The sequence below is a fragment of the Physcomitrium patens genome, chromosome 4 (assembly GCF_059467195.1).
Source record: "Physcomitrium patens ecotype Gransden chromosome 4, ASM5946719v1, whole genome shotgun sequence".
Lineage (NCBI taxonomy): Eukaryota > Viridiplantae > Streptophyta > Bryopsida > Funariales > Funariaceae > Physcomitrium > Physcomitrium patens.
The window spans coordinates 5469656-5539732 of record NC_143413.1 but is presented as its reverse complement, the minus strand read 5'-3'; the positions used below and the strand labels follow the sequence as shown (position 1 = coordinate 5539732).

Sequence of the window (70077 nt, the reverse complement as noted above, 5' to 3'; positions counted from 1 at the left end):
GGAGTTCATGTACAAGATTGATCTGAAAGCTCGCAGCAGCTGAGGGTGAATTCCATGCAGTGACAGACTGGCCGGATTCAGCTCCTGCTTCTGTATGCAGGTTTTGGATCTATGTGGGATCCGAAGCAGTTGTCTTCATAAGTAGAGTGTGACGTTCCAGCAGTGACTCTACGCAGGGGTTGACCGGTAGGTCGCCGCTGCAGCAATTTGGTCCCTCTGAGGTACACAGGTACTTGTTGCAAATAGGGGGCAGAAGCAGAGCTTGACATTTTTGTCTTGAATGCTCATGTTTAGAGACCGCGACCGATTTGAAGAGAGAAAACGAGGATTTTTTTTTTGTGTTTCGTTTCTTTTCTTTTTCGGTTTTTGCTGTTGTTAAGGGTGTGAACTCTCTCTTCCATGATAATGCCTAACAGGTTTTGCTTTCGATGCTTTTAGCTGAAGCTTGTCCCGAAACTTAAAGCTCGGCTAGGTTGCAACTTGATCGTGCACTTGCAATTTAATGGCATTCTGCGGTGCTGCCTGCGGGGTCCTGCCTTGCGTCAACAGAAAGGTAAGTAGTTAGTGTGGTCCTCGTTTGCTCACGTTGACCTAGAGCCCAGCCAACGCCCGAGCTGAATTCAATGCTCTGATTCCTTCATAATTTTTTCTAGTTGAGCTTCTATTACTCGTAGCACAGTATATCCTCTTTCGTTTACTTTCCTTCGATAGTCATGCAGCTGTGAAAGTGTGTCGTCCAACATATTTGTAGACATTAAAGGATTGACTCCTGAGCTTTGCCTGTCAGGGGGACGACGGGAGAAATGTTGAAGGTGATTATGGTGAGGCTCCAGATCGCAAAGCTGTAGGAGCGAATTTTCAAGTGGGTGATGGGTCTGTCGACACGAAAGGAAGGCCCGCTTCCAAGGAAAATACTGGGGGATGGAAGACGGCTTCACTCATCTTTGGTAAAGTGCAGCGTTGCTTCCATCTCTCCATGATTCCATTCCGCAGCCACTGAGTTTGACTATGTTCACGCAGCGGTTTCTGAAATCCTGTTGCAGTAACGGTGTGAGGTGCTTTGTAACAGTGGCCGTGATGTTTGAGAGTGTCGCAAGCGTAGGGATAGCTTTCACTCTCTTCACGTATCTGTCAGGGCCCATGCACTTGCCCACGTCGAAAGCTTCCATCCATACCAACATCTACTGGGGAACTTCCTTCATCACGTCAATCTTCGGAGGATTCATTTCCGATGCATACTTGGGACGCTTCTGGGCATCACTCATCTTCGCTGTCATGGAGATGGTGGTATGCGCTTCAAAACCTCGAATTTGTTTCTTCCTCAACTCTCTCTCTCTCTCCCTCCCTCTTTGCCATTACTCTTTGACTGGCTCGTGCGTGAAATGATGCTCACATGTTGTAATGTGTTTGGCGGCAGGGACTGGGCTTAATGGTAGTGTCGGTGAGCGTCAATACTCTGGCACCAAATTGTCCAATTACTGACCATACCTGTCCCTCTTTAGAAGGAACGAAAGGTTTCATAGTGTTTCTGTTCGCCCTCTACCTGGTTGCACTGGGCACAGGGTGTCTACGACCATGTCTGGCAACTCTGGGAGCTGATCAATTCGACATCGAAGACCCAGAGGAGAAAAGACAAATCCGGAGCTACTTCAATTGGCTCTTCTTCTTCATGAGCGTGGGCACGATGATTGCCATGATGGTGGTAGTTTATGTTTCTCAAAGTGTGTCCTGGTTTTGGGCTTACACAATCATGGGAATAGCAATGCTACTCTCAACGGCGTGTCTCGTCGCCGGAGCGGGACATTACAGACACAAGAAGCCTCAGGGGAGTCCACTGACACGCATCGCGCAAGTGATCGTTGCAGCAACTCGAAAGAAAAAAACTACTCTACCATCGAACAGTGCCATGCTCTTCGAGGTTCAGGACCACGAGAACGGAAATGCCATCCCGACAGAGCCGACATTGAAAAGATTCAATTCCAACAAAGGAGAGGTTCTGGGAGAGCCCACACTGAAAAGATACTATTCTCTTCCTCACACCGAGGGCTTGACCTTCCTCGACAGGGCAGCCGTTGTTACGGAACACGACACAGGAACTCAATCCACAACAAAAGTCAATCCATGGCGCCTTTGCACGATTACCCAAGTGGAAGAACTCAAAGCCATAATGCGCACATTACCAATCGTATGGTGTGTTTCTTTCCTCTACATCGTAGTGGCTCAGATTCAAACCTGGGCAGTCGCTCAGGGCTACACCATGGAGCGTAACATCGGCACTTTCCAGTTTCCGCCGCCTTCTCTGTCGGCGATTTCCGTCGCCTTCGTGCTCATCGAGATCGCAGTTTACGACCAGTGGTTTGTTCCATTCATGCGGAAGTATACCAAACATACCCATGGCATAACACACCTTCAGAGAATAGGCATTGGACTCCTGCAGTCCATCTTGGCCATGGCTTACGGTGCCATTGTGGAAACTGGAAGACTCAGGTCGGCAAGACACCATGGCTTGATTGAAAGTCCCATGGCCGTCGTGCCCATGAGCATTTTCTGGCTGCTGCCAATGTGGATTCTAGCTTCCAGCGCTGAACTGTGGGCCTACGTCGGCCTTTTTGAGTTCTACTGGCAAGAAATGCCAGTTGAGATGCGAAGCTTGGGAGGAGGCTTCTCCCTTTTAGCCATCGCCCTCGGCTTCTACCAAAGCGGTGGCCTCATCGTAGTCACGAACGCGGTCTCCAAGAACTATAACAATGGCGGCTGGCTGGCCGACTCCAACCTAAACAAGAACCGGTTGAACTACTTCTACCTCGTGCTCATGGTGCTCAGCAGCATGAACGCATTCGGCTTCGTGATGTCCACGAAATGGTACAACTATGTCAAGTTCATCAACACGAAGCTCACAGACACCACGGATCAGGAGGTCCCACCATCTCCCATGCCGGACATCTTCAAGCGGTCGGAAAGCAGACTGCCCCTCAAATCGCCAAGGCCATCGACTGGAGATCAGCTCCAAGGGACCACTCCCGACTCAACCCCGCGCAAACCAAAGATTTCGGCAGATAACAAACACGACAAGGGTCTACCAAGCTCAGTCAAAGCCGGAGCGGAGGTGGACGCCACCTTGCCCGATTCCTTGCCGCGGTCCGAGAGCAGAACCCCTCTCAGGTCCACAAACAATTCAGACGACCTTCCTGATTTACGATTCGTGGGGACCACTACACCACCCCCGCGATCGCCCAGGACAATTTTTTCTCAAGTTTTCTTACCCAGGAGTGATCCCCCCGCTGCCCCACAAACGGCAGACCAGTCCTCGTCGAGATTCATAAAACTGGAGAGGTCCAGGTCGAGGGGCCCATCCAAGTGAAGCTGACAGCGCCATCCGCACATAATTGCTGTACAATAGAATTGTAACCAGTAGCCCAGCAGAAAAGAGGCACGATCTGATACAATAGCCGGGTACGCAAGCGCCGCATCGTCGATGAGAACTCAAAAACACACTCTCTCCAGGCCATCAGTCGGCAGCGCAGGCGCAGATTTCAAGTGCCGAGATTAACTGGGTTGGAGTTGTCATGCACACTCTACCTACTTAATCTGCACACATAATCTCGATTCCTTAGCTTCCCCGCAGCAATCGCACGCCGCGTCACGGGAATGTCTGGCCCATCGCGGGCGCCGCGACGCGAGTCGAGGGCTTGGCCCAGGAGGGAGCGGTGCCGCGCGTTCCGTCGACGCGTCCGTAGATTTTACATTATCTTAAAGAATTGTACATGTCTTGGTTACTTTTTATACTGCCTTTTTAGATCACTTTTTAAGAATCTGCTTACAGAAACTTTTCCCGATTCCTTCATTTGAATTCTACTCTGTATCCTTGTTTATTTTAATCTCTTCTGCTAAACGATATGGCATGTTTTCAATGAATTGAAGAAGGTTTGGGGGTTTATCAAAAAAGAAAAGAAAAGGGATAAGAAAGAAAGACTAGTTGGTGTTCACCGATTAGTTTAATGTAGTCGTCTATTTTTTTTGCTTTGTCAGGTTTACATGTGCAAAGGAATTTAATTAGAAAGTGTATGAATAGAATCTAATAAGATCCCTATATTGCTATGTTGTAAGCTGGATTTTGTTGGTCATTGCAAAATTTTGGTTTCAATTTTTACTATTGTATTTCAAACATGTTTGCTAAAATCTTGCAAATTATCACATGTGTCTAGATTTCACAGTCCTACCTGTAACTTATATATATATATATATATATATAAATACATATATCTTGTAAAGCATTTGAAATTTATATTCTTTTCTTTCGATTATGTTGGCTGTGTTGCAAGTCAAATTTACTATCTAAACAACAATTTATTATTCTTCACTACATGAATTCAAAATGTTACGATTTAAAATACATATATATATATATATATATATATAGATATAATACAGTGACAGTACTAACTTGCTATTAGATTAAACGATCTCACATAGTATATGTTTATATATAAATGCACATACATAAAAATAGATGTTAGACATCACTTCTCCAACAATCCAGAATTACATAGTTGCAAAAATATTGTTGCATTTTACTTGTAGAAATTCTCAACTTTGAGTTGGTCTCATTTAATATTTTACAATTACAAAATTCACAGAAATCATCAGTAGCATTACATTGTAATCACATCGTTTTCTTAATAAATAGTCCAAAGAAAGCCATTATTCTAAATCTACCACTGCAGGAGAAGCTAATGTTCTCATAAATATATATTTCAAAGCCCAAAAACAGTAATGCAACAATGTCTTCATTGTCATTACACCACTGTCACAATCACAAGCTTCAGAAATAACCATTACCTTACAATGTAACATATAGGATTAGTTTTCACCAGAACAACAAGATATTCATGTAAACCTTAAAATCCCAACCAGGGTTAAAACAAAGCACTGACGCATGTTACAATGTATACCTTGGCACGTATCCACATGCCACTGGCCGACTAAAGGTGGGTTGCTTTATTCCCCCACTGTAGAAGGAGAAAACATGAATATTGTGATGCAAGTATCAGGGCCTATGGCTGATGAGATTTGGCCAAGGGCTATGTTTAAGCATGGTTATTGTGAATACAACATTTGCCTGCTATCTACACTTTATAGGCTATGCACATAGACCACTAGGATTTTGAAACTTCGTGTTTGTGGCCGTAGGGAGGTTTTGTTGTTGGTGGTTGAGTTACTCCAATTGTTGGCTTATATTAATATCACTATGTATTAGTTGGTGCTTATCTCAAGGTCTTGTTTGTGTCAAATATGTTATCAATGTTGTTAATGGAGGTGCTAGGTATGGAGGTTAAAGAATTGCCTACCATCTAGTTGTGAATGTTCTTCACTTGAAGGTATTGGCTAGTGGCTGCATAGATTTCTATTGTGGTGATACTTCCATAGAACCAAGGATTATTCCTAGCTAATTCTACTATTATGTAGAGGTCTTCCGGACCTTATGGGATTGTGTGAAATTGGCAATGTCTTTCTTTGTTGATGTGTTGTTAATATTATTGTGCATTAAGAGAGTTTGGTGGTAGCATTTTATTTTATTTTATTTTATTTTTATTTTTCCTACTTCTACCAAAATGTTGTTATATCATGTTCTATTAGTGTTTCTATCTATTGGAACAAACAAAGATCACTTTCATATGCAAGGTTTGATTGTATAGATTTTAAGTTGTGAAGCTTGTAGTAAAATTATAGTGTGTTGATAGGGAGTTAATCAATGATCTTAGATGTATGTTGTGGCATAGTATTAGGAACTTGGCTCCTAAGTCCTTGTTCTATGTCTTCAAAGAAATCATCTATGGCAAGGGAGAGGTCTTTGTTTTCTAAAGCAATAACTAATGGATCTTTTGAAGTGTTCAATCTAAGAGATGTAATATGTTGAGGTAGAAGAGCAACCTCTATTATGATCATTAAAAGAAAAGCCATCAAGTAAGCCAATTCCAGCACAAAGAATTTCTTAGTAAAGAAAAAATTCTTTTGATTTTCTATATTTCATAGAAGATATCTATTCGGTTGTTGATTTCTACCGAGGAGCAATTGTAGTAGAAGATATTGTACCATATCTCTATTTTGATGTAAAATTTTATTTTCTATGTGTAGAACAACACCTTATCTATAAAAAAGGTGTGTCCTAATATCTCTCTCTTGCATTTGTACATCCATATATTTCATTTAAGATTGATCATAAGAAATCTTAAGAGATATTATTGTTAATTTGTATCTTTGTTTTAGAATTCCATGAAAATGTGTTTGAGATGACATTACCTCTTGATTGCTCTAGGATTCCAAAGTGTATGTTACCCCAAGAATTGTAATGACTTGTTAGGCTATAGTAAGTTCAAAGGATAATGAGTTGGTTTCATTTTAAGAAGATTCATATGTTGCTATATAGGGCATATTTGTTAGTCTCAATCCTCTAGTACTGCATATTCTACAAATGCCTTCTTTATCCACTTTGGCTTGCCATTCTTTCATAAATAGATTTCCTATTATATAGAGCCATTGCATGGTGGCCAATTTATTAGGAATCTATGAGTGCTAAATCCCTTTTATAAGTGAACTTTGATGTTGGAGGATATAGCCTTGATTCTCTAAGTCTTAGAAACCTTTTATGACACTTATTATTTTGAGTCGGCTGACCTTGTAATCATGTTTAGTGGTATATTGATACAAATTATACTTTTGTAATATTCTAATTTTAGTCTATTTCTACTCATTTGGATTCCAACTAAGATGACTATTAGATATCGTATCAAATAACGAGCTTTATATATGACTAGAAATATTTTTAGAATTATATTCTAAAACCTTATTTATCTTGTCAATTGTAAGTATGATTCTAATGTGGTAGGAGGTGACAATTAAGAGCTGGTACATAACAATATTGCATAAGTTTTTTTATATTACTTACTTAATATATTATATCAAATTAGCTTGAGGTAGATATATATTATAGATGATAGACCACACGAATATTAAACATTGCTATAGTAACATAGTCAGCCAATTTTAATGGTTTTAATTTGAGTAGCATCTATAGAATGGTATGTGACAATGCCGCTCATAGAATAGAAACTAAATGCAATTATGTGAGTGCTTTGATAAAGGCCTCTGAGTGCTATTATCCATTTAGATGATAAAAAATATTCTTTAATTTGAACATTTCCTTGTGTATCCATATCAAGTATGTTGATGTTGGTTTAATGCATCTTAAGATTGCTTCACCTTATGCAACATGAAAACTTCTTAAGAAGCTTCTTAATACCTAAAATATATATATATATATATATATATATATATATATATATATATATATATTAAAGTTGATGCTCAAGAGATCCTCAATGAAACAAGACTAGACTATCTCAAAAATCCAAGATTGCTCTAATCTATAGCAACATAAAGCCTTATCACAAAATAAGACAAAATAGACCACAATAAAATTGATCGAAATTAAATAGAATAAGACATGAAAGATAAAATTGAGAAAATAAAAACAAAATAGAACAGATCTAAGCAAAAAGATGCAGAACCAAACTTTATTAGGAGAAAGGGTTTGAAGCCATATTTGACTAGATGCTCCAAAAGACCTTGGCCAATCCTATTTATACCTTGTACTACCACTCTGGATTTGTTAGAATGTTCTTAAGTGGTAGGTCCCATCTAAATAACCATCTTAATTTTTTTAAAAAAAGATTTTATGATAGGTCCTACTTAAATAATCATCCTAAATTCTTTTTAAAATATTCTATGGTGGATCCTATATGGTCCACTAACCTAATCCCAATTCTAGAAACTTCCATGGTTCTAACTATCTATATATTTATCTTATCTATATCCTATTATAATTAATCTTAACAATATATCTTTGGAGCTCTAATTCACTTCTCTTGGTGTTGATCTTATATTGAACTAGTTTAATTAAGTGCTTGCTACCTTTCTTGTTGAAAAATTTTTGTTCAACTTTTTATTTGGTCTTTTTATTTGGTCTCCTATATTGTATATCCATGACAATTTGTCAAGACTATCATCTTATTAATACTAGAGCTTGATCCTTTTTGATAGAAAGCAGATTTTTTTTCTTCTTAAAAGCATCTAAGCACTTTAGAGATTGCGGAGTATCCTCTTTTAAATTGATATTATTTAGATTTTTTTTTTTTTTTTTTTTTTTTCTTTTAGGATGGCTAGAAGTAAAGGTGTTAGTATGGTTAAGTCTCTTGAATCTAAGTTAGATATTATTATAAGCATGTTGAATACTTTATCGTATAGAACTGCTAAAATTTAAAGATTTTTTACAAGATTTTATAGTGATAAAAGACCTAAAGTAGTTGAGCCTGAGATGCAACTACTTTCTTAAGCTTCTACATCTAATGAGGCAGTGCAACATGTACCTCAATAAAAAAAATTTACCTATTCAATAATAAAAAGAACTTTGAAATAGTCTTCCAAATTTTTTTGATGACACACACTTGAAGTTTTGAGGGTTTTTTAATCAAATTCAATTGATAACTTCTCTACAACCTAAGTATTATCCAACACAAAAGTCACAAGTTGGTTTAGTTGGAACCTTGTTTATAAGACAAGCCTTATTTTTTTTTATTCTTTTATTAGAGAAGAGATCTTCAATCTTGAGGAAATTGAAGCTTTTTTAGAAGCATTTGTAGATTCATTTAGAGGACATGACAAGATTCAATAGGCAAAAATAAAGATTTTTTCATTAAATCAAGAATCATGTTCTTTATTAATTTATACATTTGATTTTAGGTAATTAATTTATTACATTAATTAAGATGAATAAATTCTTATAATCTTATTCTATTAGAAACTAAGGAATAATATAAAAGAACTATTATTATCATTACTTAATCCTCAAATATTCAATGAAGCTATTAATCAAGCTATGAAGTACAATAATTGATTTTTTCAATGCCGTCAAGATCAATATTGTGGATTTTGACAAAATAATGCATTATAAATTTGTACTATATTATTTCAATAAATAAATTACTTCCACACTTTAGAATTGAAGATATGCAAATTGATGCAATAATTTGAAAAAAATATTAATTTGAATAAAGCTTATGCTTGTATTATGGTGAAGAAGGCTATAAATCTTTGAATTATTCAAAGAAATAATATACAATCAAGAGTAGGAGTGAGATTTTTTAGGAAAATGAAGAGGTTCAATTACAATAGGAACCATGTGGCTAGGCATTCCAACACCTCAAATTTATCAAGGTTCTTCTATTTTTATCCAACTTGCTTTTTATTTTATAATATTTTTATTTCTTAGCCTAAAAAAACTTCAAACAAATGCCTTATAGATTTAACAACATTTGATTGTTTTTTAAATGAGAAATTTTTCAAACTTCATAAAATTCTTTTAGTACAAATGTCAAAATATATATATATATATAGAAATAATTGGTGGTCAATCTTTATTTTCAAGTAATATTATTCATGAGACCATACTATTAAAAATACTATTTGAGGGCCATAGTAGCAAAATAATATTCAATATTATTAAAACTCCATTTAATACTATTATTCTAGGACTTTTGTAATTGAAAAGATATAATTCATTTATAGATTAGAAATTTCATAAAATTGAATTCTCTATTGAATTCCTTCAAGAAAAACCTATTAAAAAGTCATCAACAATAAAGCCCTTATTTTTTGGAACAAGGGCTTTTATGAAGATGGCTAAAAAAGAAATATCATTTATTATTTATGTAGTTTTAGCTCATAAAGAAGCAAGCTTGCTAGTAGCTATTTCAAATCAGTATTATAAATTTTAAGATATGTTTAAAAAGAAGAAGATTAACATATTGCCAAAGTATTGACCATAGGATTATACCATTGATCTTCAAGAAGGGGCTCAACCACCGTTTGGACTAATCTGCAATCTATTACAGAATAAATTTTTGATATTAAAGGATTACATTGATAAAAATCTTGCAAAGAAATTTACTTGTTATTCCAAATTTCTAAGAAGTGTATTAATATTTTTTATGAAGAAAAAAGATGGATCTTTGCAAATGTGTGTTGAATATTGCAGCTCCAATAAAATAACAATAAAGGATTATTATCCATTACCATTGATATTAAGGCTCTTGAAACAACTTGATTAAGCCAAGATCTACATTAAAAAAAATCTCTATAGAGCATATAATTTGATATGGATTAAAGAAGGAGATGAATAGAAGACAACATTTTGGATAAGATATAGATATTTTAAATATAATATCATACCTTTTGAATTGACAAATACTCTAATTATATTCTAACATTTGATGATTTTTTTTTTTTTTAAATTCCTAAATAAATTTATTGTCTTTTATCTTAATGATATCTTAATCTATTCTCAACCTTTTAAAGAATATAAAAAAAATATAAAATTAGTCTTATAAAAGTTATAAGATCGAAGATTATATATCAAATTAGAAAAATGTGTATTCTATCAATCAAAAGTAGAATTTTTTGGATATATTATATCTAATGAAGGTTTATTGATGGATTTAGAAAAAGTTCAAGCTATAATAGAATAGATGATTCTAAAGTCAATATGAGATGTATAATATTTTCTTCAATTTATTAATTTCTATCAGATATTTATCAAAAATTATTCCCAAGTTACTTCTTCTTTTACTCGGTTGACATCCAAAGTTGAATTGGAATGAAAATCTCAATTATAAAGGACTTTTCATGATTTGAAGGCAACTTTTACTACAACTCTAATCTTAATACATCAAAATTTTATAAAGGCCTTCTATTTAGAGATTGAAGCTTTTAACTTTATATTAAGAGTTGTACTATTATAAATAAATAAAAAGATGGAAAATTCTACCTAGTTGTAGTCTATTCTAAAGAAAATTTAGTTATAGAGATCAATTATAAGATTCACAATAAAAAGCTTCTTGCAGTTATAGATTCTTTTTAAGAATGACATCACTTACTAAAAGACACTACTCATCATGTGATTTTATATATAAATCACAAAAACTTAAAATATTTCATATCAATTTGGATTTTGAATTATCACCAAGCTTGTTAGAATATATCATTATTTTGTTTTAATTTTGTGATTACATATCAATTAGAGAAGCAATAAGGACTATCAAATATTTTATTAAAAAAATCATATCTTACTCTAAAGATTGGAAAAAAAAACATTTGTTTAGCAATATATTACTTTTTTGAAGTTAAAACAATTTTGTCTTTAAGCTACTTCTATAATTATATCTATTAATTCAAGTTTTTTTAGATAAATTTGTACAATGTCAAGTAAAGACTTATTAGTTTGTAATATCATGTAGTAATCAATCCTTGATTAGTCTTAACAATGATACATTTAAATTTATAGAAGATCTTTTGTATTGTAAAGATCATTTATATATTCTAGAAGGACTATAGCAATTTTGTGTTCTTTAATATCATCATGATTTTTCAATTGTAGGACATTTTGGATTTAATAAAATATTGGAACTTATTTCTTAAGATTTCTAATGGTCTTAAATATAAAAGACCATAAAAGACTTTGTTCTCTCATGTAACATTTGTTCAAAATCTAAAAATTCTTGTCATCATTCTTATTGACTTCTCCAACCATTGTCAATTCTCAAACAACTATGTTCTTCAATATCAATGGATTTCATTACTAATCTATAGTCATCAAATATATTTGATACTATCTATATTTTTGTGGATTGACTTATAAAAATAACACATTTTGACTTATACAAAAAAATAATTTTCAGAGAAGAAATGGCAAGGCTCTTTCTTTATAATATATATCAATATCATAACCTATTTAATGACATCATTCTAACCAAGGATCTCAATTTATATCAAAGTTTTGAAAATCTCTTTTTATGATATTGAAGATAGATTTCAAACTTTTCTATGCCTTCTGCCTATAAACCAATAATCAAACAAAGTAAGTCAATGAAGTTTTGGAGTAGTATTTGTAATATACCATTAACTATGAGGAAGATAATTGGATCTTGTATTTATTTTTATCAAGATTTACTCATAATAATATTTTGCATGCTTTGATTTAGTAAATATCATTTAATATTAATTATGGATACTATCCAAAGCTTGATTTTTTAGATATATCAAAGGATGAAAATCCAATAGCTAAAGATCTTCCAAAATAATTGTCACAATTCTAAATAAATTTGAAGCTCCATTTACAAGCAACTCAAGTTTCTTATAAAGTATCTAAAGATGAATTTAAGAAGGAATTTCTTACTTTCAAGTTGGAGATAAAGTATGGCTTTTTTGACAAAATATCAAGTCTAATCAATTTTGGAATAAGTTATACTATCAAAGACTAAAGCCACTTTGTATTCAAAAGTAAATCAATTTAGTGGCTTATTAGTTGGAATTACCCACATCCATCAAGGTACATCTAATATTTCATGTTTTTTTTTAGACACTTATTTAGAATCAATTATTTTAAGAAGAATACAACCATATCTACATTGTATTGAAATAGATGATCATGTAGAATATGAAGTAGAAAAGATCAATTATTTTTGATAAAGAAGAGGTAAGTGTCACGGACATATATATTTATTCCAATAATTATTTATATAATTAAGTAGAAGTAGACAAATATAGATTAATTTCATAAAGTCTTCTAGAAAAGCTTTCTAGAAGCTTTATAAACGTGATTTGACTTTAGATGTATTTATAGGATAGAAACTTGGCCAACAAGTTAACTACGTATTGGTAGCTTGTGGGACAAGTTAATTTTATGTAGTAGCTTGTAAAAAAAGCTAAATATGTGGCATTGTCATGTTGTGGTTTGACTACCATGTGAAAATAATGTATTTATATATTTAATACACAATATACTAAACAACATGGTGAAGCCATGCTAGTGGGTTTTTGTTGCTTATAGGATGTAAATAGATTACTAGCTCAAAAAGAGGTTGTTTAAAAGGGCTTCTATTAGAATTTATATAGCTTAATTTTTTTTTATAGTGATTTTGAAGTTAATCTTGTTAGTAGTAAGTTTTAAATATTTAGAGTCACCTTTGTTAGATATTGGTGACTCTTAAAGTTTTATTTTGTTTCTTTTATATGGTGTTTAGGGCATATATTGTATAAATCTTATAAAGAAAAGAGTCAAAGAGGGATTTTGGTAGGAAAAAGAAAATTTAGGGTGTAGAATAAGTAGTTATTTTCAGAATGTAGATACCTAGTGTATAGTGTAAACAAGGATAGATAACTATTGAAAATGTGGTTCAGCAGGTAGAATGGATGAATAGTCAAGAAAAGTAGTTATCATCTGTAGTATAGGAGTTGGTATCTCGGGGTAGTATAAGGAGGATAGGAGAGGGAAAGAAAATGCCAGACTGTGAGAGTTGTGAGCCCGGGTAAGCTTGGTGCTACCTCTTTTCTTTTGTTTGTTATTTTCTTTGAATAAGAGGATTGAAAGTTTTTGAATATTGTGAAGTGAATTATGGAATAGAAATGTGATTAGTATTATTTGAGAAGAAAAAAGATTGAATGCTGAAATCTGATTGTAGTTCAGCAGAGAGAATGAGTCTGTGTTTGTGTGAAACATTGTAATGTGAATGGCAGTTTTGTGTGAAGAATTCCAGTGATTGGAACGAGAATAATTGTGTGCTGAAAGCTATGAGGGTGCAGTATTACAGTTGGAGATTATGAGGGTGAATATATTGGTGGAAATAGCAGTTATTGATATGACTGAATTGCTGTAAGGAAGAGACTGATAAGGTGAAGGAGGAGATTGTAGTTTCCTTGTGTGTTCAGATATTAGAAATAGAGACAATACATTCAGGAGGTAATTGATTGTGTGACCCTAACATGAATGCTTAAGCAACGAGTCATTCCCCATGTTCAAATCTCTCTATACGGATTTATGCTTAGAGGTTTCTTCTGAAATAAATAAAACGATCAATCACATTTTGGCGCCGCTATCGGGGATTGACAACATTATTGAGTGTTAGAAATTAACTTTCGAAGCAGTAAAGGAGATTAGGAAGCAAACTCAGTAGAAATAATGAAAGAGTATGGTTATTAAGAATGAGAATTTAACAACAAAGAGAATAAAGCAATCAAAGGAAAGAATAGAGCGATCGCAAGCAAGAAATTTGTTGCATAATGAGCAAGATCGTAAATTAAAAAAGAAGCATCGATAAAGTTGGATTAAGCCGTGGTTGCATGCCTGTTGGCATATTTGATCGTACCTAGAAGACGATCAACCTCTAATATTTCAGAAGTACATACCATTAAAGAAATTGCCAAGAGCACTCGCGGGGAGCGCTGCTAATAGTCCAGCAAACCTCTCGAAGCTGTTAACAGAAAACAAGGAAGGCACAGAGGAATTAGGTACCCTACTAGATATCTTCTCAATTGAAAATACGTCTAATCCTAACAAGACTGGTTCTAAAGATCGGCATAAATCACTTGCCAATAAAGACCAATTCAGAGTATATCAAAACCTATCATTTTCACCTCATATTCAACCAGTAAAATTATTTGGGGATAATAATAGTCAATCGGGAAGGCCTGGAAGTTCGAAAAAGACTTTTGTGGGAGATAATTTTTATTTTAATAAGAAATTGAGTAGAACATCAGTATCTTTAATGACGTCTGGAAGACCAGCAGTTCCGATTGCAGTTCAAATGGATGCAATAGGCGATCAAACGACTAGCGTCATGCCATTACCTACTTTTTGAGGTTTGCCAAGTGCATATCCAGATCAACATTTGTCTCAATTCTTGACAGTGTGTGTAGCCAATAATGGAAGAACAAAAGACATTTCGCTGAGATGGCTGCCAACGACATTGAAAGACACAGCATTTGAGTGGTATAATCGCCAACCTATGGGACAATTTATCAATTGGAAGGCATTGAAAAATACATTTTTAGCCCATTTTCGACCAATTGGTTTTGAAGAACATCTTAGAGAAAAATTAATGAACAGTAGAATAGTACCAGGGGAAGCGGTACAGTCATATTATGGTCGTGTAGCAAATATACTTCGAAAATGGCCAAATAACCAAATGCCAAAATCATTTGTGTTGTTCATATTGGTTAATGGACTACACCCACTAGAATTGAAAATGTTTGTAAAGGAAGCCCAATCAGCCACCATTGCATCATCTCTTAAGCGAGCAAAAGTATGGGAGGAATGTCACTATGATCAGAACTTAACAGTTGGAGCCACGATGATTCTATCTCAAGGAGGTTATCAAATGATAAATTGGAATGACACATCCGGAAGTTATTTGGGAAGGAATGATTATGGTACAATTCTACAGGGAATAGTGGATGCTGTTCCATTGCAAGCTGTACTACCATCATCATCACACCTGTATGTGCCTTATTCCGCGTATCAAAAACCAATAACTACAAAGGAATTACCAAATGCATTAGTATCAAGGGATCCTAATGAGTCATTGCTGTTAACATTGATGAAAAAAATGGATGAATTGGCTGTGAATCTGGCCAAGGATAAAAAAAAAAAGAAGGCATAAACCAACTAATATGCGTCCCAATGTCTGGTGCAGCAATTGTAAGGGGTAAGGTCATTTAGTAACAGAATGTCCTTCACCACCCCAAATGACTGTACAATGTATATTTTACGGGGGCAAGCATATTACCACCAACTGTTGGAATTTACGGAAGCAACAACAACTCAGTAACCAAATAATGACTCAACCAACTTCGTGGGATGTCAATCAAGTACAGACGAATAATAGGTTTGGCTGGAATGGAAATCGAGCGAATAAACAAAACAGGAATTATTCTAATTTCTTCAACTCTGAATTTCACCAAGAAGGTGTATCCAATACTCACGGATTGGCGATGAACCAACCAAGATACCATCAATATCCATCCATGACAAAGCCAATGCTAGACTCTACAGTAACAATAGGTCAACCAAGATCCTTTACTCATCCGACATAGAACAGACCTAGCCGTTATATACCAATAGAAACACCAATTATCCCTAAAGGAGTTGGCAGGAGGCCACTTCATTGCTATCGTTGCAGAAAAATTGGTTATTATGCCAATGAATGTCCTAATCCAAGGGCCAGTGATGACTATGCTCCAATATGTGGAAATTGTAAGCAGTCTGGTCACACTTATCAGCAGTGTAATGTGTCTTTTAATTATAATAACTGGGACCAGCAAATACAAACAAGCCAACCGACGGAGGACAAAGGCCCTGTTCAACGAGACGCACTAGTACATCGTGTCGAGGTGGTGAATGCAGTGCTTACCAGAGGCCAACAAAAAGACAAGAATCTAATTCAAGACATGGATGAATCAATCGCAATAGAGCAAGTAGCGGTGTTCACGAGGCTAAACGAACCAATATCAGTATTAGGATGCATCCCAATATTGAGACCTCAACAGACTGAGGAACCTAATTTGGTCCCACGTGCCAATTTACCGGGACCATCAAGATCGATCCCAACTGACCAAATACCAATACCTGTACAACCCAATAAAAGATCTTATGCATTAAAGAAACTATTAGTGGTAGACAAGTTGGTGAAGTTACCAACGGCAATCCCAATCGCCAGGAAGGAATTGCTGTCGAACGGAGTAAAATCAAAACCAATGAAACGCAAAAGAGCATTGGAAATTACTCTCAATATGGAACCCTACGACATTCTGAGGGATTTAGATGTTATTTAGCCTTCAATTACAATGAAGCAACTTTTGGCTGTAGCACTGGAATGTCGATCTACATTGAATTCAACGTTAATATGACAAAGATCCCGCACTAAAAAAATTCATGAAGTTAGCTTAAACCCAGATCCGGGATCACCAACAATCGATGTATCAATCGATGGCATTTTAATTCCAGGGGTATAAGTCAATGGTGGCTCCAGTGTGAATTTAATGAACGCGGATACAATGGAGGATTTGGATCTAAAGCAATTGCTACCTATGACATTGGTCTTGCGAATAGTAGATCATAGTCGGGTAAAGCCAATGGGAATCTTACATAATATTGCCACTATAATTGTAGGATTGACATACAAAATCGATTATATTGTATTTCGATTACAGAGTTCTACATTATCGTATCCCATTTTATTGGGCAGACCTTGGCTTTATCAAGCCAAAGCTAAGAACGATTGGGGCCGAGGAACATTGACAATTGGAAAAGGCCGAGACCAGATTGTTCTATAGATGTACCCGCTATAATATCATGGAGAATCTCAATTGTCAGAATCAAAATTTACATCGGACAACGAGAGTCAATCGATTGAGGCAGATGACGATGCTATAAGTTCATCGCAATTTGGGGTAGGACAAAACACTTCAACAGCAAAAGCAGGAGTCTACTAATGTGGAAGTCCCAGCAAATATTTACTGCATCAGGAGGATGCGACTAACTCGGATCATGCTATTGCCGAATGGATGAACAATTCCGTAGTCAATAGAGTTAGCACATTGGAACCAGATTTGGGTGGCTCCCATATGACGAATAATATAAGATATTCAGATCAGGAGAAGATAATTAAATCAGAGGTTGTTGAAGACCCTGTGTGTCAATCTATTAACCTGGGCACCAACGAAACGCCACAACTAATTAAAATATATGTCGATATTATCGGTATAGAATTGGATGCTTGGAAATAATTTTTCGTCCATGACAAATCTGCCTTTGCGTAGTTATATGCGGATTTGAAAGGAATTCCATCCAACATGTATGAACACCAGATTATTCTGGAGGAGGGTTTTATGCCAGTTCGTCAAAGACAACACTGGCTTAACCCAAAATATTTCTTTTTAGTGAAAGAGGAATTGGATAAACTTCTTGATGTGAGTTTTATTTATCATATTCCGCATAGTGCATGGGTGTCGCCAATCATGATGGTATCGAAAAAGAATGGGAGTTATCAGGATTTTCGGAAACTTAATATGGCCACCAAGAAAGATTACTTTCCATTACCTTTCACGGACAATATGGGTAACATGTTGTCATTATCACCAGGTAGTAAAAGAATAGGAGTGGGGCACCAGTTAAAGTCATTCTGTGGTGTTGTTTTGAGTTGGCTGGAGTGCCATTTTCTTGTATTTCTTGTGTTTTCGAGAGTAGTAGTTCCAGTTAAGAGTTAACAGTGAGGAGCCAGTCACAAGAAAGAGAACGCATGGTGGAGATTCACAGGCAAGAACTATTCCGGGCTCGCAGTCATTCAATTTTGGAACTGGAAAAAGCGAAGGGTCAGTTGATAATGGAACGAGAAAAGACCGAGTTATTGGCGCAAGAGAAATTAGTATTGAGTGACTAATATAGATGTAAAACGGAGCAGTTAAGGACTGAAATTGAGGCCTTGAACACCGAGGTGACAAGATTGGCAAAGGATTTAGTCCATATTCATATAGATGAATGGAGATGGATGATAAAAATCTCCATTCCTATTGGTCAAAAATCATAACCAATGGACTTCAAGGAGGCTGCCTGAGGCCATATTAGGAATTAAGATTATATTTTCAAGCCATTTGAGCTTTTGGAGGCTAGATTCAGCAAGTTTAGGATTTTGGCTATGATTTTGGTACAAATTTTTTAGTCAATTGGAGTTTTTATGAAGGAGATATAGGCACTCAAAGTTGAGGTGTCAATTATGTACCTATTGTCTTTCTTTCAAGTATAATGCATGCATAATGAAAGAAACAAAGGATTGAAAATTAGGATTGGAGAGAAAACTTTTTTGGCTACAATTATGGCATACTATTTGATGGATTTCAAGTTAGGATAAATGAAATATTGGAGGTTGAAATCAGCACTTGCAAATCTAAGGATAGTAAGTAATTTGATTTAGTAGTAGTTGTATTTTGAGCTATATTTTGAGCAATTTGATAAGATTTTGGCTCAAAATTTTCAAGAATGTGTATAATCATATTAATAAATATTATGTATAAATTTTGTAGTATTTGGATTTTGTGTTGGTGAGATATGAAGAAAATAGTACTCAAGTGCTTGTAGATTAGGATTTGAAGCACCCATTAGGATTTTTAAGATGTCAGACGATCGGTAGCAAATTTATAATTGAATTTTTTTGTAATAATGTTTAAGGATAAATTCTCTATTTTACTAGTAAATTTGATAAAAATTGAATAATTGGATCGAAAGATATGAAGTTCTAAAGTTTGGAAAGAAGAAAACCTTTGCAAAAAAAATAGGTTTTGAAGGGGTTTTATTATAATTTGAGCATTTTATACAAAGTAAAGGAGTTTTATTATAATTTGAGTATTTTATACAAAGTAAAGGGGTTTTATTATAATTTAAGTATTTTATACAAAGTAAAGGGGTTTTTGGAAGTTAAGACTTTATATACTTATTGAAGATGGTTATATAGAGCTATGGTTAAATTTTGATATAAAGATGAGTTTTTCAGAGGAGATTATCGATTTTTTTTGGAATTATTGAAAATCTAACTTACCATCAAATAGTTAGTTGTGATTTAGTATAACCAAGAATGTTAGGAAATTCCTTGATAGTTTAAAAAGCCTTGAATACAAACCTTCTTAAATATAAAAGGTTTTACTAGTACGATATTTTTTTGATATTGTAGTATTTATTTGTCTTCTACTTTATAGATTAAATAACTTATTGGAACTTGGCCAATAAGTTGAAAAACTCAACTCTCTGCAGCTAGGTAATGAGTGTATTCTCACATAGAAAACCACGCAATACAACAATACATACATAGATAACTTGCGTTGCAAGTTAAGACATGTGGCTAATGAAGTTAATATGTTTTGGAGGTCATATAGGACATCGCCACATAGCTCCTAATCAAGAATATATATGGAGGCAAGAGTGATCTTTTTCTTAAAGAATAGATTACTCTTCTTTGTAGAAATTTTTATTAGAGGTTGTAGATTATCTTCCTCTAATTTAACTTTTTGGATTTGTTTGAATTGTTTATGGAAGGAAAGATTATGGATGCTACTTGTAGTGGAAGCAAGTATAGATTTACAACTATTATAGATCTTTACAAGCTTGTCAACACTCTTAGGGTAAGAATTTCATGCATCACTAAAGTCAACCATGGGAGCATTACTTCTATACCTATAGAAGATATTCAGAGTCTACATTAAGAAGTTGTAGAGTTGAGGGAAACAAGTCGATCAGCCTCACAACCAAATTCAAGAGGTCTTGCATCTATAAGCTCAAGAGGTAGGAATTAGTATGCCCGAGAAGTTTGATGGAACAAGATTAAAATTTTGAGGGTTTTTACAACAACTTAAATTCTACTCAAGGTTACACGCTTTCTAATACGTGGATGGATTTACTCAAGTTGGCTTCATAGGCGCACTTCTATCTAGAAGTGCTTTTTTCAGGTTTGCACTTTTGATGGAAAAAAATTCATAAATTCTTTATGATTTAAATTCATTCTTAGAAGTGTTTATGGCTACATTCAGAGAAAGTAATCAAGAACAAGTAAAAAAGACCAAACTCTTATTTTTATGACAAAGATCATGATTAGCCACCACTTATACTATTAAATTCTAAAACCTTACTTGTGACATAGATTGGAATGACAAAGCACTTATCAATCAATTTCAATATGGATTAAAAGATAGCGTCAAAGATTTGTTATTAACAATGTCAAAAGTAAAATCTTTGAAACAATTTATTATTGAAGTCATTGCATGCGACAATCGATTATTTGAAAGGCATCAAGAACAAAGACTTCGCTGAAGAAGAACAAATCAAGTAATGGCAGCAACTCTTAAGTTTTCTAATACATATTCATCAAGGTCAAAACCAATGCAAATTGATACAATATGTTTTAAACCTCTCACAGAGCAAAAAAAAAAAAAACTTGACATTGCCAAGAGGATTTGTATTTATATTGTGGAGAAGCTAAGCACATTGCTTAAGATTGTCCAAAGAAGCAACGCAATTACAAATTAAAGAGGAAAATTATTAAAGAAGATAATGTGTCAAAAAATGAATTTCTCTAACTATAATAGAGATTGTGCAGCTAGAATTATGTATAACACCTAGTAAAAGTCATATTCTCTCCTCAGACCTCTTACCTTGTTTTATAGTAAATGTGTGTTTAGGACCTAAAAATCACAAAGTCTTTGCTTTATTAGATTCAAGAGCCTCAACATGTTTTATAAACAAAGATTTTGTTAAAAATCAAAAAATACCTTTAGTCAAGAAAACTAAACTTATACATGTAGAAGTCATAGATAGTTGTTTGTTATCTTCTATAAATGTTATCCATAAGACTGTTCTTTTAGATGTAACAATTAAAGATTATAACAATGTAGTAGTATTTAATGTAATAAGATCTCCATCTAATCTGATTATTTTAGGATTATTGTCACTAAAAAAATATAATCCTCAAATAGATTGGATTTTTAATAATCTTAATTTTTTTAGTAGTATAATCTAAGATTACGTTAGTGAAGTAAAAGTACATAAGTCTAGTAATTCCAAACCTATACTGGTAGATGCAAGAGCTTTCATGCATGATGCAAAAGAAGGATAATCTTTTGCTACATATGCTATACTTATTTTTAATAGTGAAAAAATATGAGGTGGTATTCCTAGTCAATATCAAACATTTCAAGACATTTTTTAAAAGAAGAATGAAGATATTTTTCTAGAGCATCGACCTTATGATTGTTCAATTGATCCATAAGAAAGAGCTCAATTACCATTCATATCAATCTATAGCTTATTGTAGAATGAATTGGCTGTATTAAAAGAATATATTAATAAGAACTTGGCAAAGAACTTCATACGCCATTCTAAATCTCCAACCAAGGCCACTATCTTATTTGTAAAGAAGAAAGATGGATCTCTGCAGATGTGTTTGGATTATCAAGGATTCTATAAGATCACCATAAAAAATAAGCATTCTTTGCCTTTGATTTGAGGACTTCTTGACCAACTCAATCAAACAAAGATTTATACCAAAATAGATCTATGAAGAGCATACAACTTAGTTCATATCAAAGAAGGAGATGAATAGAAGACTACTTTTTGAATTGGGTATGGATATTTTGAATATAACGTCATACTTTTTGGACTCACAAATGCATTGGCTACTTTTCAACATCTTATGAATGATATTTTTTGTAAGTTTCTAAAAGATTTTATTGTTTGCTATTTAGACGACATTCTAATCTACTCTAAGAACATAGAAGAATATGAACTTCATGTTTGTTATGTGTTACAAAAATTTAAAGATACATGATTATATTCTAAGTTGAAAAATTGTATATTCCACACTACTCAAGTTGACTTTTTAGAATACATTATTTCCAATAAAGGCCTTATGATGGATCTCAAGGAGGTCCAAACTATCATAGATTAAAAGATTCTAAGAATAGTACAAGATATGCAATGCTTTTTGGGCTTTGTTAATTACTACCAAATCTTCATCAAGAGCTTTTTCCAAGTTACAACTCCACCTATACATTTGACTTACAAAGACAAACTTAAGAGGAATAAAAAAATAAAAACATTATTTGATGTTTTAAATAAAGAGTTTATTTTTGCACCAATCTTGCATTGCATTGACTTTTCTAAGATATTTTTTTATAGAAACAGATATGTCAGACTTTGCTATAGGTGTCATGTTATCACAAATGGAAACAGATGATAAATTCCACCTAGTAGCTTTCTGTTCCAAGAAATTTTTAGCAATAGAGATTAATTATAAGATCTATGATAAAGAGCTCCTTGCAATCATGGATTTATTTCAAGAATGGTGTCATTATTTAGAAGGCACCTTTAAACTAGCCACCATGTATATGGATCATAAGAACCTTGAATACTTCATGTCAGCACGTGTTTTAAATCATTGTCAAGCTTGTTGAAATATGTCTTTATCCAGATTCAATTTCAAGATTACTTATGAACTCAAAAAATAACAAGGTCTATCAGACACCCTTTCTAGACATTCTTATTTTGCACCAAAAAAAAGAGATGCATCTTTTGATCAACAAAGAATGATTTTCTTGAAGTTGAAGCATTTTCATCTTTAAGAAGTAAAATCAACATTGATTGTTGATTCAACCTTTGTCAAGCAGATTCAATCAAGTATGTCCTTTGATTTTCTTATTCACGATATCAAGAATACTTCCTCTAAGTCCTATGACACCTCAAAGTTTGAGTTTAAGAACAACCTACTATATTTCAAAGATTGTCTATATATTCCAAAAGGTGAGGCACAATTACGTATCTTTCAAATTCGTTATGATTTTCCAAGAGTCGGACATTTTGGATACAACAAGACTTTGGAGCTAATATCAAGAGATTTCTAGTGGACTCAAATGTGGAAGGCAGTTAAAGACTTTGTACAATCATATGATACTTATTCAAGATCCAAAACTCCTTGCCATTGACTTATGGAGTTCTTCAACCATTACTGATTCCAAAACAATTATGTTCTTTTGTTTCTATAGATTTTATTATAGATTTTTAAGATTCTTGTAGTCTATATAAACAATGACTAGATTAGAAATGCCTTCTAGATAATGGTATTATTTTTTAAATAAATCTACAATTGTAAGAAGTTCTTTATTGTGAATCTCCTAGTTGATCTTGGCTATTGAAAATTTTCTTGAATAAAAAGTGATTAAGTGAATTTTATCATTTATTTCCATTAATAGTAATATGGCATATAAAACAAAGTTTGATGCATCTGTTTCAATAAAAAATGGTTTAAAAAAAGTAAAAGGGATACAAGATTGATGTAAAAATAAAGGTTATCTTCAAAGCTTTAAATATTGCTTTTGCTTTTTGATTTTATTGAAGTTTATCTTTACAAGTCAAATGTATAAATAGAGCTACTACTTGAAAGAAATCCTTGATGAAGATCTGATAGTAGTTGGAAAATTTCAAAAAGCATTAGACATCTCTTATCATTTTTGAAATCTTCTAATCTATAATAATTTGAACTTTTTTATAATCTATCATAAGTCCATCATTTGAAATGATGTATCCTAAGAAGTTGATTTGAGTAGTATGAAATATATACTTTTCTATCTTGGCATAAAACCTCACATCTCTTAGTTTTTATAATATATAACAAACATGAAGTTCATATTCTTTTGTATTTTTAGAATAGATTAAGATGTCGTCTAGGAAACAAACAATGAAGTCATCTAAAAACTCTCAAAAGACATCATTCATTAGATGTTAAAAATCTGCTAGTACATTTATAAGTCTAAAGGGCATGACATTCTATTCAAAATATTCATACCTAGTTTAAAACATAGATTTCTATTTATCTCCTTCTTTGATATATATTAGATTGTATGTTCTTTATAGATCTATTTTTGTATAGATCTGAGCTTGATTCAATTGATCAATAAGTCTAGATATCAAAAATAGTGGATACTTGTTCTTGATGGTGATTTTGTTATGTCTTTAATAATCAACACATATCTGTAATGATCTATCTTTTTTTTTTGTACAAATAAAATTAAAGCTCCTATTAGAAATTTGGAATAGCATATGAAGTTCTTAGCCAAATTTTCTTTAATATACTCTTTAAGTTTAGTCAATTTATTTTGTAATAAACTACAGATTGATCCAAATGGTAATTGAGCTTATTCTTGAAGGTCAATTGAGTAGTCATAGGAACAATGTTTTGAAAAAGTATCTATATTTTTTTTCTCAAATACATCTTAAAAATCTTAATATTGGTTTGAAATGCCACTTGAAGTCTTTTCACCATTAGAAATAAGTACAACATAAATGACACAAGATAATCCTTTTTTTTTAGTATGTAAGAAAGTTCTTGTACTTAGGTTTAATTATATTTAATTTATGAATTTTTACTTAATCAACTACACTTTTAGTTATACTTTCAAAAAAAATCAAGACTACAAAAAATCTAATCTATTTTATGATTATATTTTTTTAGCCATAATAAATCTAAAATGACTAAATTAGAGAGAGATTTAATGATATTAAATATCACAAATTACTATGACCATTAGTTATTACTTCTATAGGATGGATTTTATAAGTAACATTTTTTGAGGACAATAGATGACCATCTATGACTTCTACATAAACAAGTTTAGTTTTCTTTACTAAAAATTTGCTATGTCTTTTAGTAAATTCTTTATCTAAGAAAAATGCTAAGACTCTAAAATCTAAGAAGGTAAAGGCTTTGTAATATTTAGGTCCTAAAATAATATTTATTATAAAACAAAGAGAAGCTTCTTAAGAAAGAATAAGACCTTCATTAGGTTCCATATAAGGTTCCAAGTGCACAATCCGTATTGTAGCTGAATAAAATTATTTTCCAACATACTATCTTCTTTGATAGTTGTACACCTTATTTTGTAGTTGTATCACTTCTTTAGATAATATTAAGCACAATGCTTAGATTTTATATAATATAAGTTGTAATTATAGTACAATCCTTCTTAAAAACCATAAGTCTTTTTTTGCTTAGTAAGAAGTTTAAAATATATTACATCAATTTATATATCCTCTGCTTTGAAATATATGTATTGAGGAGACGTTGATGTTGCCACTGAATTATAGTAATGTTAAGGCATACTTTTGGGACTCTTAGATCTTGTAGGTTGTAACAAAAATTATATCATGCTTTTCATACATAAATCAAAACTTTGCTAAAAAAATCTCCAAATTATGTAATATTAGATCTTATTATTCAAGAAAAGATGAAAACTATGATCATGCCAAATCTAAAAGAAGTATATCAATAAATCTAACTTGCAATCATAGAGATGGATAGCTTTGAGATTAAATTTCAATCATAAGTTGTACTTGATTGATAAATTTTTGAAATTTGGATCTTATGCCATCAAACTTCTCAAATAATGCAACTTTTGATTCTTTAATACTTGAAGGATGTTCTACCATAGGAAAAAAGACATGATTTGATGCATATATTGAAGCAAATCCAATCAACTCTATATCTATGCTCCTTACCATTCTTATAGTTCCTTGTAGTGGTAAATTGAGTTGACGTATTGTAAACATTAATTCCTTCAATTGCTCTTGCATTTGTACCATTGTACTCTTTATTTCAAGAAGTTTTGCTATGATAACTCTTAGAAAAGAGAAGATGTTTAATATCACTTAAGACAAATAAAAGAGAGGACTTGAGAACAAAGAAAATTCTAAAGACAATATCAGTTTAGAAGAAGGTAATCCACAACCAATAATATGCTTATGTCTTATAAAAAAAAATAATAATCTATTCTTAATTAAAAAAAAAAGACAAATCTTTAATATTATAAGTGTACTCCTATCAATCTGTCAAAGACAAGAACCTCACGAAAGCATATAATCAAGTAAGACTTTTTTCATATAAGTTTGACAAAATAAAAGTAAAAAATATGTATATTAAAAAGAAAATTGGAATGGCTATTACAAAAAGACAAGAAAACTAAAGACTCTTGGATCAAGACTAGAGCAAGAAAGGAATTGAATCCTTGGTGAGGCTCAAATCCTTGATCTATAATCAAATTATCTTTGAGATAAAATATTTTCGTTTAACTTTTTTTACTATTTATTTTCTATCTTTGAATTTTTATAGCTTACTCATAATAATTAGAATTTATATGTTTCTTATATCATTAAAAATATAATAAAATTATTTATTTAAAAATATTTATTTAATATTTATTTTTATTTTTTATTAAGTAAAAATTTAATGAACAGACTATAGATCACTTTTGTTGTATATAATTATTTAATTGCACTTATTTCACTTATTTTGTATTATTTTATTTTATTTTATTTTTTAATGCATCTTCTACTTGACACCATCTATTATAAGTAATTCTTAATTGAGGCCAACTTGTAATTTGGATTGAAGGAGAAATTTACTTTCATACTTATCTATATTGACCTGGTGAAACCAATATTTAAACCATCTCTAAGTGGAATGAAATATTTTACTATATTTATTATTAACTATTCTTGAAGAAGTTAGATTTATTTTCTAAAGTCCAAAGAAGAAGAATTTTTGAAGTCTTGCACATTTAAAATATAATTAAAAAATGAAACAAGTTAGAATATTAAAATAAATCACAATGAAGAAGAATCTAAAGATGTATTCTCAAGATTGATAAAAAATTTAAAAGAAGATGATGTATCTTCAATGGAAGAATAAAATTTTTAAAATAAAGAGTTAAATGACTTATTTCTTTACGTGCAAACATTTGACGAAGCTACAAAACCATTACTAGTTGTATTATCACCAATATCACCTGTATTTCTATTTCAAGCAATATAACTTTCAGCAAGAACAAAAATAAAAAGATATAGATATCCTTCTACTAAACTTTGAAATAGTTGGTTATTTGCTATATGTTCAAAAGAACATCCTATTGACTACTTTGAAGTATGCAAAAGGAAGAGGTGAAAAGAGGCTATAGAGTAAGAAATCAAAAGCATTAACAAAAATAATACATGAAAAATATATAAATTACCAGTAATGAAGAAACCATTACATACAAGTAGATTTTAAAAGAAAGGTTGGAGAAAAAGGTAAATCTAAATAATATTAAGTTCAACTAATTACTTGCAGCTTTAAATAATAAAGAAAGGATTTCTTTGAAATCTTTATTCTTATTATAGGATAGAATATTATTAGAACAATCATGGCATTAGTTGCATCTAACAAATAGCAAATGAAGCAATATGATGTTAAAACTATTTTTTAAAATATTATTCTATAAGAGGAGGTGTATATAAGAATTCTATCTAATTTTGAGGAATATAGAAATAATAAAAAGATCTACAAACTCAAACAAACTTTGTATAGTCATCAATAATCTTCTTGTGCTTGGTACAGAAGAGTTATTGAATACCTACAAAATATTGGATTAAAAAAATCAAATGCAAATTCCAATCTTTACATTTGTTATCATCAAAACTTATACATTCTTCTATTACTTTATATTTTAATGATTTAATTATTATACGCATATTATTTGCTATATATTTAAAAGAAATAATTAAAATTAAAAAATATATATAGTCAAAATTTAAAATGACAAGTATGAAAAAGATTCAAACTTATCTAAGTGTAGAGTTTGAACATTCTAAACATGGTATAAGTTTGTATCAAAAAAATTATGTGAATGTTATTCTTGACAAATTTGGGGTGTCCAATTGCAACTCTTGTACAACTCCAATGGATAAAGGATTAAAACTTCAAAATGAAATAGAAGACAAATTGGTTAATGAAACTGAATATTGAAGACTTCTTGTAAGTCTTTTATATCTCTCAAATGTTGGAAAACCTAACATAAGTTTTGTAGTTAGTAATATCAGTAGGTACTATAAATCTCTACAAGAATTCCATTGAAAAGCAAGAATGCATGTATTGAGATATTTGAATAAAACTACTAAATTAGAAATATACTATCCTAAAAGAAACCTCAGAGACCTTATAGCTTACGTTGATGCTTGTTGGAGATGCGATGTTGATTCGAAGAGATCTACTTCAAGTCTTCTGTACATGATTGCCAATTCACCTCTTGACTTGAATTCCGGATCTAGGTCGGAGTGTGGCTCCAAATTTCACGAAGCCCAGGCAACTATTCAATATTCATGTAAACCATTCTACAGCTTACGCAACAGACTCATCCAACACAGAAGCATGTTCATGGTATAAAATGTTGCTTTTCACAGTGAAAAAAACTAAATCTGCCGCATATACCACTACTAGCATTTCAACCCATTTCAGTATAAAGCACCAACAGAGTTGCAAGCATGATGCAACCAGCGAGGAATCTAAGGCAACAGCAAAATACCCATTTCTAATGATACCAGAGTGATTTGAATAATATAATGAACATCCAGACAACTTTGTTACAGGCTTTATTTTTTAACAGAAGTAGACTTACAACGATGGCTTTCAAAAGACTCTGATTCTTGTCACATCACCAACCAAACTATGTGAGACTATTATACAACCAAGGTGGCGATGTGTTGCACAACTGCAAACACACGAAGCACCCACGCCGAAACACCAACACACCAATCCACGGTGGAGTGATTCTTATTCTAAACAGGTTCTCTATGACTACAATTAAAGACAGGGTGTTGCTCCTCTGATAGCTTTTGTAAGATTCAAACTCACCGTTTTGCTGATGCCGATCCTCAGCTGGAGCAGCTTCTTCATGAACTTGCGGCACATTCTGGTCTGGTTAAAGTTAGAGTGTTCTCCATTGCTAGTGTGTTTTGTGCTTGTTTTCATACCGGAGCGAAAAAACCAGGTATAGTTTACTTGGTTGGGCGATGTGAGAGATTACAAAAGCAGGAGAGAGGATCGGATGACTGGTATGCTGACTGCTAGTGAAGAAACTGCGCCCATGAGAATGTAGGTGACCAGACAGAATGGCATGAGGTCGGCGTCTCCAGATGCTAGCGCCGCTGATCCAAACCCGTGCGCGCTGATCACACACCAAAGCAAATCAGGATGGTTTTGGTTTCACTCAGAAAAGCAGTTTTTAGCTTGTACTGCTTCAATAGTTTCGGCAAGAAACAATCTCAAGTTAGTCTTTGAGAAGAGGTTTAGTGCAAGCAACAAGTATGAAAGATAAGGGACTGAAAGCAGACCTGCAGGCCGTCGCAAGGGCACGAGCCACATTGTTCTGAACCTTCAATGTTGAAAGCAGCCGCAATGACAAGTTGGCTCCTAGAAGCCCAGTTACAATGGCAGCAGTCGCAGCGATCGACTCATCCCCTGCACGAGCCAACACCCACCGAACTAGATCTCTCAGTACTCTCAACAATGGAGGGCTCGATACTAATTCGGAATCATAGTCATTAATAACATGCGCGGCAAGCTTGTGGCATTAGAACTAACCTCCAATCGCTTTTGTAACTGGAATCGCGAATGCCAAGGAGGTACTCCGAGCTGCGACTGAGCGTGTGAGAAATTCTTGAAGACCTAGTTGACGTCCCGCAATTACAGTGGTCAGGATGGAGAAGATGGCCGCTAGTGGCACCACTACCCCAAGTTCAGTAGCGTGGTGTCGAAGAATCTGCAGCAAGGCGCTCTATTGAATTAGAACTAGAGGCTATGAATACTGCGACCAGAACTCTATTGACATTGAAATTTATCGCAGATGTCTACAAGGATAATGACTCTGTTGAGGTAGTGCATACTTACAGAGCGCTGACGAAACAGGGTGAAACCGTATGTGAGGGTCAGAGGACCTAACAATGCCATTAATATGTCTCCACCGCCTGGGGTCTGCATACTCTTGGTCACGTATAATCCTGCAAAAGGTCCAAAGAAAAAGCACCGCTCATAACCCATTTTCTCAGCCATTATACATGCATTCGCCAGCTTTACCATGTGCTAAGTCGTTCACATAAAGGATTCTATTCAACAGTGAGATTTCAAAGTTATGCGATCGGGAAAAACGCACCAAGCATGGTTTCGAAACTTCGATTCATGAATGTCCCAGCGAGAAATGTGATCACATTCACGAAGACAGTTGCGGTGATAACAGGGTGTAAGAATTTCTTGAGAGGTTTGGGCACCCTGCACACAAATTCACGTGTGAGTCGTTAGGGCTGAAAAATGGGAGCCGATTTCTTTAGCAAAGACAATGTTCTACTTGATACGTCATGTATCTTTCGGAGAATCTTGACAGTAGCGCCAGGATTATAGTGGAGGGGGTGCAAACGTACTGAGTTCCGAGTAGAAACCCTACAACAGTGGCACAAATGAAGAAAGGAGCCGCTACTGTTGCTTGATGCAACCCAAAAGCATTTGGTGCGAGATACGCCACAAGTCCACTTGCAGCTCCAACTCCTGCCCAAGTCAAGACCTCCCAAATACTATATGGGGCCGCAGGTGACATGTTCGGGGCGTCTCCAACCTCTGCTTGAACTCCTGCCTTCACAAGCCCGGCGATCAATGCCACTGCTCCGAGAGTCACTACCCAGCCTCCCGCTGCCAAATTACCAACTTTCATGTCAGGCTATTCTTAACCCAACGACGAGCAGGTTGATCACCATACCAATATCAAAGATGTGGAGAGTGCTCGGGATTAGTATAAGATTCGATGGGGTACTTACCGACCAAGACAAGAAGTCGCACTCCCTCTTCTACGACGATTCTCTGCCCGACCACCGACAGCATAACAAGAGCAGGGGTATAGAAGAGAGGCATCCATCGCTGGATTATTTCCACTGCAGGTTCGAAAAAACTTGTTATTCTTTTGGCAGTGCTTTGATCGGCCCGACTGATGGCGGTAAGTGCAGCCGCCACGAGTATCATACACACGGTTGAACTTGGCAAGTTTCGCAAGACAGCGGGCAGTGCCTCCGAGCGGGTAAGGGCCAGCGCAGTCCCTTTGTCAAGAGCCACTAAACATGCTCCAGCCAGACCTACTTGCAGAGGCTTCAGATCTTTCCCATGACCCGATACCTGGTGATTATCACCCTAAATGTCAGTCAAAACTCTATGATCCTTCTCGGGGCTTCTTTTTCAAACCATCTTGGGTTCTTTGTTACAACTGAAGGGATATTCGGCATCTTTATTATTGTCCGGAGACTGACTGAAGAACTTGAGTGATTCAGCAACAGCATAATAGGGCTCGAACTTCCACAAGGATGTCGTGTCTTCTCGCTGCAATTACCGTCATCCTAACATCTATTCTGCTTGACAGACTCTTTCAGCTCGAATACGATTCATTTTAATGATTCAGTTCTGCGCAATAAATAAGATGAGGAAATGTACCTGGTCAGAGAGATCTGCGTCAAAAGTCGCTTGAACTGAGTTCTCTCGCCTTTGCCTCTCACTTGATCGGCGTTTAGGCTGGAAAGGATACGATGGTCAGTTAGTATTTTGAAAAATCATGTTTCTTCCAGTTAAAATAGCTCAATCGATGATATGTAGCTTGTGAGTTACGCCCATGCGTGTCTGAGCAAAATAATACTAAATAAATCAAACGAAAGAGAAGACGAACGAAATGGTTAGCGATGTAGAAGTACCTTGAGATTCGTAGAGATGTCGGCAAGTTGAAGACTGTGGTGGACAATTGTAGCTCTTTGCAAGGGCACAGTATGTACTGATCTTGTCCGAGTGACCATGGACATCCGAGCTAAGGTGCCAACAAGCCTCCCATCAGGCTTCAACAGAGACATAGCAGACGGGAAGGCCGCGATTCCACACGGAGACTGCAAATAAATCGTGTTGCGGGAGGCAGCCATTCTAAGAGCTAGAAACCACCACCAAATGCCATCCAGAAAGAGAGGTAATTAGTAACACTACAACTACGCCTCGCATCGATTCCAGACAAGATCTCATAACATAGAGCGAAGATTTCGTGATCGAGAACCCGCACAGCTAATACTATCAACAATGGTGAACAACAATCTTAATGCCAGCACTGTACACTTGCCTTCAAAGTCAGTTATTTCTTCAACTCAAGTCGACTCACAAACTATTTGAGTCAAAAGCTTTGAAAACTGTTCCAACACCAGATATTAATCTCCTTACCAACAGAGATCCTGGTCCGATTTCTTCAAGTTAGGATCTGATGCAGTTCTCAAATCCAGCTCTCGGATCGAAACCAAAACCTTCACCTCACAATCCTGCACGACTTCAAATTCTTCACCATGTCGCAATCAAAACTGCACACAATTCTAAACGCTCTATCATATACCACAGTACAGAGTGTGATGGATTTCAACAATTTATATACACACCACCTGAGACAATTCACACCGAAGTCTCGTCCAGCCATGTGATACCTACAAGCTCTCGGGGAGTGTTTGGTTAAATGCTTTTGAACATTCTCCCTGTATCTAGTCATTATTTCGGTGAGTCATCGTGAAACTTTGTACTCCCTCTTGACAGATGTTGCTCACGTTACTTCTGATTCATTCAGGATCAGAGAAAAAGTTCGTAATCTAGTGCACCTAATTTGGAGTTGCTTGCAATGGGTCCCATCCTCAGTGGAGGCGTAGTAAGAGCCCACTTGGCGGGACCTGGGGTGACGGTTTCTCTTCGAGAGAGAAAAGGAGGAAAAGACTGCCAACTCGTGTGTAAAAACCACTATAACTCCCGCGTACACTTTCCATTGCGAGGCATGTCGGAGAAGCAGCTGACGAAATGACTTCCCTTACGATCCGAGATTGTTTCCACCCAAAGCATTTTGTCACCTTAACTCCAAACACCGGTGACAAAAAATATGCATATACACAAATTACAAACAAATGGATATTGAATTCCATGACACGATGTGCAGTACTCAATCATGCTGAGCTCACAGAGAATGTACAAAATCCGGCGCAGGTTTTCCAGCATTTTTCGAATAATCTAATGCAAGTTGCAAGAGTGAATAAACTGCACAATTGCAGCCGCTACAATGAGATTATAATCTTTCCCTAGAAGGGCCATTCCACTCCAAGTTTGAATGCTGTTAGAGGTAGGGGCTTCACCCGGGGGGGGGGGGAAGCGACTTGCCAACGAGGCATGCCACGTCGTCAAGTCCTGGGGTCTGCCTCGTTGGCAGAAGGGGTCGGAAATGGGTGAGCTGCCATACCCGGCGCGGAATCCTCGGGGATCTGGACGGCGAATGAGAGCGGGACTTGGACGGATGAAGGGCTTCGGTGTGCGCCAATGAGGAAAAGCTTCGGTGGATGAGGATGGAAGGATAAGGATTCTCCATAACCAAGCTTGAGTGTGTGTGTGTGTGCGTGCTCTCTCGGGCTTCTTGTTGCTTGCAACTTGCCCGGTCTACTGTGCGCGACTGATGCGTTGCTAGGCACGGGACTTGCTTAGTGGCTATAGATTATAGTGCTGTAAAGTGGTAGAAGAAATTGGACTCTGTCGTTTCGTGGTGTCTCAAATCTACCGGGCAGAACGATTAAGACAAGCAAATTGAGTGTGGTGTGTGGTGCGATGCGAGGTTGCAGGGATCGAATGGCTTGGCTACGCTGTCGTGTGCTTCACAACCAGCATCTGATCCATGCGCTTTCCTCCTGAGCGGCATCTGGATTCAAAGCATCTCGCACGTTCCGGGTAGTGTCTAGTGTTGTATGACATCAGAGCGCAGTATCTGTGACGCGTCATCACGAGTGCCCCGACGTTGATATAATCTAACGACAAAGTGAATCTTGCCGTGCCTAGAGGACCAGCAAAGAATGGCACTCGTAAAATTCGCAAGTGCGACTAAGTTATGCTTCTACTGGAGGTGTCACTGAGATCTGGCTCCAGTGGTTTTGAATTCCGTCGGAGCTCCCTGGAGGACAATCTTGAATGCACGATGGAGATCCTATTTGCGTAATAGTGCCTCTGAAAGAACGTGATCGTATTGGCAACTTGCTGCAACGTTCAAGAGAATCACACATGAAAGTCCAATTGTGCTTCATTAATAGGATGATGGATTTTTTGTTATCTCTCCTACAAAAGTTAAGAATCGTTTGATTTACTTCCCGCCAGGCCCTTAAAACTTGCTCAAGGACTTGAGTATTGCACCACCAATTGGGAGCAGCTTGCTGTACCCCCAGCATGCATATCTACATTTACTCGAGTTGAAAGTACTGCACCTCAATCACATAATTCACAGATTTATTTCTAAGGCTCGCCTCCTCTGTCTAACTTGTGCGAAACCAGCAGATACTTCCATGGAAAGTGGCACCAACGTTCGCATCCCTGCCTCCATCAATGACCCGTTGTACAGTAGAAACTCTGCGCAAATTGCCTGAAAATTTTTCTGACGCTTAATAGCGTCATCCTTTCGCAGGGCTCGAGGTGTGGGAACAACAAGAAGGATTTTCGAGGTATTAAACTGCAGGAGATAGTTTACGCTACTGGATCAGCTCGTTAAATGGCTGAACATAGTTGTCAGCTATTAAAACAAGTATGGCTTCCGCGCTGAAAACTTCAGTGAATCTATATGAATTCAGTTCCCATCCCCCAAGCACGATCCCAACTGATTGATATATATATATATATATATAGAGAGAGAGAGAGAGAGAGAGAGAGAGAGTAGAAACTACAGCTCCCATATAATTTGGCGTCTTGGTCGCAACTAACGCCCTGGTGTGGATGCTCTTCTCTCGGACCAGGCTATCCTTTCAAGTTGCGGCCATTATCACGTCCTTTAGGTTGTGTATCCCCCTAAATGAATTTACTCCGAAGTATCTCGTCACCTAAATACTTGCAACATATCTTCTATTCTTTGATTTCACGGATTCCCTGATTTGATGTCTCCCAGGCAGCGGAATTTCAATGTCGAATCGGGAAGAAGTAGGCATCTGATGTTCGACTGTTCCCAAGATTGATGCATTTTCTCGGTATCATTGGTACAATACTTGTATTCATTAATGCTGAAGAAAACGCGGAGCTCGAGGTTCTACTCGAACACTAGAAGCTCTATTATGTTCTCGCATTTGGAGTAGTTGAAGTAGGCGTTCGTGAAGAAGTGAGGGAATTTTGCTGAGGAACGCCATTCCTTGCCGTTTGCGTACCATGGAACGCCCGGGTACGGCTTCAACACCTTCTTCACATCTTAATCTGCAATTTTCACTTCCTGAGATGGGAATGATTCGAAATTTCAAACCTTTTTCGGGTTGTTAATTCGGTCACCATCTTGCAGGTGCAGATGACCTGACGTCAACTTGTAACAATCGCAGTCAAGCGCAGGTAAATTCGAAGGTTGCCTCTGATCAACCGCTTCCTCTGGAGCGCAACGAAATATTTTACAGCTGCAATTTTTATACGGCGTTGACAGAGTGGAAGGCAGAAGGGACATGTGGGAAATGATCGACAAATAGCTGTTGAATTTAAAGAAATTCGAGAGACAAGGGAATATTTCGAGAAAGACCCTGAAGAATACCGCAATCTGCTATATGTTTGCCTGAAATCTAATGGGTTCAGCTCTAGCTATACAATCCAGTCACACTCCGTTTCCTTCTGAACAACTCAAATACGAAAACCTTATTCAACTTCGCAGAAAATGTGAGTATAGGAGCAACGTTTCAATAGATCCAAAACCTAGGTCCAGCACCATTGTCGACTCCGGAATCAAAGCTTCCATCCACTCTTGGCAACCGAGAGGTCGCCAAACCTTCGTCAATACACGTAGTTCTATTCACGAAGATTAACTGCGTTACAAAAGACATTGCAAGACCACTTCCGGCCAATTTTTTCAAAACAGGATTTTCCCAAAACATAATTGCGAGATGACTGCTGCATGTTCACAATATGATGATGCCACGATGAAACGGTTGCACGAATACTGCGGTACAGCGTCACTCACGCTCGTGAATGCGGAAAGATCTGCAAGAGTTAGTGACTGGGACTCGAATGCGCAAAGCCCTCACATGCAACGTGGAAGGCAGGTAATCCGTAATTTCGTCTAAAATATTAATTATTAACTCCTCGGAGATCTAAACAAGAGTAACTGTCGTTGTTAGTGATTACGTGACCCCAATCTTACTTGTGCTTCAAACAATTGTTTGATGACATGTTGCAACAGAGAAACTCTAGTAGTAATTGAATAAGAAAACCATGTAGTAGGTTCCAACTTGCTTCCCGTAAGTTCCTTTGGATTCTTTTAGTTGGTACCGTGCCAGGCCACTGCATCGTGTCACGTCACCTGCTCCAAGTCTTTCTGTGATTCCGAGGCTGTTCGTGAAGAGAGCATCACACGTCGATAACCCGGATGCGTTACAAAGTATCCCATTTCTAGAGAAACGTCACAGCCACGCATTTGTCACCTTGTGAGTTAGCTCGATTGTTGGATCGGCAGGATAATGGTGGAGGATACTTTCGGATCTGCTGAAAATTTGATGGAGTTCAAGAACGTTGGTGATGGAGTTGATGCAGGGACTGAAAACATTTGTTTTGAAGAACAGGGTTTCATCCGCATTGTCTTTATCTGAGTGCAGGTGTTCCTTCCCTTGTAATGGAAGCCTGAGCTATGTAATCCGATTCTGCGAATAATTTAGCCAGTCATAGGGAGGGATACCATAAATGTCATCAGGGTCTTCGTAACTGCATGCTACCGAACTTGTTGCAAAATTCACGCGCTCGGTATCTGGAAATTATATGAGAGATTGGTCTTTGCAATTGTGAGTTGAAGAACCGGGAGCAAGAGCTTTACAATCTATTCCTCAAAATGAAAAGAATTATGTGCAGGCTTGAGCTGGTTTTGTTCCTCTGTTTCTTCGCTATCTTTGTATGCTTCACGAGTTTTAACAGCGCGAAATTTCTGAAACATTACAACTCCATCGTTTATGTCTCCGATGGTACGGGGACGAAATTGTTAAAGAGCACACTGGCTAATTGTAATTGTACAGTTTGCGCGGCTTGCCCGCCTGCGGAAACAGTGGTTGTGGAAAAAGTAATTGTTAAGGAGGTAGTCAAGAAAGAGGAATGCGGCAACAATGAAGGTCCATGGTATGCGGAAGGCAAAACATGGCACTATCCAGCAAGGTTCCCTCTCTGCTCCATGGATGTATGCTTCAATTATACGAAATGCGACAGCTCCGAGGATCCCTTAATCTTCACGTATGATTTGCCCGCTCCACCGAAGCGATATTTCTCCCGCATCGGTGAGTTCAAGTATTACACGAACGATCCTGCAAAAGCCTGTCTCTTCCTCGTATTTCTTGACGGCGACACTCCGTGGCCGCCGCATCCGAGTACTCTACCATATTGGAACAAAGGGCTGAACCATGTTTTGGTGATATTCGCGGACAAGTGGCACCAGAGAGGACCGCACCAGGCTTCAATTGGCAATGCATCTGTGATGGCGAGTGATATGCACGAGACAACGTACCGACCAGGGTTTGATGTCAGTATCCCTTTGCCAGGGCGCCATCACGTGAGGCGATTTCAGTCCGTGAAACCTCTTGAAAGGAAATACCTGGCCACATTTCGGGGGTTGCGGTACTTGGGACCGAAGGGGGAGGGAGTGTTCAGGAGTTTGGATTCATTTCGGGGAATGCACAATGGAAACGACGTGATAGTAGCCACGTCGTGTGAGCATATGATCAACAACATGATCCGGAAGAAGGAGCCAACATTAGGTGTTCACTGTGACGAAGACTTGTTGATACATAAGAACTATACTTTCGATGATCTCATGAACACCACGTTTGGATTAGTTCCGGCAGGAGTTCAACCAGCGAGCTACAGATTTATAGAGGTACTGAGCGCAGGAGCCATTCCCGTGTTAATAGCTGATAATTATGTCAAGCCCTTCGATACTTTGATCTTGTGGTACAAGTGTCTCTTGCAATTTCCAACCACAGAGATGCATCGTATTGTAGGCACTCTCCGGGCCATGAAACCGGAGGAGGTCAAGATCAGGCAAGAAAACTGCTTGGCGATTTACAACAAGTACCTTAAGGATGACGAAACCCTGCTGCAAACTGCTATTCAAGCTTTGAAGGCCAGATTTCTTGGTGCTATACCAGGTTTTACAGATATTACCAGAAAACGGTGATTTGAATTATGCATTGGACTCGGACTAAGAATGTTCCAAATGGTCGTTGAGGAAACACACTAGCTGAAGGTACTTATAATTGATACTTTTACTCAACACTGATTTATAGGAGCCTCATTAGATTAATAGATTTCAGTCAATCCCAACATTCCACAACCATGCTTGGCCATGCGTAGTAAGTTGGAGTTACACTCAAGTTGATGGCGCTCGTCATGTAGAAATGGATCTGAAGGTATGGATAATCAGCATTCTGACCACTGTAAGGTGCGTCGTTGGTGGTTTCATTCACTTTTCAGGCACTTGGCAATTTTCAGTTGTGATGTGATCTGTAGAAGCTTGCAATTCTGGCTTCGAGGTTGGTTCTCTTGCGACATCTTCCCGCATAATGCAATGTAGTGTAAACACTTACAAGCTGTCGTGTGCGATCGTAGATTCACTGTAGCTACCACAGCTGATCATCATTGTTAAGATCCTCTCCAGGGACAGCTATTCAGAGACGAGTGCTGGAACTTCCGGAACAACGACCAGGAGCTTTTTTAACCACAAACAGACACAACGGAATAACAAATAGACATCAATTAAAATATACCGATAGGACGCCGATTCTATTCAAAGCACTGGTCTCCATGCGGCACGACAATCATGTGCAGCAAAGTGCAATTGACGAGGCTGGGAAACATCATCGTTCTCAGTAACGCCAGCCACGTTGAAATGATAAAGCAATACATGCAGAAAAATACGATTACGGCCACCAACACCCCAGTTGGGTTCGTGCGATTCTAAGCCAAACAAGCTTCTAGTTGGTAGTTTTACAATAATGTACAAAAATGTACAGAGCCACAGAGCTAACTACGCATTCGTGCCATCTAGAAAACAAGGACTAGTCTTCTGCGGTTCTACCTATTCACAACTTATCAAGCAGATGCTTGATACAAAATTTGTCTACACTTGCAAGTGACAGAATTAATCATCAATTATATTTAACATCCACGCACTTGTCAATCAGAAAAGCGGTATCTGCTTTGGTAGATAATCCACCCATTCCGCAGGTGTAGCTTTGTTACGATGGAGGACTCTAAACGTCCTGTAGTTCGGAGGCAAGTCGGAACTGTCAAGCTCCTTGGGCTCCTGTTCAGGTTTTTAAAAAAGTAAGGGATCTTACGGGCAATGAAAGCAGAAAAGAAACATGTGACTATGCTGCGTCGTATAAATTGTATGACTGAAACAGATGGTAATAACACAGGAAAACTATCCACAAGTTTTTCAAGAGCACGGTTACCACTACTTACAATCAAAGGACTCGTAAATCTCACTAAATGATCTGTATACAGCCTTCTCAAATGCACACAGATCATGCACATTTCATGCCACTTCACGACTAGTTAGCAAGAATGTGAAGCTCGAATCATTCTCACCTTGGGTTGCTTCAAAAGCTTCATGCGACACTCCTCCAGAGACTTGTCTCCTTTTTTTACATTACAAGTTGCGCATGCAGTGACCTGAAAAGAAAAAAAAAAAAAAAAAAAAGGGGGGGGGGGGGGGAGCTCAAAGATGTTAGTCAAATGCTTCTCTAGAGTTTCGTAGATACCAAAACTCCTCTTAGTTCTATTCAGAACCCTGTTTCTTTAATAATCTAACCAAAAAAAACTACACGTACTTATGTTATAATGTATTGCTATCACGTACTGAACAATTACCAGATTTTCCCACTCCCAACCACCTCCACGAGAGGCTGCCAGCACGTGATCAACTGTCAAGTCCTCTCCCCTCTTATTGCAATACCTGCAAAACCGTGATGTTTCATGCATCAATGATAAATTATGAAATAATAATTTTGGATTACTGACCAATACAACAAGAAACAGCCCAACACATCAAAGATAAGAAGCCCCAACTACAGTCAGCAGGCACTTACTGGCATCTAAATTTGTCCCTCAAAAAGATATTGTTACGATTCAGGGTGAGCTTGACCTTCTTGCCCTTTGGCGCATGAACAAAGGTACTAACCTGCAATCAAAACAAACCTCCTGGGTAACCAGAAAATTCGAGTGTCCTAGAGAGTCTTCTAAGCAGGATACGATGCATTCGATTGCATGTTTTTAAGCGAAAATTCCACTTTGAAAGAGACGATATTAGTAACGCACCCTAAGAACTGCTGGAATATAATAGGATTTGGAGACTGCTACAACGGCTTGATCATAATATTCCAACACGTCTGCCTGCAACCACATGCACAAAATGAATCAATGAAACAAAACATTGTTAATAAGCAACCAGTTCGAAACTCTGACGCACAACCATTCATTACAAATAACATTACAAAGTGCACAGATGATGAGAATCCAAATTAACCACAAACACAACCCTAAATGCACAATCAGTGATGAGGAAAGATTGAAATATTGTTGGCTTCAATATCTTACCCTCTCCATGACATCTAAACATAATGCTCGCTTCCAGCTTACCACATTGATTGGTCTGCGATACCAAGTCATTACAGAGAAAATATACGTCATCAGTAGTACTTCTAGAATACAAACTAAGATTTGCGCACTGAATAACTGAAGGATAAATTAACCAACTACTGTACAACAACCTTCCTGTCTTAATGCATTAAGTAACATCAGCAGATAGTTACTAAAAGCCTGCCACACCCTCGTCCCAGCTCCACACCGCAGTTACGCTGTGCTGATAAAGAAAAGAAACATGACTTAAACTACTTGTGCTTTGAGATTTCTGAGAACTGTGATCTGATTCAGTTACCTATATGTGAGGTCGAGCACAAGACCTCGGTAAATCTGCAGTTCATCGTCTTCATCAAGCTCATCAAGTTCCTCTTCCATACTACAAAAGTCAGCTGGAGCTAAGGAAGAGTTTCCTATGGCGAGGGAATCTGTTAACATGAGGCCACTGGAGTCAACTTTCTTAGTATTTTTCAATATCTTCCCCCGCTGTTCTTTACTATCCTTCTTGCTCTTCCCATGGTGTGCTGGCCTTTTAGCTTGTGCCCTACTACTCATCACAAAACGAGCGACCACAGATCGTTTACGTGATGGGCCTTTTAGATTACCCACATGAAACGATGAAGCAATGACAGAATAGATACTGTGTCTTTGAAGGCATTCTCGTTCCAGAGGAAGGTGTTTGCAATTGCTGTGGGCATGAAAAATTTGGGACTTCGTGAGACTCATCGCTGCGAATGCTGCCGATCGCACCCCGTTCTAATTACTAGCAGCTCCACTTAGTTTCCTTCTATTGGTTATTGATGTACAACGGCACAACCACCATGTGATGTGGAAGGCTACCTGCAGCAATCAAACTCCGAATAAGGGCGGAATCTAAAAATTAGATGCAACAGGTAACGGTTGAAGGGCATTGAATGAATGCACACAGATATGAGCCACTCCAATCAGAGAAACACTCGGAACCTAATTTCCCTCCTTCGTCTTCCTCACGTGGAAATTCTAATTCGAGAAATCAAGGAGAAGCATTGACACAATTACGAAATTCTGGATGACGGGCACCTAAAAGTGAAACGGTTTAGCCAGAACAGCAAAGAGAGAAGACAACCAAAACAGCTTCATCACTTTGAAAGTGTGGAGAGTGAGGTTAAGAATATAAAATGGGGGATTTTCACCTCGAAATGACCAAGCCCACTGAGACAACAAACCTCAAACCGAACTGTGCATGAGCTGAATCACGAGAAGCACACAGAATTCTCCACAACTAGATATTCGTAACCCACACCCATATACTCAACTTTTGATCTTTGCCAAGCTATCAAGTTTCCCTGCTAGTAGGTATCGATCGACAAAGCAAAACTCAAATTCGTAGTGTTTTGCTTTCAAAACGATAGGTACTAAACTTCAAACACCAAAAAATCGCTATCAAAGCACCATACAGCTCCCATAAAGCTCAAAACCGAAGAAATCGAACATCATCACACACACACACACACACATACACAGAGTATATAAGAGCGGTGCAAATAAAAGAAAATTCCCCCAAATTGTGCGAATTCTAGGAGCAAAACTTCTTGCGATCTATGGCTGGGAAATTCTCAAGACAACCCAGCAAACAGCCCGAAATCGATATCCGCTGAGAAATTTTACAAAAAATCCCACAGACCCTCGCCAATCGCACCTCTGCGTCGCAAATTTATGACATCCGCTAAAAATCCCATCAACAGCGAAGTTGTCCACCCACGGCCTGCAATTGAGTCACAGCAACAACTCTCGAAGTCATCAAATAACCAGAAGAGTCAATCGCTCAAGTCCGATACATCCCAATACCCCCGCAACGAATCGCAACCAGGAGCAGCGAAATGGGGGAAGCGATGCAAATAGTTAGATAAGAGACGAAACCAGCCATGGAGTTTGTGGGTTCAGAAAAAAGATGTGGCAGCGACATACCAGGCCAAGATCTGGGGCCCTTGTGGGTCGCCGTTAAATCAGGTGGCCGCTTTCACTTTACGATCCTCCGACCACACTCGACGACGTCTCTCGCTCTCACTCTCTCCCTGTCCACCATACCCACCGCCTGTGATAATTTTTCCTCGTCGCAGCCCGAAACCTCGAATTCTTGTTCAAAATGAAGTAAGGCAGTCCCGTCTTGTCACTGAGACGTTTGCGATAATTAGTCCAGAATACGCTTGTGTACATTGCATTCCTTTCCACATGTAACTGCAGTTGCGGGAGTTTGCTGTTGTTCTCATTGTGGTGCTTGTACTTCAGAGTTGCTCTGGTGTCTGCAGGCGATGCGGCTATCGCCACACCATTTGCTTCGATCTGACCGCAATAGCTTTTGTCGACTAGAGCGTTACCGCTTGCTGTGATTCTCAATTGTGTCAACAGAGTTTGTATACAAGTCTCATTGCTGCCGTTTCTTCTGTTGATAAATTAGATAGCTGACACACAGTTACAGATGTAGTATTATTAACATTTACGGAACACAACTCCAACTGCACAGAGGGCAGCTCTTCTACAATTTCTATTGACCAGTCTACATAAATACATTTCCATCATATGTAAGTACCTGCCCGTTGGACTTGTAATCTCTTTACGCATGGTTTGGGAATGCACAGGATTAGAAGTACGCAATAAACAAAAAGTTCGAGGACTTGCACAGAAAAGTGGCTAAATTTTAGCAACTCATAATAGCTCACAAGAGAGCTGCGAAGAAAAAGCTTTCAATAACAGATTCGTCATTCAATTAGAGACACTGTGAATTAATGACAGCTCTTTGGTGGAGATCACCACTAATTGTACGAAATAAATATACCTGCACTTGCCAAACTATCAAAGGTTACCAAACTAAGTGAAAAAGCCGAACTTAATACCAGGGTGTGCATGGTGTACCGAAAATTGGGGTAACCTAAAGACAAGCTACACATTCCGACCTATCATTTGAACCCTTGTAAAGGGCAATATCACACCGTAAACAATGGTGACACTTAACATCATAACATACATTTCTAAATTATGTATGCATTTCCTAATCCTACAAACAACCCGTAATTGTAACATAAGCAAACTCTATTCGCCAGCTGATTTCCAACTCAAGCTCGATTCATTTTCACTGCTTCATCACAGTACTGAGAGCAGTGGCTTCTTCCGGAGGCAAACTACCGAGAACTGACTGCATTTGGTCACCGTATTGTGAGCATAATTGCATTACGGCTCGGCCAATACCTAGCTTGACATCTGACGGCGTCTCGTTGGCCACCACCGCCTTCGCGAAAACGGATATCAGCTGTGGGACCAGAGGAAGTATCTGTGTAACACCGGAAACACAATTAACACACACGGGATGTCTTAATTAAAAGATAAGTACGCTACTCCCCAGTAGATGTTCAGATAGCGAGACGATATGAAAGAAATCTCAACTAATAATTTCTGACAGGATTACGCAACTGTATGCAAGAAAGTGGACAATTTCAAGAGGTGATTAAGATATTATACCTCCGAATGACCAGCTAAAACAAGCCCACATAGGCAACCATACACGATTTCACATTCCTCCATATCCTCCTTCAAGGGAAGAGCTGAAATAAGGACTGGTAGAACCTGTCACAAACAGTCGCAAATCAATCGCTAATAGTTGATCAGCGTCAAAAGTATAAAGTAAATACTTCATGAAACAGGATGACGAAGAAAGATGACGTCCATTGCATCACGAAAGCGAAGGCATGAAACAGACCTGACTCAAAGGAAGCGCGTGGGGCTGTGCGGTAATCATGCGAGAAACCGCTCCAGCTGCATTGTCTCTCGTACCGTTATCCTCTCCAGCCCCAAATAGTGGGTGCAGTGCAACTAGGATGTTATTGTAATATCTTCGCAACGTAAGTCAAGAAAATCCAAACATTCAAGCATAAAGTCTAGCCTATATAAGATAATAAATGTCCATGCAGGTTAGAGGGATAACTAGAGTTTGGTTGTAAAATTCATCATTCAAACAATTACGTTCGAGTTAAAACCATTAATTTCGCTACAAATAAGAAAATTCGAATTTGAGTTTGGATACTGTAGTGCTACTTCTCCTCCATTCTTACACAGCTCGCCAATACAGTACGCCGCATTCCGCCGATTCGTCGCATCTGGTGACGCAAGCTCCTTCAGAGCGATTGGCATGGTAATCTGAACATGCCACAAGCACCAACTAAGAAATCCCATTGATTAAACTAAAATATAAACGTAGGGCTCTTCATATTACAACTAGACAAATCACCGAATCCAAGTCGTAATTGGAAGTACATATAAGATAATGAGATCAACTCCTAACCTCAACGTAGGGAGTGATAGAATTTCCGATCTCTTTCGCCACCTCAGCAATACATGCAACTGCCATTGTCCGATCATTGGGGGGGCGAGAAGCTTTCTGCACAACCAACCCGAAACATCGAAGGCATCTCAGGTATCTGATATTAGGGTCACTGGGCTACAATGCGTGCTACACATCTAATAACCAATTATTCAGAATCTGAAAACCACACCTTGCAGAGAAGAATATTACGGGTTTTACACAATTACAGTTAAGATTACTTTTAACGTCTCAGGTGCTTCCAGAACAATGGTAAAACTCACAAAATAAAACCACGCCCCAACAAATTATGGCATTGAACATACCGCGAATTTCATCAAGGGCTCGAAGAAAGGACGGAAGAGAGGCCCAAATCCAGGGCCCATGCACTTTCCAATAGCTGGCAGAATGTCCGTTACAGCATCGATGAGAAGTTCATCATGCTCCATGTCATCCTCATCACCTTCACTATCGGTATCTCCCGTTTGCTGACAAACAGCCTCCTGGCGCAGCAAACAGAGTGTAGCCTCACATAAGGGTGTGAGAAACTTCTGAATACTGTCATAACTGACAGATTTCACGATCTCCGCCACGGAAGTACACACTTGAGAGACTGTGTCTTTATCATCGTCCTCGTTCATGAGCTTGATGTACTGCTCCATAATCAGATCCAAGACATGTTTGGCTTCTGGAGAGATGGTATCGCTAGGAAAAGCTGCTTTGGTTGCAGTTAGCAAATGTTGGAAGGCAATGACAGCTTGAATTCTCACATCCTCATGGAAGTAGCCAGCATGCTTCTGCATCACCTTCAATGCTTCTTCTAGATATGGCATAAAAGCAGCTTTTGTATGAAGAGCAAACGAACCAAGTGCTTGGGTAGCAGCTGCTTTCTCATCCAAAACTCCTGTCCGAACACTGAAATTCCGAACTCTCTTGTTATCAGTGTCCTCATCTTCATCGGATGAGAGACCTCCAATTGCACCACCAATGTTATCATCACCATCAGAGTCGGCCAGTTCAAATGCCGTCCCGTCATCAAGGTTGCAAGATTGCAAAGCAAGCATAACTAAACGGGGCAGATACTGCAAAATTTGTGCCACGTTTCGACAAGAATCAGCGAGATGCTCATGGCATTGAGGACAAACTGTTAGATTTACACCTTAAGTACGTTCATTCACACAACTTTGACATTGGTGTCTCTGATTTAAGACAAAAACTTCAGCTCAACCAAAAGAAGAAAATAGTAGTAATGATTTAAAGCACGTACCGGAACCACGTCCTCTTCCAGAATTTCAGCAACATGGCTAAAGAAACCATGTGTGTACTCTCGCAATTCACTAAATTCCAATTCAAATCCCTATATGGACAGAGAAGCAATGGTCGAAGTTCAAAACACAGTATGGTAAGTAATGAAAGAAATATACGGAAAGCCTTTAACATCCCGTAGGGTTCATATTAGACACTGAAGAAATGGCAAACGAACTCAAGAGCAGCTAAAATAAATAAACAAAACAAAACAAACAATCATGAAAAAATGTTAATAACTCGGAAGAATTACCTCAATTGCAGCCTCGATGAAGCCTGGAAGAACTGGCCCGATAACGCCTCGTCCAACTGCCATACCAACGATACCGACCAGCTCTGTTGCACGAGCTCGAGCGGGTAAATCCTCATCTTTCGTCAAAGTCATAAATCCTTGCATGAGGTGCAGCACCCGCTCAGTGTAAGGAACAAATGCCGCTTCAGAAGCCGCAGCAGCTGACCCTATGGCAGACTACAGCACAAACTGGTGTCAGTCCGGATATACAATAATCACAGCTTTACCATCATGCAGCTATGAAGGAAGAAATCATACGCACGGTAAAAACATGGCTTGGAAAAAGCGTCACAGTATCAAGGAAGTTGTAAATACCATGCAAGTCTCCTGAATATCTCGGCGAGGGCTTTGCAGAGCCTCCATCAACTTTTCCATAAGTGGGCCCAAGTAAGGCAAAATTTCCTCCTTAAGATTCTCACAGAATGCGGCCAGTGCATAGAATGCTTTCTCCTGTAATCAAAGATATTCAGATTGTGTCAAAATTGTGTGTCCTGTAAAAATATCCTTTGAAGATGCAGCGCTAGGTTATAAAGCTACTACTTCACATCATGACTTCATCTCAATACATTACCCTACTGCTAATATTCTAGGGCAGTGAGGCATACGGCATAAAAGAAGCAGGCGCAAATTGTTGAAAACTACGATACGATGAAAATTTAAGAGCAGAGATATTTCTCGCATCAACTGTCATCGAAGTGATCGAATATACCCGTATCAATTGTATACTAACCTGCACATCTGGCACAGCATCACTGAGAACTGCGAATATACATGGAAGGACACGCTCGTAGTGTTCGCTGATTTCAGGCTGTAGATGCTCCGCAAATTGACCTAGTGCGAAACTTGCAGCCCCTCTCACCGCCTTCACATCAGGACAAGATGTTTCATCAACATAAAATAAGAGTAGCGTCTCTAAACAAGCTAGAGCACAAACGTGAAACCCATTCCTAGAAAAAGTAAAATCTGTATATGTAAGGCTATCAGCAATTTTCTTGCACAATCATGCATTGCTCGACACACACAACGGAGAAGACAATGACGGTGGAGCTATCACTGCTCATATCCAGAAGCAATCCAGGGGGTCATTACAACCAACAGACATATCTAACCAAACTACAGTTGTTTACATTTCACAGCACCTGCTCTTTGTCCTTCAATGCTTCTAATACAAGTGAAAGAACGTCCTCTAGCCGGGACTTCATGGCTTCGTAACAACCTTCCGATATCACACCCAATGACATAACTGCTGCATCCCTATAATTGGGATCTGGATTGTGAAAGTTAGACGTGGCAAAATGCAGAACTGGTGGAAACACATGTTTCTTAGGCAGGCTTGTAGCCATGGTATCAAGGACTTCAGCAGCCGCCCTTTCACATGCAATATCATCCTCATGAGTTCGAGATTCAGGTTCAGCTAAGATGGGGCATATAACCGACAGAATAGGAGTAACCATTTTGTGTTTCACCAATGTCTTGGGTTTGTACTTCGCCAACCAAAATATGATTTGAATTGCCTGCAAGAGAACGTAATGAATATTTACAATCAATCTTAAGCGCACACAAGCGATTGACCAATGCAGAAAAAACCCACTAGCCTAATGGTGACGGAAAGCTAAAAAAGAGGGAATGCAAGACGCTCTTCACCTGATGACGAGTGTTGGCTTCGAGGTGCTTGTTTGAGCAAACCTCAAGTGCAAATTGTACAATCACAGGGATAGTCGGTCCCAGTACCGGAGCTGCTGATTCAATTAACTCATCAAAAATTTCAAATGCTAATATAGCCACATCTTCATCGCCATTGGCAAGACACAAGCGCGAGACGTTCAAGATTGGTGGAATCAACTCTCGGAACATCATCTGCAGCAAACAAACTAAGTCAACAACTATGACAGAATCCGGGCCGAGACCGAACGAATTCGCGAAATATCCCAAGCATGAAGATCGTCTTGCAACAGAATTGATAAATAATTTCAGATCAAATAGTCAATAAGAAGTCCCCCAATGTGACTCGGCATAAATATGAATACTTACAACTTCCTGTTCAGACTGAATGTAGCCCACAAGTGCTCCGACAGCCCTGCATTAAGAAAGTGCGCCAGCTGCATTAACCCACTGTATATAACAATGAAGGCAATAAAAAGTATCACATCTCATCATGTCATTAATAATCCAAGCTGAACGACTACCAAGAAATCTACTTCAAACCTAAAGAAGAACTCCCTAAGCCAGTTATTGTGCAGTTCCTGAATCCAGAGAATGCACGAGATAATTATCTTCAGGACCTCATTATTTGGCATTGAAACTATGTTTCATGGACTGTGAGTGGTAAACTACCGCGGTAAAAAATTAAAAAAAAAAAAAAAAAAAAAAAAAAAAAAAAAAAAAAATTGGAGAGCCTGAAGCTTACTTAAGTGCAGCCACACGAACTCGGTTGCTCTGTTGGTCATTTAAACCAGTAATGAAAACACTTTGGAGAGTGGCAAAATGAGGACGAAGAAGGTCGCCAATGGTCTCTGTCAAAGAGCTGAAAAGAATCAACGCCACCTATTTTGAATGAAACACGATGTAGTGAGAACCCCCATATTTCCGACTACAAGACTACAACCACCCATTCACTGTAACCGCACAGAACACTTCAGGCAAGTGCCTCTGTGGGAGGTTATGGACATGGCCAGAGTAACAACTGAAATTACTACCATCCACATCCTACTATACTTCAAGATAATATGTGGGGCAAAGGTAGATAGGCCCTACATAATTGTTATACAAATGTCCCGGCCCTGACGAAAAAAGGATACAGAACGAACACTTACTTCGCGGTGGTCTTCCTGAGCACTCTGACTGCACTGATGGAGGAATGGCAACAGTTCTGGCCATTCTCCTGCAGGCACTGCGTGTTTGGCAACTACACTAACGACGTCGGCGCTCCCCCTTCTGACTGGAGGGCTGTCACGAAGACACCAGAAAAATTAAGCAACGAACCAAAGTGCACATTACAACTCGATGCCCCAGACACTTCCGCGAAACATAAAAGCAACAAATCTGAAGGAGGAAGTCCTCCAAAAAGGCCGAAGGTATTTATGAGCAGAACCCCTAAGCGCCGCATCAAGTTATCTGATGCAATACATTACTGCGCTGCCTCGACGCTTCAAACATCACGTTACCCAGAAATTGATTCGGATCAACAGATCCACAACAAGTCCACCGCTCTAAAGTGACTCATCTACACATTGTAGAACAATACTTTAAAAACCAGAGCTCTTTTTATGGATTCAGCAAGCACCAGTGGTAAATAAATTTCTCACAAGCCTGGTCATTCCCCGAATTCGAGACAGAATGAGTAAAACGTCTATAGAAAATGGAATTGACTGCTAAATTCAAGAGTAGGATAAACGGAAAAAACGCCTGTCAAAAGTACCGTAAATCACGTCTCATACAATTCGAAAGTCTGAACTTAATAACCGGCACGACACAGCGAATCTCCGAGCAGAGCAGTCACATTAATGGTAAAACGAAACCGGATGTACGTGAAAAGCTACTACCTAGATAGCATACAGAAAGCGGGTCTTCTATGTTAGTAACATAATCCAGAATCATTACGTTGGCGTGCAGATTAAAAACCAAAAAATCGATGAGCTCAGAAAAAAAATCTCGAGACAATTACTTCGGTGAGATACCAATCTAATACAAAGGTGCGTGTGTCAGGTGAGGGGTACACTATATAGCGGCCTGAGAATCAAATCAAGCTGGATTACTCTCACTGCGAAGTACTTCCGTTGATGTACTAAACAAAAACAAGACAAACAAGAAAAAAGACAGCTATGAAACAAAAACGGGAAAAGGGAATAAACATGCATTTACCACTACACACTATCAATGACAACAAATAAGAAAAAATCCTCGACAACAATGCCCTAAACTATCCAACACCAAGAAATAAATAATAAAAATAACAACAATAAAATAAAATAGTAAAATCCCCACGTCTCCACACACCTATTCTCCAGGGTGATACTTTCCAGCAAGGTAGACTTGACATTGTTGCGCATCTCCGCAGACAGCTGCATCCAGTGCCCGGTGATCTTCTTCCTCAGCAACACAGCAGCCAATTGGCGAACCTCAGGGTAAGGAGAGCAGCGCACGTGGTGCAACAAAGCGGGCACGAGAAGCGGATCCTTGGAGAGGCGGCGGATCTGCTCCTCGGCCTGCTTCCGACTCGCGTTGTCGGGCACCAAAAATTGGCCCAGAAGCACGCCAAGCTGGTCCATGGCGAACAAACTCCAGGCCCCTAAGAGAGAGCGGATTAGGTCTTCTCAGCACCTCCCCTTTCTCACGGATCTCCCTCCCCTCTGCTGCGTCGCTGCAATCCCGAGCTCCGCAGCTTCATAGACACAAGCAAAAATCCACAGCGAGCGAGCCTCCTCGCCACAGACACACAAGTTCGGCAGTTGAGTTACACTATTCTCTTTGAAGGGGTTTAGGGGACGGCTCCCGTCCCCCGGACGCTGCCCCGCACCTCCCCGACCTCCGGACTTGGTCTTGTGGATCCTGCAATCGCGTGGTAAGTCTGGGTTTGCAGCACAAGGCAGACCTAGGCGTGCTTTGGAGGGCGACGTGGGTTTGCTGACGGCGGGCGTCATCGGTCGCCGACCTTCGGTTGCGGCGTGTTCTGCACCCTCAGTTGGTTCTTGCCCCCGCTTTCGATGGGGTTGGGAGTGGCTTAATCGGCATCGGACAGTCCATCGGATGAATGTTGGATGTACGTCAGTCGGTGGACGTATCATTCTGTTCGTACGCTTTCATCCTGGTGGTATTATTCAGTGGGGCTTTGGCACAATTGGGACCAAATAATAATTTTATTGCCAGATACTGCCTATCTATTTTGTTGCCATTTATTCGAAGTCTTTGGGATCCAATTTGGCGTAGATTTTACTGTTTTTTGGAATTGTGAGTTTCGTATTGGCTTCAAATTCTTGGCGGTCTTTTTCTACACATGTGTTGGTAACTTGTGAAGTTCTACGATCAATAAATAAATAAAATGAGTGCATATTTGTAGTTGTAGAGACACATGCACAACACAAATACAAGATTGGTTTATTCAAGAATAGTAAGTATGTTTATTTTGAATGCATCATCTTATTAAAGTATTGATTAATTTTTATTTTGGGCTAAATAATCATACTTCTTACTCCAACTTGAGAAGAAAGTGCTTGTATTTTTAAGTATATTGATTGACATTTAAGTCTTGCTCTTGGGCCTTTTTTCAGGTGAACCATGGTGGTTGTGTATTGCTTTGATCATCATCTTACAAATTCGTTTGTTGTTAGATTGAATATTGGAAGTGTACTTGTTATTTTAGTTAAATATAGAACCCAACATCAATAAAATTTGTGAAAAACCATCATACCACAGAATAAAACATTCATTTTTGGTTTACATTCCATGTAAAATATGTTACTGTATTTTTGCACTTCCTGTGTATCACTAGTATTTATTAAATACCTACGATTTATAAATGCATATGATTATCGATGTTATTTACAATTCAACATGTATTCACCATTTTAACACACACACACACACATTAATAGTGATTTGTTTTGTATGCAACTAAAATTTATTATTTTTCTGTATTTAAAATTTTTTTGTGGGGGGGGGGGTTATTCACAGGACATTCATTGATTTCTTAAAACTCTTTAGATGAATAAATATATCAGATCTTACATGCTTACCACTTTTGTTCTTATGATAACATATCATGTTGCTCATGAATGCTAAAAATGTGCAACTAATGATTTAATTTATTAATTGAGTTATTACAATTTCAAAAGAAAATATATATAATGTTTTCGATTTTTCTGTCAATTGATAAAAATAAAATATAACTTAAGAATCTAATTAATGATCAACACAAAAATAGTTTTTTAAAATGTAGTAGTTTTATGTAGTTTTTGAAATATAAACGTTCTCATTTTCGGGCTGAAGAGAATTTTATCACAAATGTAACAACTACCAAATGAATTATGAAATATATATTACATATAATATTGATGAAAATTATAATATCTGAATCTGAATAAAAGATAAAATTTAAAATACGAACTAAATGTTTAAATAGCAATCAATAAAAATTGATTTATGTAAAAATGAGCAACAACATTCATTCTATGATAGAACACTCAAGAATACATATGCAAATTCGTTACATTTCTATGTTTGTACGAATAATTAAAGCAATCATTAAGAACTTCTTAACATATAATTTCTTGTTAGAATATATTTTAATATTATATTTTAGATTTCCTTCTCTAACTTATAATTTATAATACTACTACAAAACAAGTCATCTATTCCTACACGCTAGTGATTAACCCATAAAACAATAACAACAACAACATTTTCTTTCTTTTCTGTTTTTTTATTTTTTATTTTATTTTTATTCATCTAATTATCAAACTCAATGTAAATTAACTCAAGCTTCAAAATGAAATTCAACTGATAGTTGTGGACTGTTAAAAAAATAAATTTCTACTATATCACAATATTTGAATTTGGTAAAGAAAAAAAATTGGAACTATAATTGTATAAAGAAGCCATATACAGTAAACTACAGTTTTGTTAAATAGATGATCATCTATATTTAATAACATCAACAACAACACTTATTACTGCCTAAATTTATTAAACTTTTGATCAGGATTTTTTGAAATTCAAACGCATCACAAATATTAAAATCATAAAATTTAAAATAAAAGTTGGTAATGATATTATTTTGCCAATGATTTTATTACATGTTAAACGTATTATCTAAAGAACAATATCAAATACTATCTGAAACTTCAAAACTAAGGGTATATTGAACTAAGTATTACAAAAATTTCAGCATTGCAGAAGTTAGGCAGTCATATGAATGAGTAAAGTACTATTAAATGATAACAAATGGTTACAATCACAACAACTTTATCCAGATTAAATAACCAACCAGTGAACACGACACAGCAGAACAGGAACCTCTAGTATCTGTTTAACAAAGGCCATGAATAAGGAAATAAATGATATGGAAGAAATAAGCGAGTTTAGTAACTCATCAGAAGGGATTTTAGTGACACTAGCACCAGGCTACAAATGTTCTCATTGAAGAATCATAATTGTATCCAAGGTGATTTAGAGAGCCTTTGCAATTGATCTCTAAAACAAAACCAACCTCTTGACTTCACCTTTTCTCAACCTCGAAGTGAAACCAGAGGTCTTGACTATCCGACCTCTCTCTGCTTGAAGCTCAGCTGCTTTCTCTAACAACCTCCGCCTGTACTTGATACGACCATTAGGTCCAACCTCGTCATCTGCAACCTTAACATAATAGATGGCATTAGCTGCATCTAGTAAAGAATGTGTGATAACAAAAATAGCTGAGAGTAACACAAAACCACACCCAATTATGTTCTGTGTCTATCAAGGACACAGTAACTGTTTGAGTTCACACATGGGAATCGAGAGGTATGGTTTAGTTGTCCTTCGAAGTTTTCTCCAGTATGGTGATCATCTGGTTCAATATATGTGCCCTGAGAACCTGCAGTATTGGATGGAGTCATGCTACAGACCACCCTGGGAACAGATGCGGTGTTAGGAGAGTCAACAGGAGAAACCGGAGGATGTGTAGGGGAAACATCACGATCTAGGAGTGTCGGTAAGAAGTAAAACCCATCCACTGATTCTTCATTGTCGCTAAATGCAGCCACTTTTTCTGTTGTCAAGATATCCACATTGGCATCTTCATCAACTTGTAATGGTTTAACCTGTATCTTGGAAAATGCATGTGAAACTATGCACAAACACAGGAAGATTCTACTGAGAATTGGAGTGCACCTGATTTCAAAAATCTGGAAAAACTATGCACTCCAATTCTCAGTATAATCTTTAGCCCAAAAGTATATAACACCCGACATAGATACTGAGGTAACAACTGGACGAGTTGGGTGCCAAGCCAAATCAGCCAATCCTTCCTTTTGAGCTTCCACTATACGAGCCAGTCGTCCAAAATTCCTGGGAAACATCGGAGTTTTATTGTGAACATAGCTCAGGTTTAAGCAAAGTAATAAAAAATCATCCAGGTGAATCATCTAAAACCAGGATACCATCATAGCCTACTTACGATCAAGAGGTTGAAGGTCACCCACAACAATATGAAGTCGCATACAACAATAAATCGTGAATCTAGTTTAGTTTTCGACCACAAACTGTTTTAAAGAACTGACGCCACTAACTGCAAGGTGAGACGCTAGATATGCTTAATCCCAAGCAATTAAGAACATAAAAAAAGGTGAGTTGCGAATTTTGCAGCATTGAATGTTTCAGGCTGAGGGAGGTGATGAATAACCTGTTCCAAATGTGGATTTTATACTCTCCTTTGCTACAGGAAGCTCCAACTATACACTCACAATCCCCATTGAAACATGTCACCTTCCGGTGCATCTTATTTACAGTGTCTCGAAAATCTTGTGTGAATTTGAGGAATGAAACATCCCGAGACATGTTAACCCCTTTTTCTTTCTGATCAATTAAAAAAGCGAGAGCTTTGACGGCACCATTCCTTGGAAAAAGGTTCTCGAATACTCAAGATGCGGTCCGTAGAATTTTAAGAAGAAACTCGCCGTTGCGGCTGAAGACAATCTGTCTGATTACAGCGTTTCCTAGGACCTGCATCACGTAACTGGTCATGTTTATAAGAAGAAAGTGGGTGAAAACTTTTAGCAAGCAAGAATTTACGTGTCGAGTAAAACCATTACCTCCTGACTCATAATGAGAAAAAATTTCACAGAGATATTGTTTCAGACCAAACTCATTGCTGTCAAACATGATGCATATTGGAGTAACAATCAAATGCCAATTGTTAAACAGCTAAAGAACTACTGCGTATCCACAGCGCATACTCGTAGAATCCACGGTGCAACAGATATGCACTAAGTAAAATGATTTACTCAAGTTTAAGAACAAGAAGATGGCCAAGACAAAAATCACGTAATCACTCTAACCTTATCAACAATAACTTCTAATTTGGATCAGCAAAGTCCACGATTTTATTTCACTAACAAGTTATTGGAATAAGTAAATGAATAACTAATTTACTACACTACCAACGAAAAGATGAAATCCAAGACGAAAATACGTACAAAGACCAAGTGGAACTAGCCCGAGAAACCGATAGCTCAACTGCACAACTGTGCAAGTTTGTCTTCTGTGTGTGTCGATCACCAATATTTCTCCTTTAAAATTTCCAACATATATAAGGTCTCCTTTCTTGTTGAAACTCGAGGCTGAAGGGAAGTAAGGTGCACTTGCTTCCCCACATTTACCACTACGAGCTGGTTAAACACCATTTTCTCCATCTCCGGAAGCGACTAGCACAGGAAGCGCCTGTGTCTTCCCTGTTTGACACGTTCATTGAAAACCACAGTTAAACAATTGATAATTATCCAAGAGAAATTCAATAATCAACAAACACTCACAGGTTTAAACCCCCTGCAGAGTACCTTATCCACTTGAGTTGTCTGGTTTGTTTATTGAGAGGGACATTCAAATCGCATACCTAGAAGATCATCTCAACGTAAACTAAAACAACTCAACCAGATGTTAGCAATTTGGCGTATAACTCCTGCTACTGTTCAGACTTCAAATTGGCAAATCTTCACACACAGTTTTGACTAATTCCTTTCCAAGCTTCTTAAGTAAGATTGAGACTTTTCAGGACATGTCAACTAATAACTCACATGTAAAACCGAAAACTTCTGGTCAATATGACATGTCCGTCAGGGTATTTGTTACTTAAGGGCAGTCATAAAGTTCACAAGCGTATGGTGCTGCAAGTCTGGAGGTCAAAGCATAATGCAATCACCAAAACATATCTATGTCAAAATTTACTAATATTGGTGCTCCGGACATTGGACAGTCCAAACATACAGATGGTCGTTTAGTTCCTGGGTACGACGAGTCGAGCATTGAAATCCCAAATTGTGCATGATCCATCATTGCATCCAGCTAAATAATACAAACAGTATCGTGACATAAGTATGCGGTGCATGAAGAACGCGTTACAACGCACCGATGATTCATCGCTTTACAAAAATGAACCTACCAGACAACTACTTTAAGGGATAAGCACCCCTAGTATCACGAAGCAATCCATTTACTACGGCTGTTTGATGCTTTGAACTGTCCGATTCATACTGGATTGATATCGTGAGGATGAAACACTTCGTCCTGTGCATTAAAAGCATTAAAAACGAGCAGAGCCAGCGAGAAGTGTTCCACTTCGATTGAATGAAATGCACTTAGTGACCCCGTGCTCTAAATACTCTATTACTTCTGGAAAGCCATTTTGAAACGGATCTTCATACACAGAAACGAGTCAGAACACGAATTATTGTAACGTAGGTTTTGGCTGGAAATTCTATCGAAATCTCGAAAGTTCTCGTGGTGCGTAATTTTTTTCAAAATGCCCTTTCTGGAGTTGAAAGATCTGACGTGCAGGAAAAAAAATGCATAGAATACACGTTGAGACTATATCATAAGAACCTGTACCAGCAATCAAAGGATAGTGCAAACGAAACTCAATCGCGCAAGTCCAGAATTCAGACCTGAGACAATGCACAAAGAGTAGGGTTGAAACTTGTGTGATAATGAGCTGAACATTATAATATTAAAGATGAACTTTCAGGCTGCGGCAGTCTCTGTGTGTCTCAAGCACGATTAACAATAAGAAGAAGTCCATGAGGCTCAACTTTTCTGCGTACAAGAGGACCGAGGTAAAGAAGAAGCTAAAACTAAGCAACACCATTGGTTTCCTCGCTCCCTAAGGAATGTGACACCTCCTATACATGCAGAAGAACATGCAAATTCTGAATTAAAGCGATGCAATTCATTTTCGAATGCGAGTAAGAAGAGGTATTTTGTTTTTAGACAAAACAAAAAAAAAAAAAACGGAGCGACAAAAAAAGTAGAAAAAGAATTCACATGAATCGCTTTATTCTCGCACTATCAGAGAACTATTTTTCAATATAGACAAATTGACAACAAAAACCTGGAAGGAAAGAAAGGAAGAATGACATCACTGAAACCCTAAACCTTGCGAAACGCAAATGCAAAGTACAGATACTTCGAAACCAGCACTAGAAACGACCTCCAAAACCGTAAGTTATATTCATGGAAGAAATCCAATTCATTCAACAAGTAAAACACCAAACATGAGCTAAATGCTTTATGTATGTATATACATATATATATATATATATATAATTAACAATTACCCGTGATGGTTTGGTATTATTTAATAATATTTTGAATTAATCCAAATTGTTGTTTGTGCAGAGTGATGAAATATACTGAGCTTAATGTAATACATGTGACGGGTATCAATAAATGTGACCCACTTTACTAAAATTTCACCTTGAGTATAATATTTGTTAGATTCATAGTAAACATATCAACTCTTCAAAGCTCTTTGATTAGATATGGCATTCTGTAAATGTGTGATATTCTTAATGAGTTTGATATAATTTTCAGTAAAATGATGCTTTGGAGTGGTATGCTTACAAAATTGTGAATTTTATAACTTTTAAATATACTGCTCTTTCAGATTTTATTTCATAGAAACCAAAACTATTCTATCGTGCATGTAAACATTTATGATATTTTACACATGTAATGTGAATTGATTGTATACTAGATTATATAATATACTTTAAACTTGTTGATGTAAAACATTTCCAGTGATTAGATGGAGAATTCATATGAGTGATTTGATCCAATGATTTTTATTGATTCATGAAGCACCTTCATCAAAATCTGAAAAAATCATCAATTTACACACTTGAATGATATCAACAATTAAAACAGTTTTTTTTTTTTTTTTTTTTTTTTTTTATAAGTATTTTTGTTTTCAACATTAAATTGTTTTTAGGCTTCATTTCAATTTAACAATTAATACTGTTTGTGGTACATATCATTCAAAGTGAACAAAATTTGTGTGTTCAAAATCACATGATGGATATCTCACAAATATAACAAGTTAGCATAATCACTACCAAGAGTGGTAATTCTACATTTACAATGCATTAATATTGTTAATACATGTGATTATTTAAAGATATATAAAAGGAATCATTTACGTTTACTAAAACACATAATATCATATAATATGATATTTAAAAAAATAAAAAAAAACTTTGATTTCAACATGACATTAACTTCCATTAATATTAAACGCAATTCAACATGAAGTTCTCATACTTATTTAACATTGTATCAATTCTCATTACTAGAGGATTGATGAATAGACAAACTTCATATACTTATCAATTTATTTTCTCATTTTGTGATTTAAAAAAATAAAAATAGTATCTAAATTATAAACGTAGTCGTCTCCGCACCGACGCCTCGGAAACCCTAATTCCTGTTGTGGTTACGAAGATTCACGGGCAACGATGTCGATCCCATTCCGGCGCGTCTGGGTCCTGCTTCCTTGCCAGTCTATCCATCGTGTCCTACCCCGCAACGCCTCCGAGGTTCCTTCCCCTGGACTTTTTAAAATATGATTTTCCCATCTTTTGGGGTTGTTTTTTCAGCTTTAGACGTGACTCTGCGGTCGGTTCCGACTTCCGACTTGCGAGCTGGAGTGCACCAGACGTGAAGCGTTTTTGTGTCCATACTGTACCCTAGAGTGTTCGTGTATCATAGTGTTTTTTGCGAATTTCCATCTCTGTGCGAATAGCTCGGGCTTTCTCTTGCGAGGTTTGTGGTGGTGGGGAGAATATTCGGGGTTTTGGTGCGAATCGGACTTGGGATTAGGTGCGCGATGGTGATCAAGAGGGCCGATGATGGAGTATCGCTGTGGGAGAAGCGGGTCTACGTGACATAGATGGTGTGGATGAGTGAGGAGATGGAGGATTGGTAGGCAAGCATGCATTTCGGAGCTAGGGGTTGTGAACAAGGGAGCGCGGGAAAGAGGGATTGAAGGGAGTTAGGGTTCGGGTACAGGGGAGGGAGATGGCATCCGAAATTGAGATTGTGGCGGAAGGAGGAACGGTGCGAGAGAATGGCGAGGTTTCGTCTGCTGGGGATGGTTTGAAATCTGATGAGGATCAGAAGAAGGATGATGTTTTCACTGCTGCAGCCTACGGGGATGTAGAAAAGCTGCGCAGATTGGTGGAGGTCAAGGGTTTCTCTGTAGTGGAGCCTGATTCTGGTGGATACTACGCGTTGCAATGGTGTGCGTTAAATAATCGGCTAGCTGCTGCCCAGTATCTAATTGAGGTGATTTCTCTAGTTTTCAAAAGTCGCATTCTGTCCCTGCAATTCCTTTCCATGACACTCTATCTCTCTCAGTGAGAATTTAATAGTAACGACTTCATGATCCTCCCGGTCCTTCCTGTTGTGGATATTTAATTTTTCTCAATACACCTGTTCCACTAGGTCTTCATCTCCATGACTTACTCATGAGTAATTTTGGTACGCAGCATGGAGCAGACATCAATGCCACTGATTTTACTGGACAAACTGCTTTGCACTGGACAGCTGTGCGTGGCTCTATACAAGTGGCGGAGTTGTTGCTTCAGAGTGGAGCTCGCATTGAATGGGCAGATTCTCATGGATATCGGGTGCGCTTTTCTCATCTACTTTACGCTTGCTTCGATTGTAGGTGATAAAACTTAAATGCGCAACTTGATAAGTTGTAATAGCTTCTTTAAGGCAACTCAGAGAGATTTTGAAGTCTGTGTTTGGTTGTACTTCAGACATCCCACGTGGCTGCCCAATATGGACACACTGCCCTGCTATATCATATCGCCACAAAATGGGGTGCCGAAGTGGACCCTCCTGACCATGATGGACGCAGCCCTCTGCATTGGTAGGCCTTGATCCATTCAGCCCTTTGGTTAGAGGGTCACCAGTTGAACAAATTCGTCTCTGGAGAATCTAGTTCCCAATCCTGCATTGTCTAGTTTAACCTTTTTGCACTACCAACACCAGCTATTCGGACATTTTCAGAGTTATTCTCCGTAATCGAAGCAAAATGTCGTATCATGCGTTGCTTTTCAGGGCTTCCTACAAAGGATTTGCAGATTGTGTTCGATTGCTACTTTTTATGGACGGTTACCTGGATCGTGCAGATAAAGAAGGTATGCAGTGAGCGCACGTTGTTTGTATATGAGGCGTTGAGAATTGTACTATGGATGGGATTTACGTCTTCACAGAGTCGCTATTGACCATCACTACTAACTTTTGTCGCTGTTGGTCCCTGGGTTTCGTATCACTTCTTGTCTCTACTTTACTGAAGTTGTTCACGCTGTCAACGTGAAAGATATGGTTGCCGTGATGAAAGCACATTTGATTCCTAAGTTCAAATTTTGATTTGTTCTGGCAGGGTGCACACCGCTGCACTGGGCAGCAATCCGGGGTAACCTGGAAGCTTGTACAGTTTTGGTTCAGGCAGGTAGTCTAGAAAACCTGCTGACAAAGGAGTCTACTGGATGTACCGCAGCACAGTTGGCAACCGACAAAGGGCACCGTCACGTTGCTCTATTTCTGGTAACGCATGTCGTTTTAGTAAAATTATGTTGAAATATAAATGTGATGTTGATCGATGTCTCGATTTTTACTATTGTTCTGTAGTTCATTCCTATTAAAAAGTAGGACTTATAGTTGTGTGAGAATACGAAGCTTTATCTTAGAGGAGGAGTTCTTGTTTTCAATTTCATCCCCCCCCCTTTTTAATTATTTTTTTTTTTTAATCATCCGGACATCTCGTTTTTAGTTGCTGATGTTTGATAGGTGGCTCTTCCTTGCTTTGACTTGTACTTTCTTTTCCCTGACGCTTCTTTTTGATGTGGATTTTGGATTCAGACAAATGCTCAAAGAGTTTTTACAAATCGGTGGGATGAAAACAACCGTCTTGGGAGGTTTGCCAAGCTTGGCTTGGCTCCTGTCCTTTGGGTTATTATTATTGGCCTACTTCTTGTTTTTATCAACTCTGTAATTACATGTACGTATTTTCTATATTTTATGCTTTACATTGTATATTTGTTCTTTGTTGGTAGCGCTTTTGTTGAGAAGCCTTCAAAGGTGCTTTGTTGATATGTTTCCACGAATTGGGGTAACACTGAACGGAACTTTTGGGCTATTTTTTTTATTTGAACGGAAATTTCATCTCATTCTTTTTCATGGCTTATATCTAGATCATCTAGCTATGTGTGAGTCGTTTAGGCTGAAATTGCGTTTGGGTGGTTTTTGTATTGCAAAAGCGAGATCACTGTTAACCATAACAGCTGGAGATGGATTTTGGGCTTGTTTGGTCATCATATTGGCTAGTGGCGGTCTTTTCCTTCTTTACCGTTGTACCAGGTTTATATCTCTGTAATGCTTTTTTTGGTTTGCTGGTTGTTTTGATGAATATGGTCCTATTTAGGTAAGGATGTAATTACCCTGAACGGATAGTAGATACAATAGTGTCGTTGCTTGTTGCTTGGTATGCTAAATCTTGATAGATACTAGTACCAAAATATTACATCAGCTGTATTCTGCCAGATCTTTGTCGAGAGATTTACTTTTTGTCTATGTATATCACTGGTATCGGTGGGGGCTGAGTTGTTGCCGACGACTTGATTTGCAGTAAGGATCCGGGCTATATTACTCAAAGGCGTGGACATCCGAGAGAGAAAAATCATGACGTAAGTGAACCTAACACTGTCCTTTTTTGTCTGGTATGTAACACAAGTACAAGTGTATTCGTCAAGTATATGCCTCCCTGGCTGTGGATTGCTATACATTAGCCACTTCATAAGATTTAGCTCAGTCGTAATTGGAGCTTAGTGCCGTGGAAAATATGATCTTCTAAAGTGGATTACTATAAATCCTTGTTTATGCCCGTATATATTCACAGGAGCCTCTTTTGAAAAGCGACTTGAGCAGCCCAGCGTTGTGGGCAGGTTATTGGGCGCAGTTATGTCCCACTTGCAAGGTTCGACAGTCAAACTATCTGTAGTCTCCGATTTTACTTTCTTTTGTTATTTGACTCCCACTCAGTTATCATAATAGCTTTTGAAAAAGAGTAATCCCTTTTCGTACGTGAAAAGACTACGACAGAGTTCAGATTCAGATTTCACAATGGACAGTCTGATATCGCAAGTTGCTAAGTCTTGGTTGCTTGTCCTATAGATTGTGCGCCCATTGCGTTCCAAGCACTGCACTTCATGCAACCGGTGTGTCGACCAATTCGACCATCATTGTCCCTGGGTTTCAAATTGTGTTGGCAAGGTGAGCTTCTTACTGCTCTGTCCCTCTTCTATTTTCTTTCCAACGATACCTTTTGCGATTCTGAACTTTGTTATTTGAAAGGGAAGTCTGGTGTTTCTGGCACACATCTTTTTCACTACTTACCTTTTGTCAGACATGTTACTTGTGGTTACGTATGGGTAATAATGTTAGTATTGCCTGTCTTGGAGAGACGTCTTCTGGGTACAAAGGAACATGATTTTGTATCCGCTGACATTGTTATAATAGATTCTCGTTGCTGTTGGCTTGTGTTCTACAGAACAACAAGTGGGATTTCTTTGTTTTTCTGATCATGGAGGTCACAGCACTGGTCATCGCATTAGCTGTAACTGTTCACAGTAAGCGATCTTGACTTGTTATGATGTATCATTGTGGGTAATGCTATTCCATTTATGCATTCTTCTCAGTTTCAATTATATCTGGTAATAGATTTTCCAGTCCTCTTAGGTAATTATGAGGATGGATAATTATATTACGTAAGTCAGTCCTGTTATATCTGCACAGTTATTCTTGGTCGGGCTCAATGCGCCAGTATTTATATACGAAATTATTTTGCTTGTCATAGGGTTGTGGTTTGACCCAACAGCGCCATCTGGGGGTGGGAAATTCCTTCAGCATGTTGCATTGTACCACAGTAGTGCACTTGTATTTTTAATTGGAGATGTATTTCTTCTACTTGGTGTTGGTACATTGACCGGAATGCAAGCCGTGCAGGTATGTTCATTCATCCGTTTCTATCAGTTGTCTTCAAGAAATATGATATCTCCACATTTTGACATTCATCACTGGAGTCATTAAACCTTAAGTTGGGTTCTTGTTCCTCTCTTCACTACGTTTGGGTTAGTGAGGATCTGAGCGAAAGCAATGCTTTTGTTGTCTTAATGAGCTGCTTTGTCTTTTGGTATACAGATAGCACGGAATATCACTACTAATGAGATGGCAAATTCCTTGAGGTACACGTATCTGAAGGATGCTGAGGGTCGATTTCGCAATCCGTATGATTCTGGTTGTCGTAAAAACTGCGTTGATTTTTTTCTTACTGGCTACAATGAAGACATAGAAGTGCCGTGGGAACCCATTCGGCAACATGGAGGTGTGATACAAATGGGTGACAGGTAAAAAATCATGTTTGTTGCTTCGCTAGAATGATACTTTTAATGGCGCTGAAACAAGTTTTGGTTTTTAAAGTGATCTGCATTTTAACCGTGATTATAAAAACTTTTTGTTTGTTAGAAATTTGGTCAGATTGCAGCATCAATTAGATAATTTTGCCATTATTTGCTGAATTGCAAGTGCTCCATCTGGGTACAGGTCTGTGGCGGCAGGTACACTGGGTTCTAGCCTGGCTGGAGTGGTCGGCCAGAACTCGACCAATGTGGCCAATGGATTGAGAAATCATGTACACTCTTCAACATGTTCCCATAACCATCATGGCGACACTCCTAGCGGCCACACCCCGTTAGGATTAGGAAATCTTGACCTACCCAATCATGGCAACCAGGAACGGGACCGCAACGCTTAGAAAAACCTCAAACAGGAATATCCTTTGGGGGCTTGTATTGATTTAGTTAATGGAGGTGGTTGCCAGTCGCCGCTTGAGTTTCCTTCAATTTATACACTTGCTTCGTCACATGACTTTGGTCACTTTCTCTGATGAATGGAGCACCGTGGTTGTCTGGATTTGCAAGAAATTAATATGCTTCTCACTACCATTAATCACTTGCTCAATCTGCTTAGTCTATATACCTGGCTATTCATTAAACTCTACCAGGTTATATGATGAAATTGTTACTCAAGTGAGTAGTTTTGTCTTACTGGGTTGACAAGACAAAGCATAATTCCTGGTTTGTGGGGCCCTAACTTTGCGTATAATGGCATTCTGGTGTAATTTGAACTAAGTTTGTGTTGGCTCAATTTTGTGAGTAACGATTACTTGTTGCCATGTGGATTGTTTGCAGTTGTACGCGTTTGCTTGTTTTTGTCAATATACGATAGACTTTGTTGCTAGTATCGACCAATAATGGGAAATGTAGGTAAATGATTTCATATTCGTGGAACAGAACGGGTTTTGCTTCTTCTGTTGGTGGTTTCACTTCGTTTCATTTGCTCTAATGACCTCTTCTGATCACTGTTTCTTCTTGAAGTGATTTATCTGCTGTTTATTACAGTGGCTTCTGCAGGCAGCCTTCGTTGATTTGCTTTGATTTCTTGGTTCGTTTGTTTGCTAACCTCTAGTAGCCTTCATTCCGTCATGTTGGCCTTGATTTCTCCATGCCGTCATTACCCTCCTCTTTGCTGTTATGTTAATTAAAGTAGTTCTCAGGCTCGTTTATGATAACAATGTTAGTAATGTTACGCTGATTACGCCTTTTTCTTCACTTTGGACAGTGTCAAAGTAATATTTGAAAAAGATAGCCACAAAGTTGAGGTTTAGAAATGTAGAACAGATTCTTTTCTAAGAAATTTGAACAAATATAGATTTAAAAAAAACTGAAACTAATAAGTTTGATTATTATGCAATTTTCATTTTATTGAAATAGCCTTTGTTCAAATCATTTCAATTTAGATAAGATGTCTATTTAAAAATGTTTTCAAATAATGACAGCTAATGTAATAGTTATCTTTTGTTTCATAAAAATACATCTGTATAATGAATTAGTATGTGGATATTTTAAGTTTGTGTTGTTTCATGTCTCATTTAATGATCAATTTATTAAATTTGAACATTTAAAATTTGATTGTAACATGTATTACATAAACTTTTAATTTCCCCTAATTTATAAATTTTTGCATGCATCACATTTGCAATACCAAAATTTGACACAGAATTAAATGTTATGTTTTCAACTAAAAATTTGGTATCTTAATATTTTTATTTTTGAAATCTCAAAAAGCTGTTATGTAATAATCTTTAGCTATATATATATATATATATATATATATTAATGCTAAAAATGTTTAATATTGATTTATTTATATATCTATATTTTTTTTTAAAAATAACTTATATATAATTATTATGATTTTAAACATATTTTTAAAAAGTAAAAAATTCTTGCATGCAATCAATTAAACCAAAGGAATTCATTGCACAATATTTAAAATTTAAGTTATTGTAATAAAGAAAATAAATGCTTTTTGTTTTTAAATGAGATGTGTTTCTTCTATAATTGTTCAAGACAACAAAACCCATGATGTCTTCATCCTTCAATAATGCATTTTCAACATGTTTTACAACCAAAGCTTTGATTGAAGTATTCTAAAATACTTTGCAAACAATCAAAGCTTTAAAACTTATTTGACTTACATGCAAATTATATTTAATGACTTACATGCAATTGCTTCTTTGTCTACATTTTCAAATTGTGCAAACTTGAGTTTTTAAAAGAATATTTTATCAAATTAAGCACATAGTAGAAAAATATAGAAATTTAAAAGAATTGCGAAGCATGTTGAATGGAATAGCATATCTAGACATATAAGCTTAAAATCAAAACTAAAAGGTTGGGGATATTGGTGTGTGTCAAAAAACAACATATGTGCATGATATATGTGATACATCCTTAGGAATCTTCTAAAATATGTTTGAATTAGTAGTTAGGAAAATCATGTATACATCAAAATATTTGGACACATTTGCACAAACTTCAAAATCAGGCTTGAGGAGGATAATAAATTGTTAACAACATTATAAAACAAAAATTTACACATTTATGTATGTGAGGTTACTCTCCTATATTTTTTTCATTTCTTTTGTTTAAAAATTCCAACAACAATAATTTGAAATACCACAAATGATAGCATGTTTATACAATAGTCTAAAGAATAACTAAAAATATGATTAGATGTTTAAAATTGCTACAGTTGGGTATAAATAAGAAACTTGTTAATAAGAAATTTACCACACAATTATAAAATTGTGTATAATGATAATAGAAATCTATAACGATCTATAGACTTATTTGGATAACGATCTATAAACTTGTTAATAAGAAATCTATAACAATCTATAGAAATCTATAATGATAATAGAAATCTATTATTTTTTAGTATATATAATATTTAATGATATAATTGTCAAATTAGCCTTGTTTATATTAGAAATATTTCCAATAATATCTAAGTCAACTACAAAGCTAATGCATGCAAGTGATTAATTACAATCTCTTTCACTTCACCTTCTATTTGTCATTTATATCATTGTTGTCATATCATTGCTACACACATTAAAGCAATCTCCAAAATACATAAACTTATAGCATGCATTATTACTTACTCAAAACTATATTTGCTACCTTTCAAAAATATAGAATTAGTTTTATTTTATTTTTTATAATTTTTGCAGGCATTTAAAAGATTGCACTCAATTTATACAACTACATAATAAGCATTCCTATCTATCTCAAATATGTGATACAATCAAAGTACTGTTACAAATCAAAGAATTATAGACTTGTATATAAGTGGTCATGCTCTTATATTTTTAAAGTGCCTGCATTTTTTTCTATCACCTATATGATTACAAAAATTAGCAATAATGCATTAATTTAAAGATTTATTATGTTTTGAAGATTAATGCAATAAAACAGAACAAACTACTGTCAAGATTGCTTTTAGACCTCTAAAATTTGCTTGTACATCTTTATTCTATTCTAATTTATTTTTACAAATCAAATATATATAAAAATAAAACGTTAATTATTTTTAATAAAATAAAAGAATATTTAATTAATTAAATAAATTTCTGAATGTCTTTAAAAGATGAATATTTTTTGAAAATTTTATATTTGAAATTTATTTATAAACCATGACAATAAATTTCATGTTCTAGAAAGAACTACTTGAATTTCATGAATTTCAAAGAAAATTATTATATTAAACTATAAAATCCTAAAATTTATATATCATAATAAATTAATTTTTTATAATGGTTATGAAATCACATTTTTTAAAAAAAAAGTCATAGATTTTTAAAAAAATTCTCAAATTATTGCTTTACTCAAAGAAAAATTACACATTTAAATATTTTATATTATATTAATTGTGTTATTATTATAATTCACAAAATTAATAGATACTGTTAAAATAATATATCAGTTTAAAATTTAAAATTATATAAATACATGATTTTAAAACATAATATATATATATATATATATATATAGATAAGGAGTTGTTACAGCCACACCCAATATTGTTAAAGCCACACCCCACATTACCATCTTATGATCATAACATGATTTGGGAGTGTGGCTTTAACAATTTCCTATTTATATATATTTATGTTGTAAAAATTAATATTTTTTTAGAAAATAATTATAAATCTAATTATACATATATATGTGTAATTTATTTCATTTCAATTTTTAAATTTAGTGTAATTATTATTTATTTGTTTTGTTTTTAGATTTGCTTCTTTTGTTATCACAAACATCTAATATCAATTATTAGATAGGCATTTTAAAGTCAAAATGAAGTAGTGTTTTTATTTTTAAAAAATTGTATAAATATTTTTGTCATAAAAAATATTCACAAATTAAATAAAAATAGATTGACAACATAAAGCCAAGAATAGTACTAATTTACATATGTCAAAGTTTATATCAAAAAGAAAACTTATTCATAATTTATTTCTTAGATACTATTAACAGAGTGAATTATTATTAAATATGTGTTTGTACATATTTGTAAAACTTGCTACCTTTGAGAGCTTAAAAAGTTACTATGATATATATATATCAACATTAATCCTATTACTTACACTTTAGATATTGAAGAGAATATATATATATATATATATATATATATATATATTTCCATTTAAAAAGACGAATAATTTTACATACAAGACTTACTCATAAATTTATGATTAGGTGAAATTTTCTAAAAATAAATCTTATTTTAATGTGATTTTTATGCTTTTTGAAATAATTTTACATATTGGGTAATTTTTAAAATCAAAAATTGTAAAATCAGTATAATTGTATATTAAATAAAAATCATATGACACATCTATACAATCACATTAAAGTTTTAAAATTTTATACTTACTTCGTGCAGAGAATTAATTATTTAATTCTGACATTATAGTATCTTTTTTAAAACTAAGTCTGAAACAACTGGTCTAATCCCAACAATAATTCAAAAATAAAAAAATGTGCACATAGTGTAAATGTATATTAATTTTTATATAAAAATAAAAATGTAATACATTATTTTCATATAAAATAAAAAAATTTAGAAAAAAAAAATTGACTGAAAATTTTCAAATCAACTGAATTCAAATATGTTAAAGTTTATATTTAAATAAAATAAGCTATGAACTTAAAAACTAAATTTCAATTGACTTTAAATTAAAAATTAAGAACAGCAATTATTTAGTTTCTTTATAAAATTTCACATGAATAACTGAATATGAATAATTGACCTCTTCACCTCTAATTTGAATGTTATTAGGATAGTTAATTTAATACCATTAAAAAATTATGACTACGAACACATAGAAGTTATTTAAATCACAATAAAATCTGACATAAGGGTTTTCATAAAATCCATAAAAGAAACACCTATAATTGTAATGTATTATATTTCTGAGCATTAAAAAGAATAATAAAATTTTTAAATTTTTAAAATTGAAATACTATGAAAAATATCTAATCTATTTTTACTTGATAAATTATTACTGGAAACCCATAAGAAAAATTTCGTTAGCTAATATAAAAATGTGATGTAGAAAAAAAAAAAAAAAATGGTTTGCATTTTTTCAAGCTATTTCTTTCACTTGAAAAATAAAAAATAATGCTTACATGGGCTAAAAACAAATAAAATAAAAAGCATATCACCCGGGTATTTGTAATTGTTCATGAAATAGT

At 36.6% G+C, this 70077-nt stretch overlaps 6 protein-coding genes and 3 long non-coding RNA genes across 21 annotated transcripts in view; 4 read left to right on the top strand and 5 right to left on the bottom strand.

The window, feature by feature from the left end:
• LOC112280766 (protein NRT1/ PTR FAMILY 8.2) overlaps positions 1-3915 on the top strand; it is a 4404-nt gene extending 489 nt beyond the window's left edge. Inside the window, exons 1-5 of one of the 6 annotated variants that reach the window (XM_024516566.3) lie at positions 1-229; positions 417-553; positions 788-947; positions 1070-1287; positions 1418-3915. The exon at positions 1-229 is cut by the window's left edge and continues 489 nt beyond it. In XM_024516566.3, coding sequence (XP_024372334.1) covers positions 503-553; positions 788-947; positions 1070-1287; positions 1418-3361 — 2373 coding nt within the window. In that variant the 5' untranslated portion in view covers positions 1-229; positions 417-502 and the 3' untranslated portion in view covers positions 3362-3915. The remainder of the gene's footprint in view (positions 230-416; positions 554-787; positions 948-1069; positions 1288-1417) is intronic. The other 5 variants (XM_024516571.3, XM_024516570.3, XM_024516569.3 and 2 more) reach the window with 5 other exon arrangements.
• Positions 3916-28862: 24947 nt separating this feature from the next.
• On the bottom strand, positions 28863-32685 carry LOC112281262 (plastidal glycolate/glycerate translocator 1, chloroplastic). 2 transcript variants are annotated; one of them, XM_024517573.3, is made up of 10 exons: positions 32428-32685; positions 32018-32244; positions 31764-31841; positions 31100-31451; positions 30710-30974; positions 30445-30560; positions 30183-30292; positions 29877-30054; positions 29627-29753; positions 28863-29460 (listed from the first exon to the last, which is right to left on the bottom strand). In XM_024517573.3, exons 2-10 carry the CDS (start codon positions 32234-32236, stop codon positions 29316-29318), a joined length of 1590 nt encoding a protein of 529 aa, XP_024373341.1. In that variant the 5' UTR covers positions 32237-32244; positions 32428-32685; the 3' UTR covers positions 28863-29315. The 2 variants fall into 2 exon arrangements, with proteins under 2 accessions (XP_024373341.1, XP_024373340.1); XM_024517572.3 differs by having other exon boundaries at positions 32526-32685.
• Positions 32686-34562: 1877 nt separating this feature from the next.
• LOC149989367 (uncharacterized) lies at positions 34563-35171 on the bottom strand. The gene is made up of 2 exons (XR_016502532.1): positions 35033-35171; positions 34563-34821 (listed from the first exon to the last, which is right to left on the bottom strand). It is a non-coding gene; the product is annotated as an uncharacterized LOC149989367 (long non-coding RNA).
• On the top strand, positions 34758-37194 carry LOC149989366 (uncharacterized). Of its 4 annotated transcripts, none has more exons than XR_016502535.1 (3): positions 34758-34893; positions 35251-35517; positions 35632-36132. It is a non-coding gene; the product is annotated as an uncharacterized LOC149989366 (long non-coding RNA). The 4 variants fall into 4 exon arrangements; XR_016502534.1 differs by lacking the exon at positions 34758-34893 and adding an exon at positions 35010-35140 and having other exon boundaries at positions 35632-36205; XR_016502533.1 differs by lacking the exon at positions 34758-34893 and adding an exon at positions 36787-37194 and having other exon boundaries at positions 35163-35517; positions 35632-36376.
• On the top strand, positions 37146-38821 carry LOC112281934 (uncharacterized). Of its 2 annotated transcripts, none has more exons than XM_073533209.2 (2): positions 37146-38556; positions 38784-38821. In XM_073533209.2, exon 1 carries the CDS (start codon positions 37156-37158, stop codon positions 38485-38487), a length of 1332 nt encoding a protein of 443 aa, XP_073389310.1. In that variant the 5' UTR covers positions 37146-37155; the 3' UTR covers positions 38488-38556; positions 38784-38821. The 2 variants fall into 2 exon arrangements, with proteins under 2 accessions (XP_073389310.1, XP_024374760.1); XM_024518992.3 differs by having other exon boundaries at positions 37156-38187; positions 38312-38786.
• Positions 38822-39132: 311 nt separating this feature from the next.
• Positions 39133-43218, bottom strand: LOC112281936 (uncharacterized). 3 transcript variants are annotated; one of them, XM_073533210.2, is made up of 9 exons: positions 42900-43177; positions 42631-42696; positions 41251-41792; positions 40911-40965; positions 40632-40706; positions 40403-40494; positions 40185-40269; positions 39903-39986; positions 39133-39615 (listed from the first exon to the last, which is right to left on the bottom strand). In XM_073533210.2, exons 3-9 carry the CDS (start codon positions 41676-41678, stop codon positions 39490-39492), a joined length of 945 nt encoding a protein of 314 aa, XP_073389311.1. In that variant the 5' UTR covers positions 41679-41792; positions 42631-42696; positions 42900-43177; the 3' UTR covers positions 39133-39489. The 3 variants fall into 3 exon arrangements, with proteins under 3 accessions (XP_073389311.1, XP_024374762.1, XP_090105706.1); XM_024518994.3 differs by lacking the exon at positions 42631-42696 and having other exon boundaries at positions 42900-43218; XM_090249580.1 differs by lacking the exon at positions 42900-43177 and having other exon boundaries at positions 42631-42802.
• Positions 43219-43673: 455 nt separating this feature from the next.
• Positions 43674-51446, bottom strand: LOC112281933 (uncharacterized). Its single transcript, XM_024518987.3, has 16 exons — positions 50879-51446; positions 49696-49828; positions 49290-49426; positions 48914-48959; positions 48527-48739; positions 48022-48396; positions 47613-47744; positions 47198-47332; positions 46844-47059; positions 46553-46642; positions 45612-46367; positions 45268-45363; positions 45010-45122; positions 44686-44818; positions 44448-44552; positions 43674-44259 (listed from the first exon to the last, which is right to left on the bottom strand). The coding sequence occupies exons 1-16, from the start codon at positions 51148-51150 to the stop codon at positions 44062-44064; spliced, it is 3150 nt and encodes a 1049-aa protein (XP_024374755.1). The 5' UTR covers positions 51151-51446; the 3' UTR covers positions 43674-44061.
• Positions 51447-52598: 1152 nt separating this feature from the next.
• Positions 52599-57653, bottom strand: LOC141045350 (uncharacterized). The gene is made up of 4 exons (XR_012217413.2): positions 57517-57653; positions 56053-56307; positions 55260-55579; positions 52599-54925 (listed from the first exon to the last, which is right to left on the bottom strand). It is a non-coding gene; the product is annotated as an uncharacterized LOC141045350 (long non-coding RNA).
• Positions 57654-59334: 1681 nt separating this feature from the next.
• On the top strand, positions 59335-64835 carry LOC112281882 (protein S-acyltransferase 24). Its single transcript, XM_024518868.3, has 14 exons — positions 59335-60190; positions 60394-60534; positions 60670-60782; positions 60974-61053; positions 61299-61462; positions 61778-61916; positions 62176-62275; positions 62544-62601; positions 62814-62891; positions 63089-63187; positions 63465-63543; positions 63771-63919; positions 64115-64320; positions 64517-64835. The coding sequence occupies exons 1-14, from the start codon at positions 59924-59926 to the stop codon at positions 64725-64727; spliced, it is 1884 nt and encodes a 627-aa protein (XP_024374636.1). The 5' UTR covers positions 59335-59923; the 3' UTR covers positions 64728-64835.
• The last annotated feature ends 5242 nt before the right edge of the window (positions 64836-70077 follow it).

Excerpts from the sequence above, each read along its gene's own strand:
- LOC112281262 (XM_024517573.3), bottom strand. The coding sequence starts at position 32,236 with ATGGCTGCCTCCCGCAACACGATTTATTTGCAGTCTCCGTGTGGAATC. Across the intron at positions 31,842-32,017 it reads ACATCTCTACGAATCTCAAG|CCTAAACGCCGATCAAGTGA; the intron begins GTACTTCTACAT and ends TATCCTTTCCAG. Across the intron at positions 30,975-31,099 it reads GCGACTTCTTGTCTTGGTCG|CGGGAGGCTGGGTAGTGACT; the intron begins GTAAGTACCCCA and ends GTAATTTGGCAG.
- LOC112281934 (XM_073533209.2), top strand. The coding sequence starts at position 37,156 with ATGAAAAGAATTATGTGCAGGCTTGAGCTGGTTTTGTTCCTCTGTTTC.
- LOC112281936 (XM_024518994.3), bottom strand. The coding sequence starts at position 41,678 with ATGAGTCTCACGAAGTCCCAAATTTTTCATGCCCACAGCAATTGCAAA. Across the intron at positions 40,966-41,250 it reads GTGCTCGACCTCACATATAG|ACCAATCAATGTGGTAAGCT; the intron begins GTAACTGAATCA and ends TTGGTATCGCAG. Across the intron at positions 40,495-40,631 it reads ATATTCCAGCAGTTCTTAGG|GTTAGTACCTTTGTTCATGC; the intron begins GTGCGTTACTAA and ends TTTTGATTGCAG.
- LOC112281933 (XM_024518987.3), bottom strand. The coding sequence starts at position 51,150 with ATGGACCAGCTTGGCGTGCTTCTGGGCCAATTTTTGGTGCCCGACAAC. Across the intron at positions 48,397-48,526 it reads AAGCCAACACTCGTCATCAG|GCAATTCAAATCATATTTTG; the intron begins GTGAAGAGCGTC and ends GTTCTCTTGCAG. Across the intron at positions 44,260-44,447 it reads TTTTAGCTGGTCATTCGGAG|ATACTTCCTCTGGTCCCACA; the intron begins GTATAATATCTT and ends GGTGTTACACAG.
- LOC112281882 (XM_024518868.3), top strand. The coding sequence starts at position 59,924 with ATGGCATCCGAAATTGAGATTGTGGCGGAAGGAGGAACGGTGCGAGAG. Across the intron at positions 60,783-60,973 it reads GGACGCAGCCCTCTGCATTG|GGCTTCCTACAAAGGATTTG; the intron begins GTAGGCCTTGAT and ends GTTGCTTTTCAG. Across the intron at positions 62,602-62,813 it reads CGAGAGAGAAAAATCATGAC|GAGCCTCTTTTGAAAAGCGA; the intron begins GTAAGTGAACCT and ends ATATATTCACAG.